Raw genomic sequence first — 72,089 nt, 5'->3', positions numbered from 1 at the left:
AACCATAGAAGCTTGAGAAGCTCTCTATGAAATGAAATAATTGATTGCCCCATTTTGTAATCAATTACCAAGTTTCTAGGAATGGAAAATTAGAGGGATTTGAATGAATTAATTGATTATCTCATTTGTTAATCAATTAAATTTGTTTTTTCTGTTAAAACTATATATACACTTACTTGTTCATTCTTATTAGTGACTCTTGATTAGATCTTATGTTTTAAAAATCCTTTCTAAGGTTATCTAACGGAACCATTCTGCATTTCAATGAGAGATTCATGGTGTTCAAGATTTGTTCATTTTTTAGCATGGTTTGAGCAAGGAAAGAATGACTTGAAGATATTGTGATATGCACATTTTGGTGTATTCAATCATGTTTCGATTTCTTTCTAGTTTTTTACCTTGATTAGGGTTATCAAGGATTTTATGTGAGTTCTGATCTTTCTTTTGTAAGGTTCAGGAAAAGAGTAGAATTTTAGGGAATTTCTTATGCATAGTGTTTGTACTTGATTCTCTATTAGAGGAAGTTCTAAGGGGTCTTAGAACAACGAGATGTAAGTCTTTCTAGGATTGAACCAATATAAACCTTGTGTGTGATTCTCTCTTTCTCTAAACCTTTGTTTTGATAATCATCTTGGTAATGGAATTGTTGTAAAAGGGCCATAATACTCTATTTTTCATAAAATTGTGTGTTCGTTGTTTTCTTTGTTGAAAAATCTTTATTATCTTGTTTTTAAGAAAACTTGATTACATTGAGGGGTTAGTTTTAAATTTGAATAGAATCTTGAAGAATGAATTGATAAATGTTTTGAAAAGAATCTATTCAACCCTAATTCTAGATTCCTAGTTATTCCAACACTAGTATGTCGATTCCCTACCATAGAAATGGTCATCAGGATGCCAGGATGTGCAACTTGTTTGTGGGTGCATGTGGTATGTGGTGTATTTTTAGCATCTTTCACATCTCCACACATAGTCAGTTGTGTTAGTTTCTATAATCAGTCAACAATAACTAAGTCTCAATATTTTCCTTTCCAAGGTCCTTGGTCCAGAATGTTGACCACAATAACCTTCATGTATCTCAGCCATTACATATTCTGCCTCAGTTGCTCTTAAGCATTTCAAAAATGGTTGGGTGAATCCCCTTCTGCCTTAGCTGTTCTTAGGCATTTCAAGATGGTTGGGTGAATCCCCTTCTATAGAGTTTGTCATCTATTATAGAAAATTTGATGACTCTTCTTTGCAATTTTCCCTTTCCTTTTGATCTTCTGGGATTTATGTTATCCAACTTTCTTGGCTTTCTATCACCATGAAAAACCTTAGGGTGTGAATTGTTTGGCGGAAAACATTCTCCATTCTCATATTTTCCTCAATGCTAGATAACTTTAAGAGTAAATCTATTCTTGTCTTTTTCGCTCTTGGACTGTAGATGAAATCCAACTTTTTGAGCCTTTCCTATATTACCCCTATTTTGTCAACATACTTTTGTAAAATCAGCTCTTTAACTTGGAATTATCCATTCAATTGGTTTATCATTAATTTAAAATCATTGAACACCTTTAACACTTGGACCTTCATGTCAACTACTATTTCCAAACTCGCTACACATGCTTAATATTCCATTTGATTATTTGTGAGCAGGAACGTTATCGTTAACACTTGCTCGAGTACAACCCCAAGTGGGGATTACAATAGGATTCTTGCTCCAAATCGCATTTCACTGGATGATGCATCGACAAAGTCCAAGGTAATTCTTCTTGCCTCCTTTCCTTTTCAGTTGGTGTCATTTCAGTCATGAAGTTGGCCAAACATTGGGCTTTGAGCAGTTGCCTCGGTTGGTACTGCAAACCATATTTTGACAATTCAGTGGCCCATGCTACCATTCTTTCTGCTAGGTCAAGGTTGTGTAGTATTTGCCTGATTTCTTGATTTGTGCTGACTATAATTGGATGTGCTTGAAAGTATGGACATAATTTGCAGGTTGAGAACACTAGAGCAAAAATTACTTTTTCCACCTTGAATATCATAACTCGATGTTTTAAAGAGCTCAACTTACAAAGCACACCGATTTTTGAATTTTGTTGTCATCTTTGACCAGTACAACACTAGTTGCTTCTTCTATTATCGCCAGACACAAGTATAGTGTTTCTCTTGGCTCTGGCTTTGTTAGAGTCAATGGGGGTGGATAGTGTTTCTTTGAATTGCTGGAAGGCGGCTTCACATTCTTTTTTCCAGTTGAATTTTTATCCTTTTTCAAAATTTTGAAAAAGGTAAAGTTTTCTCAGCAACTTAGCCATAAACCTTGTTATTTCTGCCAACCGTCCATTTAACTTTTGTATGTCCTTGAAAACATTTGGAGCCCAAAATTTGTTAGGGTTTAGCTCGATCCCTCTTTCCAACAACATATAACCCAGGAATTTGCCTGCAGACACCCCATAGCAGCATTTTTTAAGCTTCATTCACATGTTGTATTTTCACAACTGAGCAAAGGTTTCTGCTAGATCCGCTATATGCTATTCTAGGGTTCTGCTTTTGACTATCATGATGTTCATATAAACTTCCAAGTTCTGACCTATTTTTCTTTCAAAGACTTTGTTCATCATCCTCTGATATGTCGCTCCAACGATCTTTAACCCAAAGGACATGACCTTGTAATAGTAATTTGCCTTCTTCATCATGAAGGCATTTTATGCTTGATCATCAGGGTGTGATCATATTTGATTGTACCCTAAATAAGCATCCACAAAGGTTAAATATCGGTAGCCAATAGATCTGTCCACCAATTTGTCTATGTCTGGGAGTAGGTATGAGTCTTTTGGGCTGTCTTCGTTCAAATTAGTGTAGTCAACACACATTCTCCACTTCCCATTCTATTTTTTACTAGGACAACATTGGCCAACCAAGTTGTGTATCTAATCTCTTTAATGAACCTGACTTCTTGTAACTCCTTCACTTATCTCTCAAAATCTTCCAACCATTCGGGAGTCATTTTTCTCCTTCTTTGATATACGGGTTTCACTAAGAGGTTTAATGCCAACTTAAGACATAAAAGGTTTGGATCTATACCCAACATGTCATCCAACATCCATGCAAATATGTCAGCGTTGTCTTTAAGGAATGAAGTCAAAGCATTCATAGTCGCTTCATCCAAATCCGCTCCTACAGAAGTCATTCGCTACATCTCCTACTTGATCTAAAGGTTCACGTCCCTTTCTTGATATCCTCTACGCCATCTAACTCAGTGAGCATTACCTTGGATTGAATTTTGGCCCTAGGCTCATAATCCATTTCTTCTATTTTGTTTGTATCTTTTTGCTTTAATGACTCCTTATAGCACTCACAAGCCTTCTTCTGATCTTCATTTAATGTTATGACTTGCATCTCATCTTTGAAGAACTTCATGGTTAAATAAACTATTGAGATAACAAATCTCAACGTATTCAAGGTCGGCCTCCCCAATATGGCATTGCAGGATGATTGTAGCTTTACTACAATGAACTTGACAATGATGGTTTTGGTTATTGGTGCCTTCCCAAAATTCACGTACAACTTCCAAGAGAAACCTATGAGGTCCTTGTTGTAGGGAAGCAACTCTGACTGTGGGATTCTAAGATTCTTAAAGAAATCATAAAGCATTATATCGATAGAGCTACCAATGTCGACCAGCAACCAATGTACTTCTTTGTTGTTTATAAAAGATTTTACTAATAAGGGATCATCATGGTCCAGGAAAATTAACATGTCCATGTCCTTGTCGTCGAAGATCAATGGTGGAGGTCTTCTTTTAGCCTACTCACAATTTCTTTTGTTGTGTGCAATAGTTAGTACTTTTCTCGTGCGTATTTTTTTAGCATTGTTTGAAGAAGCCCTATCAGCGAATCCTCCAGCTATGATATAAATCACTTCATGTTCTCACAATGGAGAATTTGGTTGTCTCTCAAGAGAATCTGACTTATGTCTTAGCTCAGATTCCTTCCAATGTATCGTCTGCACACAATTTTCTGCATCCCTTTCTAGAGTTTCATGTCAATACCTTATAGAATGCTCCCTATAAAGTCCTCTTCTTTGATATCAATTGGGGCTTCTTGTATTTCTCGTTGTTCATTGAGAAGGGCTTTATCAAATTGAGGTCTAAAATTATCCATCCTACCTTGCACATATCTGCCTAGCTTCCCCTGACGTATGAGGATTTCAATGGCATTTTTCAATTGGAAGTAGTCGTCAGTGTCATATCCTATCATACAGTTGTAATAACAATATTTTGACTAATCTTTTCCATCATTTCCCGTTCTCAACTATTTAGGGACATCCAGATCGACTTTAACTCCCTCGATATCCATTTAAAGGAGTATACTTATCGTACTTTGGACTAGCTCTATAAGTTGTCCTTTTGTCCAACTTAGGCCACTTGTCATTTTTTGTCCTTGTCACTTCTTTTGCATGTTTTGATTTTCTACCATTTTTAGCTTTTCAACTTCCAAGACATTTTCATAGTTAATGTATTTCTCCACTCTATTAAAAAATTCCTCCAAAGTGTTAGGCGACATGTTTGAGATGGATATGAAGAAAGAAGATCATTCCCTCACACCATCTTTAGCCAACATCAACACAACTCCTGACTATAGATTGTTTGTGATTCTTGCTTTTTAGTTGAATCACAAGATGTATCCTCTAAGTGGTTCCTCGGGTCCTTATCGAATCAACCTTAGGTTAATTTCTATCTTTGGTCTCTCCTTGTTGGTTGTGAAGGCAAACCTAAATTTTTCCCTCGAGTCCAACCAAGAATCGATAGATCTCGACAGAATAGATTGAATCCACTTCGACACAATGGATTTCAGTTATAGTGGAAATGTGCGACACATTATAGAAGCGGAGGCTCGTTTGTACGATAACGTTGATTCAAACGTCAACAAGTGATCATTTGGATCGAAAGATCCATTGTACAATTCCATTAATGGAAGATGCCTCAACTACTTTGGGCTTGAACTTCCACTAATCATTTGGAAGATGACATGTTGAAGGGAATGACTTCATCAAAATCCACTTCTTCCTTCGTTTATGCGGTGATGGTGATCGAAGATTCTTCTTTGATTTTGGTGGAATATGTGATTTCGATTTTTCCAATTCATTATCTGCAGGTTTTCTTCTTGTTAATGATTTTCCTTTGCCTTCCATTGCATTTGAATGCTCATTTTAAGCATCATCTTTTTCTATTCGTAGATCCACAATAATTTTCTAGTGCTCTTCAAGTATCATTTTCTACTGTTTGAGCATCTCTACAAGCTCAACCAATTGCACGCTCATGAACTCCAAATTTTCTTCCATCCTTGGTGAGGTCGTAGCTTTTGTACAGGTGAAGAATGCATTGCTGTTGTAGAAACTTTTTGTTTCGCGTGCTCACCATAATAAAGATTTACAAACAATGAATCCTTTCATCCTAGAGAAATGAAGATTCCCACAGACGATGTCATTGTTACAGTGTAAGACACGAAGTGTGATTTGTTTTGTGTAAGGTGGACTGGAATAATAGAAGAAAAGAGAATTAGAGAGAGATCTTAGGAATTTAGTATGTTCAAATGTGTAAGTGTAATAGTCCCCTTTCATGTGGTTACAAGATGTCTATTTATAGTGATGTTGTGTCATGGCGCTATTTTCCACATGGCTTATTACAAGTGTTCGCATTGGGGCCCCATTCTAAGGCTTGTCATAAACTTATGATGCACTTATTGTAATTTGGTTATTACTAAGTCATCTTTGAATTATGCTATTGTTGAATTCGTTGCCGACTTATTTTCTTCAAGTTGGTTGTTGTGTGTCAAGTAGTATGCCACGTGTCCATGACATGTAAACTTAATATTTACCCTGAAATAGTTATCAAATGACATATATATATATATATATATATATATATATATATATATATATATATATATATATATATTTCTTTATGTAGTTTTTTTTTTGCTGACTCAACGGGGCTAATGCCCAAAACAAACAAAACTAAACACTGGGATAAAGAGCTAAACTATCAGCTAGCAAAGTACTTAAAATAGCCACAAGAGGCTGAAGAAAATAAACTATGGCTTGTTATAAAGACAACCCTAACTTAGTGTGGAGAACTATTGCACTCTCTAAGCAAATGGTTAAAAGAAACTTTCATAGGGTGAGCACACGTCTCCTTGATTGCACGAACAATATGGAAGCAACCATGGTACTTCTCACAACCATCCATAATTAAATGAATTGCCTCCTCAAAATCTAATTGAGCCTCAATATCGTAATATCCGCCTATGAATTCACCTTGATGATTCCTTAAAAGACCTCTGCAAGAAGCTTTGGTCACATTATGCACTCTATCACCATTATAGTTCTATTTCATCTTGCTTCCTTAGGTTGGAATCCACCACATTGCATCTTCCTGGTTCCTTGCAAAATTTCTATCCGACAACACAACATGGATGCAGTTTGTTGATTCCCATGCTAGCTCTAGCTTTTTCAGACGAGCTAGAAATTCATCAATACTCCAAAACTGGTTTTGGAAGACATGATGATTTCTACGTTGACAAATTTAGTCTACCACTAGACCAAATTGAAGCTTCCAGTTATTGGGAAATAGTGTAACACCTTGCAAGTTGGTAACCATCCATTCGTTAACATCACCTGTAGCAAAAATAATTGTTAGCATAAGAAGGGTTCAAGTTCCTCCAGATTTCTATCACATGATTGAAATCTTTCATGCAATGGATAATCGACTTTTTTCCACATCACACATAGGATAGTTCCACGAATCAGTGAAACCCTTTGCTCACATAGCTTGGTTTGTTGCCAAGACTCCTTTTGCCATTTTACAAAGCAAAGCTCGAGTTCTCTCCACACCCTTTTGTCTCTAAATAATTATGAATAAAGGAATATTAGGAGAACCATCCAGCTTAGCAACAAGAGACTAGGCACTTTTAACCTAGAAGTTACTGTCTGAAGATACCCTCCACCTTACACTTGTACCCAACACCTCACAATTAGCATGAAAGTCATCCCACACTATTTTAATGCTTGACCACAGATTCGAACCTCTCCTTGTTTTGTCAATAATTGGCATAACCTCTTCCCCACACCCATATTTAGAATGCACCACTCTAACCCACAAGTCAATAATAGGCTTGGTGCATAATTCCCATGCCACTTTCATCATAAAGGAATCATTCACATGTCATGTTATCCTCAACCCAAGATATCCCTTGTCTTTAGGCTTACAAAGGCCTTGCCAAGCCCTTCAATGCACCCTTCTTTCTGTATTAATGTGCCCCCAAATAAAATTTCGACAAGTTTGGTCTAACTTACCAAAAATGGTCCTTAGCAAAAAATCAAATTGCATAGCATACAAGGCCAAAACACTCAACACTGATTTAGTAAGAGTTAATCTACAGGCAAAAGATAGAGTTCTAGCCTTTTATGCACTAAGATGTTGGTGTGCTTTCTAAAGAATGTGATTGTAAGAATTTTGTGAAACTCTCTTATGATGGAGCTTAATCCCTAAATACTGCCTAAGATCATCAGTTATGTAGAAACCAATAGCTTGACTAATTTCCTCCCTCACACTCCAATTAACATCATGAGAAAAGAAAATTCTTGATTTTCACACCACTAACTTTTTTCTCTTGAACTATCACAAAACATGGTGTCATACCCTAATTTCGTTCGGGGACCATTTTTTGTCGGCATGCGACCTTCGTTTGACCACTTCAAAATGTTTAACATCCATCATCGTGGAATTCGTAAAGTTCCAAGATATTTCGGAGAGAAATCGGCAAAAAACACAAAAATGGGAGTGTATTTAGCAAAGTGGGAGTGTGTAAATAGACTGTTACACCCTAATTTCATCCGGGGACCATTGTTGATCTCTTAGAAAGGCTTAACACCCATCATTGTGGAATCCGTAAAGTTCTGTGAGGTTTCGGAAGGAAAACAACAAAAAAAACACAAAAACAAGGGGGTGAACTTACCTATATAGGGGTGTAAATAGAAATTTAGAATCTAGGCCAGAACATTTTGGAAGCTATGTTGCTTAAGGAGGAAGCAACCTAACTCGCCTGGGCGAGCTGGGAGGCAACCTCCTCCCCCATTTTGTTAAAAAAATGGCTTCCAAGGCTTATAGGGCTTCCGTAAAATTCCCATAACCCTAAATAAGCATATTTCACTTAAGATGGGTGAGAAGGAAGAGAAAAAAGAATAAAATCATGTCCGATATGCTTTAGTAACTTTTCCATAAATTATAAAAAAAAGGGAGGTGAACTTAGTAAAATGGGGGTGCCTCAGGAAACTTCCTGAGAAAGCCACCTACTCGCCTGGGCGAGCAGAGCTCGCCTGGGCGATCTGGGCGGCAAGCTCCACCCTTTTTTTTCTATAAAAAGGCCGAGGGGGGGCTGTTCCAAAGGGTCCCTAACCCCTATGCTATGCATTTCAGGTGTTTTGGGTGGAAAAACATGTTTCTGTGAAGAAAATCCAAGCCGAGGTGCTTCCGTAACGCTTCTGAGACATTTTCGTGAACATTTTCATGAAGCTTTTCTGTCGTTCTTCGCCGTTCTTCATCCGTTCTTCGTTCTTCAACTGGTAAGTTTTTGAATCCGAGACTTTCAATTCATTTCTTGTTTTGTTGGCTTTAATCTTCATTTCGTTCACTTTCGGTTTTCTTTTCTTCCGTTTTTAACGAGTTTTAACCAATCGTTTAAGCCGTTATCTTGCCTAATAAATGAAAATGAATTTCAACTGATCATTTGTGTTGTAATGTCGTTTAATCACTGTTAAAGTAAAATTTAACCAATAGTTCACGCTGTAACTTCGGATAAATAAAAAAGGAAAATAATAATAAAATAATCAAAATATCTTGAAAAAATAATAAAAAAATAATCAAAATATCTTGAAAAAAAATAATAATAAAAAAAATCAATCGGACGTTTTTCTTTGGAAGTTTCCATGAATGAATTGACTAATAATCAAAGTGAAACTAAGGCTAAAATCAACTCACAAATCAAGCTTTGTCCGCAAAAGTCACTTAAAACCGTTTTAAGGTCCAACACCTTAAATGATCCTCTTTGCTTTTATCGGTTAACATGGACCGTTCAAAAGCATAAAATCAACACATAACTTTACCGCTTTTGCAAGAACTACGTAGGTCTGATTTCCTCATCTCAATTGAGGATACGTAGGAGCAAAAGCCCCGCTTTTGTCAACCACCCCAAGAGATCGTTAATGGTCCAACGCCTTAACGTTTCTCTCCTTTCAAAAACCAAGAGATAGTTAATGGTCCAACGCCTTAATGTTTCTCTCCTTTCAAAACCAAGAGATCGTTAATGGTCCAACGCCTTAACGTTTCTCTCTTTTTCAAAAGAATCAAAAGATCGTTTAATGGTCCAACGCCTTAAATGACTTTTGTTCGGTTAAAATCGATCTTGCAGAAAAAGATCAAAACAACTTAACCAACGTTTAGTTTAGAAAGAACTACATAGGTTTGATTTCCTCATCGTAATGGAGGATACGTAGGAGTGAGGGAAACACCCTTGTTGACCACAAAAAGATAAAAAATACAAAAAAAAAAACCCATAAAAAGCTAAAAAACATAAAAAGGGAAGAAAAACATAAAAAATATAAAAAGGGAAAATATGTAGTTTTGAAGTCATATTTGCACACTTGATTGAAGGCTGTCATCCCTTGTGATGGACGCGTGGGGTACTAATACCTTCCCCGTGCGTAAGAACAACTCTCGAACCTTTCACAATTAAAGTTCGTAGACCACACGTTCTGGTTTTTCCGACATTTTCCTTGAATAAATGTTCGTGGCGACTCTGTGTGCCTTCCTTCCTTGGAAGACGCACTTGTGAGTCCCGTGTCGCCCTCTCGCCGAAGGGTAGGTTGCGACACATGACAAGCTGAATTTACCTCCACTTGATCCAAAAAGGCTTATGCAAAAAGAATGAGATCATCTCCAAAAGTCAAATGAGATAATTTTGGATTCTTCTAAAGTGACAAAAATACCATAAGAAACGAGGGTTGAATTGTGGTTTCAAGAAACTTTAATTCCTTTTCACTACTAGAAAATAGGCTTTTAACATTGGTTATTAAGGACTTTCAACATCGGTATTAACCGATGTTGAAACTATCGACGTTAAAAGTATCAAGTTAATATTGGTTTTCAAAAATCGATGTTAAACTAAATTACGCAATATCGGTTTTCTAAAAAACTGATGTTGTATAGTAAGAAATAAAAAATGTAAAATATGTATAAAACAACATCGATTTTTCTAAAAACCAATGTTGTTTTCTACTTACCAACATCGGTTTTTAGAAATCATGTTGTTTTTGAGAAACAACATCGACTTTTCTGAAAACCGATATTGTTAGTCAATGACAACATCAGTTTTTAGAAAAATCGATGTTGTTTTTTGAATTTTTTAAATATCCTGTCTATTTTTTAATACCCTGAATTAACCTGCAAATTGAAAATCAAAACCAGTCCAAACAGTTTTCATACAGTTTTTATCAAGCAGTTCATATTTTGTCCATAAAAATTGAAAGAAATATTTACTATGAATATTTATTATGAATTAAAATAAATATTTAAAGTAATGAAAGCCAATACATAAAATCATTTGTAACCTAATCTAAATTAACATAACTCTACAATTGTAAAATGACTTAAATACCAGTGTTTCATTTTTTACTTTTAGATAATATCTTGCCCACTGAATGCAAATTGCCTTCATTCTCTCTGGTTCCAATGGTCTTGGATCAGTAAAATAATGCATGATATAATAAAACATAAGTTAATATAAGTATAAATAATAACAATCATAACAAATTGAATTAGTTTTGAAAAAAAACAATTACCGTTTCCTAGTTATCCTTGAAACCTCCTAGGACTATCGTTGACATCTAATGCATTACGTAGTACCCGCACTCAGTGTCTCCTTTTTGCTCATTACACTAAATTGAATAGGACATTTACATATTCAAACTTAACTTAAAATTAGGGTACAGAGTAATAAAATTTAATTTTTAAGGCATTAAACATTGTTTAAATGACTTTAACTATAATCCATCTAGCAGCAGCCTTGGATTCACTTCCTTGATAGTCGTTGAATCCCTTCAAAGCACTTATTAAGAGAAACATGCATGTGTATTGTACAATTGAAATATTGATGTCAAATACTAATCATAAAGTAAATGTATTACAAAATACAACTGACCTGTTAATAATTCCTTTCAAGTAGTTGTCGGGCCTATTGTGTAAGGAACAAAACCAAATGACAACATTGTCCTTAGGGCATATAATGACCAATTGCCAATGTGCACTGCATTGGAGAACATTAATTTATTATAAAGTATACATTATTTAAATTGATTTGTTTAGTTTAACTTACCCATTCAAGTAGGCTCCTAGGTACACATCTTTCTGTGAATTCGGCATCCATTTCTTATTATAATCTTCTGATTCAAATTACGATTGTCCAGATTTTTGTATGGACTATGGCTTGAGGAATCCATGCACAGAGACATTCCCCGCTTGCATACTTGTCTCAGTCATATGCCTATTGTTTTTAAAATAAAGTAAATTAAGTATGAATTTAAAATAACCAGTTAGCCAATATACAATAATGTAAAGTGACTAGCAAAATCCACAATTGTATAATAGATGTTGAGACATTAACCACCGTGTGCTATTTCAGAAAGATCTTGATGTTATATTTACAAGGGGAAGTTATCATTATACACCCCAAATACGATAGCATCCCATGGCACCTGCAACGGCTTGAGGAAAAGCCGCGGGATGGTCAATGTCATCAAGTACAAGGGATCAACATTAGGATCAGGCCTATCTATAGGTTTTGTCGGTCCCTCAACTTCTTGTTTATCCTACACAATTAATAAAAATAAGCGAATGACAGTGAAAACTTTATTTGTAAAAAATCCTTTTTTTAATAATTCTTAAAAACAACAAAATGAAATATCTGTTCTGAAAAAGGCTTTATAGAATGTGTTGGCCAAGCAAGGAAGGTGTTAAGTTTATGCCCCACTAACTGAACCTCTTGAGTGGGTACAAGAACATGAGCATCAGCATCTCGAACTTCCTCAATACTGACCTTCACTTGATCATTGCCTAATGGAACATTGTGGACGGTCGTCAAGCCCTTATAAACTCTTCCAAGAGCAACCAGTCAGGGAGGATTGTCACCGACACACAACCCACATTTGTCTAAGTCACCTATTTCTGGGTCTTGCCTCGAGGGACCGACACAACTTTCCTTTGTGCTGACACGAGCAGCAAAAGGACCAACCTTAGCCTTAGGAGGCAGTGTGAGTCCTTGTGATTGCATCTATGACTGCATCTGTGGCTGCATCTGACTGAAGGACAACATTAATTGTTGAGTCACTTTTCTGTGATCAACTCCTCCAACTGGTCCCTGATTTTTTGTGTCAGCTGCTCTAGGTCTTCAAGAGCCATAGACAAAGACGTGCGGGAGCTCCTTGAAGTTGATCCAAAGTATTGTTTGATCGTGACATCGGCTCTAGCAGCACGAAAACAACCAGGGTGTTGTAGTTGCTCAATGGCAATAGCCAGTACATCTTGACGTCCATGGGCAACAAAGCATCCCTGTGAGGCCTACTCTTCCAGGGAATCCTATAGTCAATAGATGAAACAAATTTGGTTTACTCATCCAACAATTATTATAAAAAATGATCATTGATAAATGAGAGTCACTTATAATCATATCTGCAATTTCTTTTGCTACCTCAGATGTCATTTGACCTAATTTTTTTGTGCGGGCCATCTTCCACTTCACGTGTTGTCTAATGGGAGATGGAGGATCAAAAATTATGTTAGTGCTCTCGGATTAGGCTGTTTCCTCCAATTGTTTCTTTTTTTTCCTCCATCAACTTTTATTCTAAAAAATCATAAACCCCATGAGATAACATGTGAGGGACTGTATTTTGTTTCTGAATGGCTCGTGCCTTCTTTCAAACATCCTGTAACAATTACACATAAGGCTAACTTAATACGGTTGAAAATAATACGTAAATATGAAGTTTAAAAAACAATGAAAATCAATTAACCTCCCATGAAGGGTCTGTACAACTCTAACAAAACTGATTCCACTTGTCTTTTCTTATGTCGTACTTATCACATACTTTGTCATCCTCGCCCTCCTTGCCATGTGCCAGATCCCATTTGGAGGTCAAATCTGACTTAAACTTCCTTCACCGCTCTCCTACGATCTGAAGTATTTTTTCTTTGTCCTCAAATCATATGCTTCAAGAATATCAAATTCAGCTTGCGATACAATTAATACATTTTATAGTTAGTCAATTACAATTTAAGATTTTTAGTACAACCAATTACAACAACATTCAACATTTAATTGAAATACCTGAATATCCTCCTAAATCAAATCCTTTTGAGCTGTAGGGACTTGTTTCCAATTACCATATGTAACATCCACCTTATTGCGAGTGGCAATCCCCAAATACGTTCTTAATTTATTTCTGTGGGATCCATCAGCTTTCCCAATGGCAGGATCGACATGAACCACTTGTCTCTCTGCCCCAACTGGTCCGGTAGCCAATGATCTAAGTCATGTTGTTTTTCTTGTCTTCTTCGACGTAGACAGTGAAGGTGATGTTGAATCAGGAAGAGGAGGAGGAGGAAGGAAGCTAGGTGGTGTAGCCATATTCCTGTTAAAAAAGAACATTAATTAAACAATGTCTGAAAACTATATTAAGTTGTGTACTTGAAATTAAGAAAGCAAGTAAATATAAAATAAATTACATTATATGATGTTAGTTAATTCTCCTTCATCATGATCATTATGATTTGTGAGGACGTCGTCAACTTCTTCTTCTTCTCCGTTGACATTAGTCGGCATTTGTCTGGAGAAAGGACAGAGACAAGTATCAACAATTTAATTAGGCCCATCTGCTAACTTTCTTAACGTTTCAGAAGCATTATTGTCACCAAAGATTGTATCTTTAAACCAATTTAGGAAAGTCTTGCTGTGCTCTTTCAACACCCTATTCTTGGTCATTTTTGGGTTACTTTCCTTTACTAAAGCTTCGTGACTAACTATTTATGGTAGAACTTCATTACTATTATTTAGTATATACAAAGGAGCTTGTTACAATTCTTGTAGACTTGGAGTGATAACATGTAGTCCTCTTGAACCCTTACCTCCCACTCTTTTGTCATGCCGAGACTCGGGAACCCCAACAAGTTTTACCTTTTCAATGTACTCTAAACAAAACTAAATAGCTTCTTCTGCAATGTATCTTTCAATAATAGATGTTTTAGGATGGTGTAGATTATTTGTATACTCTTTTAAGATCTTCATGTATCGCTTATCTGGGTACATCCACCGCAAATGAATGGGACCACAACATTTAATTTCCCTCACCAGATGAACAATTAAGTTAACCATGATGTCGAAAAATGAAGAAGGAAAATACATCTCCAACTGGCACAAGATAATAGTAGCCTTGTTTTCCAACTCATCTAACTTGAGATGATCAATGACTTTGCTACATATGGCATTGAAGAAAAAACATGAGTTATGGCATGCCTGACTTTGTTAGGCAAAATGTCTCGTATCGCCACAGGTAACAGTTGTTGCATCAAGACGTGACAATCATGAGACTTTAAGCCAACTAACTTTAGATCTTTCAACTGTGTAAGGCTCTTAATATTTGAAAAGTATCCACGTGGCACTTTGAAATGGCACAGACACTGACAAAAAATTATCTTTTCCTTTCTAGACAAAGTATGACAAGCTGGAGGCAAGTACATTTTCTTACCATCAGACCTTGGATGTAACTAGTCTTGTATAATGTATACCCATCTTAACTAGATTTTGATGAGTATTCAAACCATCATTTTTCTTGCCTTGAATGTCAAGAAGCATGCCAATGACACTATCACACATTTTTCTTGACATGTATAACATCAATACAATGTCTGACATCTAAATCAAACCAATATGGAAGATCAAACAATATCAACCTCTTCCATATGGAAATTTCACTTTTTTTTTCCTTCTTTTAGGTTTTTCCAAATATAGTATTGATGTCCTCAACCCGCTCAAGAATATTTTGACTATTTAACGGTATCGGCACACTATTATGCTCTTGACTTCCATTAAGAGCTTTTTTCAATCGCTGGTAAGGGTGATAAGCTTTCAGAAAACATCAATGCCGAGTGTATACTATTTCTCTTCCATGTTTCAGTTATACGTAGCTTGTGTCTGCTTTGCAGATAAGGCATGCATGGTGGCCCTTAACACTACATCCACTCAAATTCCCGTATGTTGGAAAGTCATTAATGGTTCAAAATAGCATTGCATGCAACTTGAATGTCTCATTTCGATACCCATCAAACACATCAACTCCCTCGTCCCACAACTTTGTCAAGTCTTCAATCAAGGGACTGAGATAAACATCGATGTCATTTTTTAGTTGTCTTTGACCCGATATCATCATAGACAACACCATGTATTTTGAATTCAAGCACAACCAAGGAGGCAAGTTGTAAATTACTAGCAAAACAGGCCACGAATTGTGCTAAGTGCTTAAACTGCCATAGGGATTCATTTCATCAATGGCAAGTCCAAGCCTAAGATTTCTTGTCTCTTTGTCAAAATTTAGATACAAATGATCAATCTTCTTCCATTGGGAGGAATTAGTCGGATGACGGGGCATTCCATCGCAATTTTTCCCATCTGCATGCCATGTAAGGTCTTTTGCATCATCTGCATTAGCAAACAAATGCTTGAACCTTGGAATGATTGGAAGATGCCATAACGCCTTCGTTGGGGGCCTTTCATTGTGCTTTCATCACTTCTACACTTGTCATCATCATTTACTTTGTACTGTGATACCCCACACCTGGGGCATTTATGCATTTCTACATATTCTTGTCTATACAATATACAATCATTAGGGGATGCATGTATTTTTTAATACTCCATACCCATCGAACACAGTATCTTCTTCACTTGATAATAACTTTTTGGCAACATGTTTTCCTCTCAAAGCATATCTTGCACTACCTGAAGCGGTGAAGTGAAGCTTTTTTCACTCCACCCATATCTGGCCTTGACATTAACCAAACTTAACACCACTGACAACAGGTCAAAGATTTCTTGCATCTCCGATACAAAGCCTTATTCGAATCACTTTCCAATGTATCATAAATAGGGGCATGTGCTTGTTGAAATGACTATTGTACAAGATCACGAATCATATCCTCTAATCGATCTCCCATTTCTACATCAATTGGTTCAGTTTGGGATCCATTCTGCATGTCTGTCAATTTACCATGTGATATCCATGTCGTATAATTCTTCTTAATCCTTTTATACAGAAGATGTTCCTATATCTAGTACTTGCTATCTTCCATTTAAACAGTTTATACAAGGATAGAAATATTTTCCATTCTCATTCGGTCGACTTCTTTCAGAGGCAAATTGCAAAAACTCTTCAACGCCTTCCTCATATGTTGGACTCATGCGACTTGAATTTATCCAACTTCAATCCATCTAACTAATAACTCTGTGATACTCACAAAGTTATTCCATTCATGAAAACCTCACTTTTTAAAGGTGTGGCCTTATCCCATTCAGGAATACATTTTTTATAGTAGATTCATACATAAAGGTTAACTTTTTTTTCTTAGATTTGATGAAAGTTTGATGATATTTCACATTAATCTCCAAGTACACGACATGAAAACGGTGACATGAATTCCACCACAATCAAGTATGCACTCAGAGAACAAAGTGAAATGCACTATACCGTAATTTCATCAAATTTAAGAAAATAAAGTTAACCTATACGTATGAATCTACTATAAAAAAGATTCTTTCCAAACTATCCAAACGGACAATTCAAGATTCAATACAACGATTAATCTAAACTATCCGAAAGAATCATTGTATTGAATCTCAAACGGGAATCTAAGGTTCACTCATCATGAACATAACTTGTATATAAAACAATAGTCATTAATCACAGTCAACAAGTTATAAAAGCATTGGTAACAAAAAAAGCATCAAAAGTTTATGAAAAACATTTGTACCTATGATGATGGTCACTCTAATGTCCAACAAGGCATGTCGTGATCATGATGCAAACAAGAAAACGAAAAATGCCTACAAATTAAAGATTTAAATGCTAAGAGTTATGAGAAGAAACGTCTATCATTTTTTTTAATATCAACAAATTAAAAATTGTATGTTAGAATTCATTGACAAGTTGTTGGTCTAACAGTGAAGCACAATCATCAAAACAACTTTGCAACAATATGAGATAACTCAACTATTTATATATTAAATTATGTCCAACTCAGTCACATTTCTTGCATATCATATGCTGATAAATACCTATTATCTAGGCATCAACCAATCTAAATATATAAATAAAAGATCTTTCCCCTTTAAGAGCAAATTTATTAGTCCTTTTGTAAGACAATAGATCTATAATGGAACTCACACATCCATATGAGTATGAAGCATAGAGTTTAATGTGCTTTCTACAAGCATCGAGGCTACTCTAAGGCTCATTTTATTTTTCATGGTGTACTTGGTAATTGACATGGGAGGAAACGTGAAGGTAGCAAATGGAGGAGTGAAAATCAATGCAACCCTCATTATATTTCCTCCATTTGTCATCTTCCAAAATTTGCAGGTCTAAAGCACCCTGATATTAAAGTTGCCAATGAAATAAAATTACCATTCGCTGTTTCATAATTTTTCATCTTATTTTTGGGTCTAATTTGGTGCCTTTGGGATCACTTTATACCTAAATATTTTATTTTCAACATATGGAAGAAGCATATACATATATACAATTTATATTGACTATCATCTACTTCATTGTAGTTTGTCATCTCAGATACAAGAGAAGTTAAGGACAGTTTTCGCATTACAAAGTAACAGCTCACTCAAGATAGAAAGCATACATAAGTGGAAAGTGTATTATAGATAAAGACACATAAACAAATACAAAAATAGATGTTATTGAAAAGAAAAGGAGATCTAGAGACCAACAACATTCAATCCAAACCATTAACTACTTTGTGGTTCAGGAATCAATATGCAAAATCAGTTGTTTCATAAGGCACTTACACATACAAACTGTCATCCACACATACACATTTGGTCAAATACGTTGTAAACACTATATATATATATATATATATATATATATATATATATATATATATATAAGAGTTACCAGGCTTCACTTTGTTTATATTGTGTCCTGTAAGACTAAGATAAAGGATGAGGAGAATTGAAATGATTCGGGTCCTGTGAGACTGAGAAAGGACAAAGGACTTCAAATGGTAGTGCGAGAAAGAGAACAAAGTAGAGAAAGACGAAGAAAGGAGAAGAAAGCTAACCTTCCGTGACAGATAATGAGGTTGCAGCACAACGAGAGTGACACTGACAATGAGGTTGCAGCGCCGCTAGAGTGACACCGATAGTGATGTTGTAACGCTATGAGAGGTTGCAATGCCAATGGTGACAGAGTTTCAGTGTCGTGAGAGGTTGCAAATGAGAGTGCGAAAGCTTTCAAGTGAGAGTGAGAGGTTTCAAAGTTAGTGAGCTTGAGGGTTTTCAAACCAGATAATGATCATAAAAGATCCTACATCGATTTTTGGATAAATCGATGTCAACAAAGTAACTCAACATTGGTTTTTGAAAAAATTGATGTTAAGTTTTCTTTATGTTTTTTCAGTAACATCGATTTTTGGTAAAACAGCTGGTAACACGAGTTTGTTAATATTGATTTTTTAATAACACTTAACAATATCCAATGTTAGAGGTGGTCTCATACTACAAATTAATATCAAAAGTTTAAAATATATATATTTTTTTAAATGGAGAATCTTTCCATGAGTTAATGTACTTTCATGATCCTACACCGTCATATAGATTCAAATATATAATAATTTTTTACCAATTAAGTATACAATAATTTTTTACCCTAATAGTATAATCTTTTAAGAACTTAGAATGATTTCCACAATTGACCCATATTTTATATTTTTTGGATGGTTTTGACAAAAAAAATTTAATGTTAAAATCTTAATTCTTATATAAGAACTTATTTTACACTAGATAGTCACGTCACCAAGCTCTAACAAAGAAACTTAATATTTATGTTAAAAAAATAAACTTATAAGAACAAATTCTACTTTCTATGAATCCATCATTGAAGATGGTATAATGCCACATATCAATATCAATATATAAATATATAAACACCCCTATACAATACTACATTACTATATTAGAGTTATATATATATATATATATATATATATATATATATATATATATATATATATATATATATATATATATATATATATATATATATATAACTCTACTTATTACAAAAGATGAATAAACTGAATTCCAACTACGTCCGCTAACATTTGAGTTTGAACAACATGAGGACATTAATCAAACACTACCAGCGGAGTGACTTGTGAAGGCACCGATCAGTAAACAAAATTTGCAGTATGACATATATGTTGGGGCTACCATGTATCAAGCCTATATATTGAGATTTGAGAATAATAAGTAGAGTTGCAATTATAAAAAAAATAGTTGCAAATAGTAATAGCTCGTTAAAATAGTGTGGAATTATTTTTCAAGCTAGAGAATATCATAAAATATACTAATAGTGTAGCTTGTTAACATAGATACTAAAAAAAGGAGTATGTAGTTAGCAAATGTTAGTGATATTTGTTAGTATATATATTCTTATTTTTTAATATGAATGTGTTAGTAAACTATAATTAGATATTATGTGAAAATACACTAATGGATTAACTTACTAAGACACTCAATAAAAAAAAGTGTAGGTTAACAAATTTCATATATATATATATATATATAGATGCTAAATGCGTATTAATTTTTTATTTTTTTAATATTTTTTAGTATACTATATGATATATAAAAGGAGGAACTTTAAATGATTTTATTGTTTTAAAAAAAACTTAAATAAGATAAGACTAAAAAAATACAAAATAAAAAATATGAAGTGTGAACTATTAAAATTGTAATAATTTTATCTACATATGAATGAGATCAAGTTAAAATTATTTTTTCAAAAGAATTTAAATGAAAAGTAAAAGTAAGTAGCTGGAAAAAATAAAAAGGAAAAACTATAAATAGACATTTTCCGATGTCAACACATTCATTCAAGCCACCTACTACAGGAGGCTGATTGAAAATAGAAACAAGAACTTGGCAAATCTAGCAAGGTTTGAGGAATTGAAAGACAATACAAATAAGGTCGCTGTCGACTACAGTGGCACAACAAACATATCTAGCGGAAGATACGCTTAGGCATAAACATGCAATGCATAAAATACTACGATCCATTGATTGGTGGTTTAGATTTTAGAAGATTTATTGGCCCACGCTCCTGGCACACGTTGTGTTTTGGCTCAGAAAAGTTGATGGACCTCCTTGCTTTCTAACTGGGGCGTGGTGAACACACGTTTTGACTCGAGACTAAGATGCTCGCCTAGGCCAAGCACTTTCCAGCTGAATAGACACGTGGTTTACCAATAGAACCTAATCACGTGTCGACATTCTCGAACCTCATATCAAAGTCTCATTTTAGGATAAATCATTATTTTGGTTCTTATAGGAGGCAAAATCATCAAATTGGTCCCTTTTACAAATTAATTACTAAAATGGGTCTGTTTCGTTTTTATTTACTAAAGGGGTATGTTATTTTACTACAAAACGCTTACCTGAGGAACGCGTTCTACCAGAACGCGACACGTGGCGTGACTGGACAGGACGATGGGACAGGGGTGGTCGTGCCTGCCTGCCAGACACTACCAGTAGTGGTCATGCCTGCCTGCCAGGCACTACCAGTAGTGGTAGGGCCCCAGGCGCGACCAGTAGTGGTGGGCCCCAGGCGCGACCACTAGTGGTAGCCTGCCAGGCACGTCCACTAGTGGTGGGCCCCTGGCACGTCCCTCTTCCCTATAAAACTCCCTGTCCTTCGTTTCATTTTGACACAAAAACCTTGAAGCTGATTTGGAAACGTTGAAGCTGAGTTAAAACGTGTTGAAGCGCTTTATACCGATTAGAAATTTTGCTCAAAACTAATAAATATTTTTTATCTTCAATACATTATAGTATTAATTAATATTTATTTTGTTGATGATAATAATGATTATATTTTGTAGGTGCATAAACAAATTGACACGAACTATAAAATGAAATAGTAATTTTGTTTATATTTTTTGTGTGATAATTAGTAATTTTTGGTAACTTAATAATTTAATTTTTGGTTATAATTATGTTATATTTGCTTGTTGATGACAATAATTATTTATTGTAGTAGTTTTTATGTCTAGCACATTATTATTATTATTAGTTAAGCTCATAATTATTGATGTTGTTGGTATATTTTTTTAATAGCCAAAATTTATACATAGACATTAAAAATAAATGCCGATTGTTTTGCGTCATGAGTGTGCGAAGTAGGAAATTGTTGTGACAGTAATTTAATTTATTTAGAGTAATTTGTTGTTAATTTATTTTAGGTTAATAATTTATGTTATGTTAATATATTTTTTATATTATTGTTTGTTGACAACATTAATTATTTATTGTAGGTATATTTTTGAAAAATGAATTCAATTATTACACTCGTCTATTTAAATGGTAAGATGTACGAAACTAATGATGGTATCACATTTGAAGGCCCTAAAAAAGCTATTCAAATAAAGCGTGGTATTAGTTTTGAGAGTTTAAAAAAAAGGATACACGACAAGGTAAAATTACAAAAACATGAAAGTATATCTACTATCACTTGTAGATTTTTAGTTGCAGGTAAATATATTGCAGTGCAAATTTGTGACGATGAAGATGTTGAAACAATGATTCAAAGTTTTGAATAACAACAAGAAATGTCTGTCATAGAATTATGTGTTGAAGTAGATGTTGCGGGTGCTTCTGCAATTAATTTGACAAATTCATTGTTATCATGCGGAAATAATATGTCTCACAATGAATCGGGTAGTGCAACAGTTGGAACAAATTCAGAAGAAGATTTTGATGATGATGATTATTTAATATCTAATTCATACGCTGAGGACTCATTAGATGAGGATGAGGATATTAATGAAATGTCTGACACAGATGATGAAGCTGCCCGTTTGATCGAACCACTTACAGTTGTGCAATCGGGAGAAGGTATATTTATTGTTATATATAAATAAATATTATAATATTTAAATAATTCGCTACCCTTGAATTATAAATTTTTGGTATATTGTTTTTGTAGGTGGAAGTCAGACTCCATTTTGGGATTCTGCTTCTCACTATAGTAATATTAATTGGAGTCATCCTAACGAAGAAGAAATTTGCGGTTTAGATATGGGATCAAATTTTAATATGGGTCAAGAATTATATGTTGGTATGGAATTTGATACCAAAAGCGCAGTAAAAAATGCATTACAACAATATGTAATGAAAGTGCATCAAAGTTTCAAAGTTATTGAATCTAAATCACAGAAATATGTTGTCTGTTGTGGAAATAGAAGCGATGACATCCCATGCCCTTTTTATATGAGGGCAATTTTATCAAAAAAAACTGATACATGGAAAGTTACGCAATGGGGAGGACCACACAGTTGCTTGAATATGAGTATAACTCAAGACCATGATAAATTGGATTCTGATTTGATTGCCACTTGTGTACTAGGTATGATTATAAATTTTCATTCTTATTTATCCTTTTTTTGTGTTTGTTGGTGTGGTGTACAATAATTTTTCGTACTTATTTTTATAGGGATGATCAAAGAAGATCCGTCACTCAAGATTTCTTTGATTCAAGAGAGGATCAATGGAATGTTTAATTACAACATTTCGTACAGGAAAGCGTGGAAGGCAAAGCAAAAGGCAATAACAATTGAATATGGCGACTGGGATGAGTCTTATGCCGTTCTTCCGTCACGACTGAAACACATGCAAAATCATTCGCCAGGATCGTATTATCAAATTTGTGATGATGATTTTGTTGTTGGCAATACTGTCAGTCGTGAACACCGACAGTTCCATCGAGTCTTTTGGACCTTCGGTCAATGCAAAGAGGCTTTTAAATATTGCAAACCAGTCATACAAGTTGATGGTACATTCATGTATGGGAAGTATCGCGGTACGCTGTTAGTTGCAACAACACAAGATGGAAATAGTCATGTTCTTCCGCTTGCATTCGCTGTGGTTGAGGGGGAAACATTAACAGCGTGGTCATGGTTTTTGGCACACTTGCGTGAACATGTCACAGATAAAGATGGTATCTGTCTCATTTCTGATCGTCATGCAAGTATAAAGTCAGCTGTTGCAAATGAAGCACTTGGGTGGCAACCTCCTCATGCGTATCATGTGTATTGCGTGCGCCACATTGCAAGCAATTTTAATCACAAGTTTAAGAATGGGAAACAAAAAGAAATGTTAAAAAAATTAGGTAACATTTCATATCTAACATATATTATTTCATATATAACATATGTTATTTTTTATGCAAATTTGACTAATGTGGATAATTTATTATGTGCAGGATATACCCCGTGTAAGCATATTTTTGATAGAAATTTTGATAAATTTTGTGAGCTGAGTCCCCCAGTAAAAGCATGGATTGGGAAGATCTCAAAAGAAAAATGGACAATGGCATATGACAAAGAAGGCCGTAGATACGGTCATATGGCAACCAATCTATCGGAATGTGTAAATAAAGTTTTTAAGGGATGTCGCAATGTACCAATAACTGCCCTTGTGAAGTCAACATACAGCAGGTGTCGAAAGTATTTTGTTGATCGTGGTCGTCAAGCACAAAGGGAAATACGCGATGGTCAAATATATTGCTCACACGTCATGAAAAAACTTCGGGAAAATCAAGAAAAGGCTTGTTCTCACATTGTTCGGACATATGATATTCAGAGAACAATATTTGAGGTTGAGGAGGCTTTCGACCCTATGACTCAACGAGGTGGACATAAATGGGCAGTTAACTTGAATGAGCGCTACTGTCAATGTGGACGATTTACTACTTACCACTATCCGTGCTCTCATATCATTGATGCATGTGGTACTGTTAGCATCAACTTCTATCAATATATAGATGTTCTGTACACAAATGACTACATATTATGTGCTTACTCCGCACAATGGTGGCCTCTTGGGAATGACGATGTGATTGTCCCATCTGATGAGTCGTGGACACTTGTGCCTGATCCAAGTTTTATTCGTGACAAAAAAGGAAGGCCAAGATCAACACGATTAAGAAATGAAATGGATTGGAGGGAGCCATCGCAAAGTCGATACAAGTGTGGCAGATGTGGGACAGTAGGACACAACTGGCGTAATTGTCCATTGCAATCTCAACAAGGCAGTTGTTGATGTCATGTATTAGATCATATGATAATGAAATGTTTACTTCTTTTTTTGTTATTCTTAAACACATTTATGTGTCAGTGACATTATCGTAATTTATTTTAAAAGCATTGCATGATAAGATTGAACGTTAAAGTAACAATAATATAAAATTAACATGGAAACAACCATACAAAGTACATGACATTGTTAAAACATGAAAAAAAATCAATACAAAGTACATGGAAAAACAAACAATACAATGTAAACCCATTATTAATCAATCATGACTATGTCTATGATGCTGCGACGATGTCCCACATGGCCGATCCCAATTCCTAGCTGCCCTATCAGGGTTTCTTCTTCTAAGATTCCCCCTTTCATCCACTTCGTCAGCCTCGGCAGAGAAATCATGACGTAAATCGACCCCCAATAAGTCATTCATGTCGGGTATATTTCCAAGTACATTCCACGGACCACCAAGTGGGGCATTTGGGGTCGGTAGTTCATTATTTTAGGTGAATGAAGGAGTCCCCCCTGAAGGAGGAGAGGATCCAAATATGCCTGTCATACTGTACCCTGGTTGGAAATCATGTGGGTATGAATACATCGGCGCCATCTGCGATGGTTCTTGGGTGAATACCGGCGGTGTGTAATACATTCCATGTTCTCGTTCTGGCATCGGAGGCAAACTGTACGGTACTGCATCCACAATTTGCCGACGTCGCCCTAAGCCTCGAGTCTCCACACTTCGCTGTAGTATATTAAACTGCTGATGTTCAAATTGTGGCTGAGAAGGGGAGCATCTTGATGTGCCTCAAGTATCCTATCCTCTTCTTCAGATAGAAGAGTGATCTTCTCGATACATGGCAGTAAATCGTCAAAAGTACAAACCCTTCTCCCAACAGGCGACACCATAAAATGTAGTGTTTCCGCGATTTCACCCTGCATAAAAAAATAAAGGAATAGTTATTAAAATAATCTTCAACGCAACCTAAATTATAATGAACAATTTATACCAATAGTCCTCTTCTTGCATGTTTTGGGTCGACATAAACTTTTGTCTTACGCCTGTACCACCTCATATATTCAGAGTTCAGACTAAGGGTCCCTGTTTGTGGCGGCGTTTGTTCTACTCTCCTTTCATAGCGACTATTCCATTCATTAAGCACGGGTTGCATTAGTCGCATCCAATTTCTTCTTTCTTTTCCCTTTAAGGTCAAGTCATGTATGTTTTCGGGTTGCATTACTGGGCCCGGAATAGGTTGTTGCATTCCAAACTGTCGCATGACTCTATCCGGCTGGTGCCATTCCACTTTTTGAAAACAAATAAGTGGTACGATACATGTCCATAATACAGACCTAATAAAACAAACTTGACTCAAATTCATTTCCACATGTCCAGCATAAGGGACCCAAACAAACTGCATATAAAATTTAAATTTAATAAATTAAGTAACAATTACAACATCATTTAATAAACAAATGTCAAAATTATTACCTCGTCGTGTTTCATGACATCTAATTTACGACGAAACTCAAGTAAATTGTCATTGCCTATGTGATGCAATTCACCTCCCAACCATCTTCACAAAAAACCAAATAACAAAATAAGATGTTACGTATAATAATGATTAACATCAAGCAACCATATTTATTAATTATCAATTCAAAATATTAAAGGAAAGTATACCTGTAAGCAAGTGGCGCGTTTTGTTGTTGTGGAGGAATAACTGACGGGGCTAACGTTGGGCATCGTTCCCATGCCCATAACTGAATTAAGAGAGTGAAACTGCCTATTGATTTAGCATGATAGTCTGTTGCGATGCACATCTCTCTATAAAGGTTACCCAGAAGAGTAGCTCCCCATGCATAAGTGTTGCACTCTCTAAGGTCTCTCAAAAATTGCAAATATCTCATTGGCACCCTTTTGCTGCTTTTGTCAACAAACATCACGCCTCCTATGAATCTTAAGATCCAAGCTCGAGCAAATCTTTCAAGCCCTTGTTGGTTGCCTATGAAATCATTAATATTTGCAAATTGAGAAGTCAGCCAACTCAATAAAAGTGAGTTCCCGTCAACTGCATCATCGTCAGGCATGACACCCAATAATTCATGGCACAACTCAAACCAGTCAATATTTGTATTGCCGGTTAAAGGTCTTCCATCCACAGAAATACCAAGTAGCACAGAAACATCTTGAAGTGTAATAGTTGTCTCGCCACACTTCAAATGAAATGTATGTGTTTTTGGCCTCCACCTTTCAATAAAAGCATTAACTAATGCTCTATTTACCTTCAATTGCGCCAATTTCATTATCGGGTACAAACCCGAAACTTGTAATAAAGGAATAATTTCCTCGGGCGGTGCTTCTCTATGATTATACAGTGGTGTAGCTCGTCGAATTTTTAACTTCCTTTGATCAGCACAATTCCAAATATGTTGTGATATATGGTTTTTTTGCATCCACAATAAATCATCTTCTAATGGTCCAATTGCCACGTCATAATGATTAGATGATGACGAACTTGTCATATTAAAACTCCTGTATAACAAGAAAAAAAAATTAATAATCACACATATCATAAATAATTAATAATAAATTACAATATATTTAAATACGTACACAAACAATATTCTAAACTATTTTTTTTCTTAATTTTAACTTTTTATTTTAAAAGTTATTAATTATAATTTAGAGTTTAATTTTAATTTTAAACTATTGATATATTGTATCAAACTCAATATGCCTTTCTTTTTTAAATACGCTCAATAGCAATATTATAGTAATATTTATTATTAATTTTAATTAAAATTATATTCTACAAATTAAAATTATCAACCCAACAACAATAAAGTGTTACAATTGCAAATAACATCAATTATAACTAATATAATTAAATATTAAGAAAAATAATAATATAATATTTAAATAACAAATCATAAATAACAATTATTATCTATAATTATCTTCAACAATAATTAATAATTTTATATTATTATAAAATCAACAAACAAAGCACTAAAAATATATATCAATTTAAACTGCCTATCTATCATAAAAAAATATATAACAAAGCATTAAAAATATAACACACTATCAAACTAATAATAATTACCTCTACAAATAAATCCACTAAAAAATATAAACTGCCTATATGCAAAATATATATATATATATATATATATATATATATATATATATATATATATATATATAAATATTAAAATATAACAATTTATATAGTATTTAAATAACAATATTATTATCTATAATTATCTTCAACAATAATTAACAATTTTATATTATTATAAAATAAAAAACAAAGCACTAAAAATATATATCAATTTAAACTGTCTATCTACCTACAAAAAAATATATAACAGAGCACTAAAAATATAACAACTATTAAACTAATAATAATTACCTCTACAAATAAATCCACTAAAAAATATAAACTGCCTATCTGCAAAAAAAAAATACATATATATATATATATATATATAAATATTAAAATATAACAATTTATATACATTAAATAAAATAAAAACTAACCAAATAGGGGAAGGGGAACCTGCAAACAGGGGGAGAAGCTGGCTGCAAAAAAAAATTATATATATATATATATATAAATATTAAAATATAAAAATTTATATAAATAAAATAAATTAAAAATACAAAAAACAAAAAAAAACAAAACCTGCTGGGGAGGGGGGGAAGGGGACTGCTGAGGGGGGGGGGAGGCAAAACACGAAGGAGATGGTGTGGGGGGGGGGGGGGACAGCCTGCATGGGGGGGTTTGGGGGAGGGGGGGACCCCATTTAAGGGCGCCTGGGGCCAGGGCGCGAACCAAGGCGCCTCGGGGCAGGCCACGACTGAACGCTTCTGCGTGCAGGGCGCGACCAGTAGTGCCTGCATGCAGGGCGCGACCGTACGCGCCTCGTTGCAGGGCGCTTCCAGCACCGCCTGCAGCAGCGGCCACGTGTCGCGTTCCTCCGGTAAGCGCCCCTCAGGTAAGCGCTTTCAGTAGCCAAAACAGCACCCCTTGGTAAATAAGAATGGAACAGACTCATTCTGGTAAATATTTTGTAAAAGTGACCCAAAATGGTGATTTTGCCTCTTATAGGATGAATGTGTTACTTGTTCATAAATTAATCTTTTAAAAAATAAAAATTTTGATGAAAAGTGTCATAATTATGTCTTTATGTTAAATTTTATGGAATGATTTTTTATTAAATTATAATATTTAAAAATTAATTTAATATTTAATTATAAAATTTAGAATTTAATTTGAGACTAAGTTATAAATGGTATAACTTAATTTTTATGTTTAGAAATTAAATTATAATAGGATTCATCTAGTAGAGTGAAAAAAATGAAAATAAAAAGTGAATTGAAATGAAAATTATGAATTAAAATAAAATATAAAAGTGTAAGTCTCACACTATTTTAGTGTTCATTTTTCTCATTTTCACTATCTTTTCTCCAAACAAATACATTCTTAAAGACTAAATTATCCCCAGTTAATAAATTTAAAGATCAAAATAATCATTTATTCTTCTTTCATATTTTTTATCTTCTTTTAAGTTAAACTATAATATTCTTTCTACATATATTTTTTAAAAATATTTTAATGGTGATGCACTGAAAGTACTCCCTCATTTGTTTCTTTTAATTGTTGAGTATTTGAAAGATTTTTATTTCTATTTATCCATCATTTTCAAAGTTTAAGATAACATTTGTTAGGTCAAAAGATATTTATATTTTAAAATAAATTATGACTCTTAATTATATGTAAACAAATACAAAAGTTAAAAGTTATGTCTTATACGCTATCAAAATATGTTCTGCGAAGTTTGCATATGAGATTTCAGACGGTAACAAGATAAAATCATGATCTGATATGACATTAGAGTTGACATTTAAGATTTCATTTAATAATTTGTATTTGAGATCTATTTTGTAGAGACATTTTCTTAGAATTTGTTGAATCCTGAAAAAATAAATGAAACTAAGTTATGAAATTCCTCAATCATCATCAAAAGAATATCTCTATTGCACATATATGCTCTAACACCAAAGGCAATGGTTTCTTGTTGTAGTGCTTAACACACCAACGACTAAGAGTAATTTCCCAACATGAAAAAATGTGTATTTAATGCCCCAACGACCACATTCTTAAAGTGCAAGCTTAAGAAAAAAAAGTTTTAAATTAAGAAAATAAAATCATAATTTAACCCTCCTTCTTGTGATATGGATTTAAAAAGATGATAAACCTTATAAACAAATAATAAACTTAAGAAAATGTTGACTTTTATGGCATGTTTGGAACAATGAAAAGAAAGCATAAGAAAAAAAACTTGAAATTTTAAATTGAAAAAAATTTAGAATGAAAGATAAATTTAAATTTTTGTCTTTATAAGTCAACTTTAATTTCTCCTTTTGCCTTTTATTATTTCTTCAACCAAACAAATGAAAATACTTTGTTATCTAATTTTTTTTCCTTCCTCTTTTGATTCCTTATATAATAATAATAGAAATTTTTGTTAAAATATAATAACATATTTCATTGCGATTCCAATAAAATAATATATTTTTATTTATTAATTTCTTAACTAGTGTCTTTATAACACTATTTTCTCTGTGTTTTCAATTCTCTCATTTTCTTATTTCTTTTCAATCACATAGTTCTAATTTTTACTTTATCTCTTACTTATTTTTATTCATCAATTTTATTTTTATCTATTTTATTTCTATTGTTTATGCCAAACATGACATTAATGAGAGGTTTAAAATCAAGAGGTTTTTATTCTTTAAACTTTAGTAGATGACATATTTCCAGGGGGAAAAAAAGAAACTGTAGAATTTCAGCCAAGAAAGACGTACCACAGCAATATTATCACGCCTGCCACACAGCTTTGGCAGTGTTATGGACACCTTCTCCCCCTTGATTGGTTAATTAGTAGCATCGGGTACATTACTTTAGTGTAAGGGCCCCAACCCCAACTCAAAAATCAAAATCCACCAATGAAATCCAATTGCTGCCTGTTCCTTTCAAAAGACAGGTGTCCTTCTCGTCCTTTTTCTTTCTCTCTCCACCACCACTACTTCATTTATGGGCCATTGCCCTAGACCTAGAGAGAGGAGTGATAGCTATGTATGATTGAGTCTCAAACGGATTCGTACGATGTATTTAGAGAAATGTGATACATCCAATGAATGGACGTTTGATTAGAATTTATATATTTAAGTATAAATCAATTTTATTTTATAAATTGAGAATGCACAATTAACTTTTCTTTTTCTTTTATTTAAATTAAATTTAATATGAAATTAATTTCATCAATTTTTGTTTGATTTAACTTAATATAGAACCCTAGCACATTTATTACACCAAAAGAAACAACAAAACAATCGGTAAGATTTGTAATATGGATTTAGACAATCTACACTTCAACTCAACAAGTGTTTAGAGTTTTGATTCCAGGTCCCAATATTTAGAAAAATATATTAAAAGATCTCAGTCTCTTAAATAAAGTTTAATAAATTAAGAATTAGTTATTAGTCAGTAAAATTTTAAAAAAAATCTCAGGCTCAGCGATCATTAAAGTATTGTTCGACTATGTGAAAAGTAATAAAGAATTAAGGGAATTGAAAAGTTTTAAATTGTGATATAGATTTCATATTTTTTCATTTTACTTTAATTGAAAAAAATTATCATAATTAGTTTTGTTTTTATTTCTTTCGATTCTATCGAACGATACTTAAGAAGATAAGAATGTTTAAGAAAAGAACGTCTTTGTAGTAAAAAAAGAAAATAAAGTTCTTTGGTTTGAATCCAGTAAAAAAAAAAACAAATCTAAAGAAAAGGAGTGAACTAGTACAAGACTATGCATACTATTAAAGGACAGAACCTATAAATATGCATATAAAAAAATACACTCACATGTTTAGATAAAACAATTATTCTTAGGTGATTTTTAAATGAAGAGTTAGTTTTATCAACTAGAAATACATTTTTTTACAACACATTTATGACATCGGTCCATTGGGAGCGTCGTAGTATAGCGAACCAATGACATTTCTGTAATATGGTCTTTCAAAACGAAGACGGTGCTTACAAACACCGTCTTCGAATGATGCGAACAACGAAGGGTCAAGGATAACCGTCGTAGAAATGAAACTTTGAGGACATTGTTTAGAAACACTGTCGTCGAATATGCGTCATTTAATTAAGGTCACATGAACCCTTCATTGAGCAGAGTCACCCTTGTGTTTTCAGTCACCCTCGTGCGTGATAGTGTGCCTTCAATGAGTTGACTGTCTCTGTCACTGACCGACCGTGGTACGTGTTTTTCGAGCCGCTCCTCGTCGTGCTGGTACTATTGCGACTTTGAAGTCTGGCACTGTCCTTGTCTACTGTCGACATTGTGAAACCTAGGTTTGTTTGGCTCTCTGGTTTTCGATTCGCCTCTAACTCTGTAGGTTCATGAGATGTGCATATGCGTTGAATGTTACTATAAGATTAACTTATTGAAGCTCTAGCATTTGTATTCATATTGAGTCATTGTAAGTAGTTATGTAGTCTGAAACTTGTTATTTTTCTTGTGGTGCTTATAGGAAAGTTGTAAACAAATAATTTTGGCTCGGGTGTCGTTGTCCTTTTTGCACATTAGGTGCTGCAGTTGATTAGGAGTGCCCTCCTCCATGTTAGGTATTATATCAACCTTTGCAAGCCTCTGCTCAATTTGAACATATTGTTCTTCCATTTCATTGATCATTAGCTATGAGTGAATTTTAGTGTTGTTGATACCACTGATCATGTTTAAGTGTTGGGGTTAGAGGAAAGATCATTTCATACTAATGCAACATTTTCCATCCATGTAAAATTAATATATGCCTTTTGTCTGTTGTTGTTAATGTCAATGGGGTCCCTTTATTGTTCTTCCACTTCATTCTTTCTGTTAATATTTTCTGATTAACATGCAACAAGATATAAAATAGTCAATATGAATCAGTCTGTATTTGGAAGGAAAACATATCCTAGTGAGCCAATTTCCATGGTATTTCTTAGTTTAAGAAATTTGAATATTGGATATAATTCTGGCAATCAATGCTTCAAAAGACCTTAAAGGCAATCTATGACCTGATGAAGTAACTTGCTCATCATGCTCCAGTTTGGGATCTCCCAATTTAGTTTAAAAATCGAAGTTAACCTCAGAGTTATATACTATTCATATCCAAATCTATGTCTACGTATTGAATAGTGCTTCAAATTGATTAAATCTTCAAAAATGCAATATAACAAGATAGTAATAGTAATATGATCTGAGTATGAGCAATTGAGTAAAGCCCAAAAGGAAATAAATGAGACTGAGAAGAGCTTATAGTTTGCAGTGGCTCATCTCTTTGATTAACATCATTGTCTGACCACTGCTTTGTCATGCTGTGAAGATAAATTTGATGATATGTGAGTGTGGAAATCTTGAAATAAGAAATTAAAAGCTAAATTTTTGAAAATCATATTATAAAGTAACAAATATTGAAAGATTAGATTACGCATACCTTTCAAGTTGGAGCTGAAGTTCTATGCATCTGGTCTCTAATTCTTCACAATATTGATTTTTGTTCTCCAGTTCCACTTCTAATGCCAAAACTTTGTGATTAGCCTCTTTTAATTCAGTGTCTGTTAGCTGAGTGTCAAGATCTACATTTATGAATTTGTACTTGCTCCTCAATTATTCTATTCAATTCTTTTAAGGTTTGTAACTCCAATCTCAAGCTACCAATAGTTTTCTATGATTCCTGAAGTTGATTTATAAATGATTGGAGCCTCCCTTCCAAGGCTTCTTTCTTAGATTCAGAACTGATTACTTTCTCTTCAATATTTTTAATTTCTTCCTTATCAACATATTGCATGTCTTCAATTGGAACATCATGATAATCTGAATTAGTTAGCACTGATAACTGCTAAATATGAGTTATTTTTATAATAAAAATATATTGAAAATATCTTTGAAAATATTTATTTAGCAATTATTTTTGTATTAAATGATAAAAATTGATATTTTTATGGCTTGCAGATATGAAAAGGAGAGATTAAAAGAGAAAAAGATCGAGAAAATATCCAAAATATCAGGAAGTCTCAAGAAGATATGATTAAAAGCAAAACAAATTCAAAAGATATCAAAAATATCAAAAAGGAAGATTTCTAGCATTAGACCCAAGTCCACTACAACAACTATAAAAAGGGAGTCAAGCCAAGTAGAAACACACAATACCACATAACCCCCTCTAGTAGGGGTTTCATTTACTCCCTTTCTAGCATTATACCCCATCCATTGTAAAGCCCTCAATGACTATGAGTGGCTAAACTGCTAGTTAGGGTCTGGCAGGCCTAAAAGCCAAGCGATGTATGATGTACTCACTATTTATCAATGCAAAGGTGTTTTCTATTCTATTATCTTTTCTTCTTTTATCTTGCATTATTCATCTATTAGGGGTTAGACACTCGGGAGAGGATAACTTCTAAATAAGATTTAAAGAAGGCATGCATGCATTGGTTTTAGGGGTTAGACGCTCGGAAGAGGGTAACTTCTGATAGAACAAAAAGAAAGGATTTCATAAGAAAATCATTACTAGGAATAGAATGATAATTTTATGCCCATGCATTCTTGCAAACATCTAGAATTCATACTTCATGCATTTTATTTGTTGAGTCTTTGCAAAGGAATTTGGAAGATAGATAAATAAAATAGGCTTGTCATCGTGAGGAATCAGGGGCAAGTAATTGAACAGATGTGGGTAGAATAGAATCACCTAAATTGATAAAGAAAAATCATAAACTCATACATCATAGGTAAACAAGGCAGGCCAAGTCCCAACCTTATCAAATTCTGATTTTATTTTATTATTATCTTTTACTTTTCTTATCTTATCTTTTATCTTCTATTTTCTTTTATCTTTATTATATCTTAATTTAAATATTTTATCTTCTCTATCTTCTATTTTTATCTTTAAATCTTTTATCCTTTCTTTTAAATCTTTATCTTATCTCCTATATTTTCTTATCTTTATTTTAAATTATTTATCTATTGCTTTTAAATTGAGTTTTCATTAATCTAAGTACAAACAAAGTCCCTGTGGATTCAACACTCGGACTTCCGAGTACTTTACTACTTGTGACAATTTGGTACACTTGCCAACGAGTTAACAAGCACAGACAAACATGATAACTGTTCTATGGGAAGATACAACTTATCTGTGTCTGCAAACATCCCTGTTTCAACTTCATTTTCACTTATTGTCTCATCCCAATCAATTTTTTTTAATGGCATCCCTCATACTAGAAACATCCTGAAGTGAAAAGCAGTGATTCATAATCCAATCCAAAGTTGTCGTTAGTTCTGTGGTAAATTTTTCATGATCAGCCTTGTCATTGAGTAAATCGTAACACACATGGAGAAATTGCTGCAAGACATTCCTGAGTTCAGATGTTTTCCATTGGAAAATACAGACCATGTAGCCTGTTGGCATTCCTTGATTTTTATGTGTATGGATATTGCCATCTCTTTTGTACAAGGAATCTGAATTATCATAATCCTCAATAGGCATGTTAATCCCTTAAATAAGCTCAATTATCTTACCTATTGATTGGCTCAAATCTCTTTGAGGTTGCTGTTTAGTTCCCTTTATTGATAAAATCTCGGCATCATTTACTTCACCACATGGATCTACCACAGAATTATTCAAAGGTTTCCATGAGGTTTGCTGACTAAAAATGAAGAGTCTTAGATCCATCAAATGGATGGCCTTTGCTTGAATCAAACTCGCATTGATCTGCATTATTTAGATAGCTTAAAGCCAATCTAATACCCTTACGTATGTCATCAAGGTTCTTATGAGTGACAAAGTTTTGTTCCAAGATCACTTTTACTACATCATGAGAATCCTAACGCTGCCCAATACAGGGACCTATGACCAGGAGTAGGATCAAACAGTCAGAGGATACCCTCTAACAAATGGTAGCAGCCATACTTGACAAGGCCCAAGTGGAAAAGGATGAAGGACCAGAGGCATTCCCAAGAATCTTGATTGCTGAAAGCCCAAACTAATTTGAAGGTCCATATCAAATATTTTTCTATTTTTGTAATTTTAATTAAATAAATTGGTGCCTTTTCAGTTACACCTCAACTACACTATATGTATTGAACTCATTTTGAAGAAAAAGGAACTTTTTGGCATTTTGAGAAAATACATGTGTATTTTGTGAGAGCTTCTCTTTGGGTTCCTTGTTGAACCAATCTCGGACTTATCAAGGTTGAACCCTTGTGGTGTCTACCCTTGAATTATCTTCATTTCTGGAGGTGGCGTCATCTGATTCCTTGACCTGTACCAAGCAATCTGCTCCTAATAAGGATCACATCATCTGGTATCAGAGCTTCGGCTCTTGATACAGGTTCTATCCTATTCAATATTTTTTCTTTGCATCCTGTTTTTTTTTTTCGTTTTTGTTGTTTCTCATTCTTGTTGTTTTTCGTTCTTGTTGTTTTTCATTCTTATTGTTTCTCGTTCTTGTTTTTCGTTCTTGTTGTTTTTGTTCCTGTTTTCATTCTCGTTTTCATTTTCATTTTCTATCTATTCTATTCGATTTCATTTCTCTGTCTGCTTGTTGTGGATGCTTTATTTGTGCCTTGTTACATTCAAATTCTGTTTTGTTCTAGTCGAATTCTGTGTGGGACGAATTCTGCTTGCTGGATGAATTTAGGGTTTTGGTCTAATTGCCTATTGAACAAATACATTGGCTGGACCAGTGGAATTGTGAAAAGCGCATTATATATAAAAAAAGAAAGCAGTTGCAGAAAGTTTGAAAAATATTGGATGTTTGATCTTTGAACGCGGATTTGAGGCAGTTAGAGGCGTTTTTAGGCAAAAATAGTGGGCCAAATCCCTAAGAATTTGCTTGGGGATTCACCTTTCAATTCTGAGCATTTTGATGTATAGTGGGCCTCAGACGGACAACTGTAGCAAAAGTTATGACCATTAGAAGTTTACATGTCATTTCCGCTATTTCTGTTCTTCTTCTTCTCTGTTAATTGAGTAGTTTCTTTGTTTCTTCTATCAGTTTTGTGTTGTCCATGTCTTTTTGTCTTCTGTTTATGAATTAAGTTGTTTGTTATTGAGTCTGTATGATAATTAAGTTGTCTTTCCTGTTCTATTGCCTTGTGCGTCCATTTTGGTTCATCCAGGAACTTAAGAGGGAACAAGAGTGGTAAAAGGCAAGAGTGAAAACATCACACAAAAGCCTATATTGAGAGCATCAAGCACGAGTGTACTACCATCAAAGAGAGAAACACGTGAGTAGAGTGTGGTGAGGTCTTGAAACCTTTGTTTAATTTACTACAAATTTTTTGTTCCTTAATTATGGCAGGAGTTGGTGGCGGTGGTGATGAATATCATTAACTGGATGGAGCTCAACGTTTGTTATTGGACATGATGACTACACAGATGCAACGTTTGCTGAACCGTAATAATGAAGAGCTCTATGGATGAATAGAAGGACTAGAGAACTAATTGATTCAGAATGCTGGACAACCTAATGGTGGAAACAGAGGGGGCAATGATGGACCGAGGCAAAACAAAATTAAGGGGCAAAACAAAATTAAGGGAGTAAAACTCAATGTACCTCTTTTCAAAGGCAGGAGTGACCCAGACACCTACCTGGACTGAGATTTGAAAATTGAGCATGTTTTCTCCAGCAATGACTATACTAAAGAACAGAAAGTCAAGTTAGTAGTAGCTGAATTCTCAGACTATGCCCTTGTCTGGTGGTATAAAAATCAAAGAGAGATGCTGAGAGAGGAAGGTCGAGAGATAGATACATGGACTGAGATGAAAAGGGTTATGCGAAAGAGCTATATGCCAACTGGCTACAGCAGAACCATGCGACAGAAACTCTAGAGGCTATCCCAGGGAAGTTTGACTGTGGAAGAGTATTACAAAGAGATGGAGATGGCACTAGTGAAGGCCAACATTGAAGAGGAAACTAAGGACATAATGGCTCATTTTCTAAAAGGTCTAAATCCTGACATTAGAGATGTTGTTGAATTACAGGAGTATGTGGAGTTGGATGACTTGTTGCATAAGGCAGTACGGGTTGAACAACAGCTCAAGAGGAAAAGTGTAGCAAGAAGGAACTTATCCAATACTTTCAACCAGAACTGGACCAACAAATCCAAGAAGGAAGGAGGCAACTCGTCCAGTCCATTAGTAGCGTCCCCACATGGAAAGTCAACAGTGTCCAGTGCTGAAACCAAACATAATTCTGCCTCGTCCAACAATGGTACCAAAAACATAAAATGCTTAGGCAGAGGACATATTGCTTCTAAATGCCCAACCAGGAGAACCATGATCATGAAGGCAAATGGAGAAATCACCAGTGAATCTGAAATCAGTGAAAAAGAAGTGGAAGTAGAGCTTGGGGAGGAAGCTATGCAGGGTGATATGCTAATGGTGAAAAGGCTGTTAGGAAGTTAGATGCAGCCACTGGATGACACCCAAAGAGAAAATATTTTCCACACCAAGTGTACCATTAATGGCAAGCTTTGCTCTTTAATTGTTGATAGAGGGAGCTATACCAATGTTGCAAGTTCCAGGTTAGTGTCCAAACTGAATTTGGAAACTAAGCCCCAACCTAGACCATACAGACTTCAGTGGCTTAGTGAAGATGAAGAGGTAAAAGTGACTCAGCAGGTTGAGGTGTGTCTCACCATTGGAAGATACAATGATAGGGTGTTGTGTGATGTGGTTCCAATGGAGGCGACTCATATACTGTTAGGAAGACCATCATAGTATGACACCAAAGCAGTATATGATGGCTTCAACAACAAGATTTCTTTCCAGCACCATGACCAGAAAATTATTCTTAAACCTCTATCCCCTAGAGAAGTGTGTGATGACAAAATCAAAATGAGAGAAAAGAGAGAACAAGAGAAAGAGAAGAGTGAAGCACCAAAATAGAATAAGAAAAGAAGAGTGATACACATGATAGAAAGAGTGATACGCATGAGAGAAAATTTAATTGTTTAGCAAAGTCGAGTGAAGTGAAGAAAGTACTACCTGCTTGTGAGCCACTTTGTCTATTGTACTTCAAAGACAATACCATTTCTACTGATAATTCTAATGAGTTAACTATGTTTGTTTCTCCTAGTGTTGAGCTCCTATTACATGAATTTAAAGATGTATTTCCCAAGGAGATTCCTCATGGACTGCCACCTTCAAGAGGCATAGAACATAAAATTGACCTCCTTCTAAGAGCTTCATTTCCTAACATGCCAACTTACAGGAGCAATCCGCAAGAGACCGAGGAGATTCAGAAGCAAGTGCAAGACCTTATGCAAAGTGGGTGGGTGCAAGAAAGCTTGAGTTCGTGTGTCGTTCCAATTATTCTAGTGCCAAAGAAAGATAGAACTTGGAGGATGTGCACAAACTGTAGAGCCATCAACAACATCACGGTAAAGTATAGGCATCCCATTCCTAGGTTAGATGATATATTGGATGAATTGCATGGAGCTTGTGTTTTTCTAAATTTGATTTGAAAAGTGGGTATCATCAAATTAGGATTAGAGAAGGGGATGAATGGAAAACAACTTTCAAAACTAAATATGGACTGTATGAATGGCTGGTTATGCCCTTTGGTTGACCAATGCTCCTAGCACTTTCATGAGATTAATGAACCATGTGTTAAGGGAATTTCTAGGAAAATTTGTTGTGCTTTATTTTGATGATATCTTGATTTATAGCAAATTCCATGATGAACATCTTGTGCATTTGAGGAGAGTTTTAGAGGCCCTTAGGTGTGAGAGCTTGTATGATAATATGGATAAATGTGTGTTCTGTTTGAACCATGTAGTTTTCCTTGGTTTTGTTGTTAGCTCACAGGTAGTAGAGGTTGATCAAGAAAAGGTGAAAGCCATTCAAGAATGGCCAACCCCCAAAACTGTTGGTGAGGTAAAAAGCTTTCATGGTTTGGCAAGTTTCTACAGGAGATTTGTTATGGATTTTAGTACTGTGGCAGTAGTTTTTACTGAGATTTCCAAGAAAAATGTAGGATTTAAATGGGGGGAAAAACAAGAACATCCATTCACTCCACTCAAAGAAAAAGTGATGCATGCACCAATTCTTGCATTACCTAATTTTGGCAAATCCTTTGAAATTAAGTGTGATGCGTCTGGGTTGGGATAAAAGGCTGTTTTAATGCAAGAGGGACATCCCATTGCTTACTTTAGTGAAAAACTAAATGGGGTTGTCCTTAATTATTCCACATATGACAAGGAGTTGTATGCATTGGTAAGGGCATTGCAAACTTGGCAGCATTACCTTCTACCCAAACAATTTGTCATACATAGTGATCATGAATCCTTGAAGCATCTTAAGGGACAAAGCAAACTGAGCAAGAGACATGCCATGTGGGTGGAGTTTCTTGAACAATTCCAATATATGATCAAGCAAAAGAAAGGTAAGTCCAATGTAGTTGCTGATGCACTTTCAAGAAGGTATGCTTTATTCTCTACTCTTGAAACTAAATTCATTGGGTTTGAGCACATTAAGAATTGTATGACCATGATCCAGATTTTGCTTCTAAATATGTTGCATGTGTACATACTGCCCAAAATGGTTTCTTTCGGCATAATGACTATTTGTTCAAAGAGGAAAGATTATGTATGCCTAAAAGATACATAAGAAGATTACTTGTGAAAGAAGCCCACGAGGGGGGGATTAATGGGGCATTTTGGGGTTCAAAAGACTTTAGACATGTTACAAGAGCATTTCTATTGGCCACATATGAAACATGATGTGCATAAGTTTTGTGGACAATGCATTGTTTGTAAGCAGTCAAAGTCTAGAGTCATGCCTCATGGTCTTTATTCTCCTTTGCCTGTTCCTGAATATCCTTGGACTGATTTATCTATGGATTTTGTTTTAGGTTTGCCTCGGACGAGGAATGGTAAGGACTCCATCTTTTTTGTGGTTGACAAGTTTTCAAAAATGGCACATTTCATAACATGCAAGAAAAATGATGATGCGTGCCATGTTGCTGAGTTATTTTTCAAGGAAGTGGTGTGCCTCCATGGACTACCAAGAAGCATTGCTTCAGACCATGACACCAAGTTCCTCAGTCACTTTTGGAGAACATTATGGGGTAAGGTTGGAACAAAGCTTCTCTTTTCCACCATATGCCATCCTCAGATTAATGGCCAAACTGAGGTAGTAAACGGAACTTTGTCTTCTCTTCTTAGAGTTGTGATTAAAAAGAATATAAAGAGTTGGGAAGAATGTCTACCTCATGTTGAGTTTGCATACAATATGATTGTACATAGCGCTACACAACACTTTCCATTTGAAGTAGTGTATGGTTTTCTTCCCTTGACTCCTCTTGATTTGTTACCATTGCCTAACATTTCTAATTTTAAGCATAAGGATGCACAACCAAAAGTTGAATGTGTGAAAAAATTGCATGAGCAAGTGAAGGCTCAAACTGCAAAGAAGAATGAAAGCCATGCCAAGCAAGCCAACAAGAACAGGAAGAAAGTGGTACTTGAACCAGGTGATTGGGTTTGGGTACACATGAGGAAGGAGAGGGTCCCTAAACAAATGAAGTTCAAACTTTAACCTAGAGGAGAAGGACCTTTCCAAGTACTAGAGAGGATCAGTGACAATGCTTACAAGATCGATATTCAGGTGAGTATGGAGTAAGTTTCTCTTTTAATGTTGTTGACTTGACTCCATTTGTTGAAGGTGGTGATTCTGAAGATTTAAGGGCAAAGGCTTTCCAAGAAGGAGGGAATGACGAGAATCCCAACACTGCCCAAATATAGGGACCTATGACTAGGAGTAGGACCAAATAGTCAGAGGATACCCTCCAACAAATGGTAGTAGCCATACTTGATAAGGCCCAAGTGGAAAAGGACGAAGGCCCAGAGGCACTCCCAAGAATCTTGATTGCTGAAAGCCCAAACTAATTTGAAGGCCCATATCGAACATTTTTCTATTTTTGTAATTTTAATTAAATAAATTGGTGCCTTTTCAACTGCACCTCAGTTACACTATATGTATTAAACTCATTTTAAAGAAAAGGAACTTTTTGGAATTTTGAGAAAATACGTGTGTATTTTGTGAGAGCTTCTCTTTGGGTTCCTTGTTGAACCAATCTGAGACTTATCAAGGTTGAACCCTTGTGGCGTCTACCCTTGACTTATCTTCCATCTCTAGAGGTGGCATCATCTGATCCCTTGACCTGTACCAAGCGATCCGCTCCTAATAAGGATCACATCACTACATCTAGAAGCCAACCAGGAATATCACCATTTAATATGTCAATGGAACATGATTCCTGATTTGACGTAGAGAACTCTGACAAATGATTTGAAACTTCAATAATTGCTTTACTTATTACTTCAGAGCTAATCCCATTTGGTCTAGCCTCTGGCAGGCCATATATTTCATTATTTTCTTCTAAAGAAGCACAAGAAATTTTGGGGGCCTTTTCAACAAACACCACTGCTAATTTTTCCATTTCAAGGAAGTCATCCATTAGGCTTGTGTCTAAAGGTCCAACACTTTTGCATGACATTGATTCCTTCTGTTTTACACTTCTAAATTGCTCTAATTTTGAAATCAATGCAAAAGCTCAGGAGTCAGCATAGCTAACCTCATCCTCGCTGCCAATATCAGTCGTTGATGACAAAGATATGTCTTGCAATGCAGGATTACTTTTAGGCTGCTCCAAGGTTACATGACCTGTAGATTCAATGTTTGACTCAAGTCGCATCAGTTTAGAAGTTGTGTGAGGAAGCATTACTCTTAAGAATTGAATTTCATTTGCTTTCCTATTTAGCGATTCTTTCAAAGTCTAGTTTTCTTCTTCCATACCACATAGTTGATCAATCAAAGTAGTGATTCTTCTAATGGTAGTCTTAGGAAAACTGTCAAGTGAAGATTCAACCACTATACTGGTTGAGTTCAAGTTTTTCCTTCTCATTTCAAATGAATCTTGTGCCAACATTTCAACTTCATTTTTATTTTTGCTAGGCAAGCTCTACTTGGTAATCATTTTAGAACCTGCATACGTAGCCTCTGACATTTTCATTCTAAGTTGGCAATTTTTTTTACACTCTGTAAGTGCAGCTTATGAGAAGCATCAGCTGCTCGACAATTAAGTTCTCTTTCCTCATTTCTAATAGCAAGTTCCTTTTCAAGTAGTTGAGCTTCATACTTCAGGAATGCATTATCTTTCTCAATGGACTCTAATCTAATCACCAGTGCATTATGATCAGTCTCTCCATGAGACAATTGTCTTCTTAGATCTTCAATCAAATTTTCTTTAGCAATAATAGACTTATTAAGATGAGAATTTTCAACCCAGATTTAGCAAGCCATTTATTGGTCTCTGATAGCTGCTCCTCCAAAACTATGTGTGCTTCTTCAAATTCTTTAGAAGCCTTCATCACAAAATCATGAATCCTTTGCTCTTGTTCTTCTCTAACAAAATGTAATTGTTGCATACATTCCTTAATAGCACCATCCAATTGGGCCACTCTTTCTTTATAAACTAATTGCAGCTGTATAGATTCATCCAGATGTTGCTTCATAGATAGTATTTTAGCTTCTGCTTTCTCCCATCCTTCAAATGAATCTTTAATAACAAACTGGTAAAATTACTCTAAGAATAATAAATAAGAAATGAGAAACAAATACACACAACATTGCATGAATAATTGAATATTACTTGCTACTGCTTCTTGTACAATTTTTGTTTGTTTCTTGATCTGCTCATCTTTAGCATTGCATTTAGAAAGTGTAAAAGCAAGCTTATCATTTAATCTTTTTAAGTCTCTCCCCAATTTTTCTTTATCAGTTAGAGGAACCTGTACCTAAATAAAACAAGACAAAAAAAACTAATTATTTTTATCAAGTAATAAAAAAACATTATATTCCACAAAGTTCCGGGGAAGAATTATGGGTTTCTAACATAGGTACATACAAAATTAATACGTCCATTTTATAATTATAAAATATTTCAAGATAAAGGGCCCAGGAAAAAAGCCCTTCTGGATTAACACTTTTACTAATTAGTTCTCTTAAAGATGCTAGACTTCAAAGAAGAAAGGAGACTATAATAGTCATCTTAATCAATATATGAACCTAAAAGTTCCATGGCATTTATGAAAAGAGCAAAATATATATGAGAATAAAAACAGTTGATGCAAGACATAATTACATTACCTCTCCATTTTCTTTTGAAGTCAGATTTGTTTTGTTAGTTGCTAAATTTGTCTTTTGTGTGGCTTTTTCCCCCAAAGCCAAGACTTGTGATCCATAATGATAAGAAGGCTTCAAATGTGAGAAGCCTGCATGGAGATTTTGGTTAGGGAAGTATGTTACTATAGTTTAACTGAAAGGATAAGCTGACTGAACAAAATAACATCATAACTGCATCAATAATACCACAAGTTCATTGAGCTAAGTTGATCTAAGCCTAGATAAATGCATCAACAATTAACTAAGCTCTATAGCTCAATCAATTGGGTTCAAATTTGTATCACAATAAAAAAACTTTTTACATAAAAAAGATTATAGTGAATGTTTGGAATGACATCCAATAAACACATAAATTAGCAAAAGTCCAAATGAGCAAATGACATAGAAGCAACATGGGGCTACTTCAATTGGTGAACGTTAATTGTCGAGGGACATCAAACATCCCATTAGTGAGAACAAAAATAAAATTGCAAACAAATATATATCAAATCAAAACATTGTTATCATCATTATTCTTATAAGGTACTATATTAGTATATATGGAATTATCCCATGGACGAATAATGAGCCAATTGTAAAAGCTTAATCTCCGTTGGTTTCATAAATGACCAAGAATTCTCAAGTAATTGAATTGTTAATAAACTGGGTCACGAATTGGATGATGGGCTGTTCAGCTCATTTCTGTAATCTAAGTAAGCATAATATATCCCTCAAATAAATAAACAACAGATTTTAACCTTGTAAGTGTATTGTCATAACATATGTAGTAGGGGATGTAACAAAAACTACAAGGAAAAAAATTGTCTCAAAAACAAAGAAATTAATTAAATACCTATATGGTATTATACCAGAAACTTACCATCATACAAAAGAGGTAGATTAGATTGCTAAATAAATAAACATTCCCATACATCCATATTCATAAAAACTAAACACTATCAACATCTTTCCAATGCAGAAAGCCTGAAAGCTGAAAATTTATTCCGGGCAACATTACAAATTAAAGGAAAGTTTTTGATTGAAATTACGGTACAAGATAACAAGATCATGAGAATGAAGTGTGTGGTTTGGTTTCTGACCTCTTAAGAATGAAGAGTGAGGATTTACAAGTACACGGATCATCCAAGACAAAAATAAACAAAATCTGAGACCTGATCTTGCTCTTTGACTCAATTGATTGTCTTTCTCTTTGGTTGATTTCCATCAGTCACACAGGTCTTCTGATTTTCACAGTTTTCTGCCGTCTTGTTTGCATCATCAGGGTTAATATTCACTTGTTTTTGGCCAGTAGCATCTCTATTGTGTTTACCTTTCTGGCAGTCAGCATCACTACTATTCTTTTTACTCTATATCTTAGCAGTTTCAGTCCCAATTGGTGAAATGTCATGAACCTAACCTTTCCCGTGTTTTTTTTTACTAACATGCTTATTCCCTTTATTATATGCAATATCATCAGCATGTACCTCAACTTTATGTACCAAATTGCCAGGTAAAGATTTCAATTCCCTTAAATCAGTTGACTTTCCTCTGTGCACCAAACGAGTATAAAAAACTGCACACTATGAAATGTGTCTGCAGATAAGAAACAACCTATTTTATTAATTATTCATTGACATTTGTGAGGCAAGGCGAAGTCCCCCAACTTACCCAACTTTGGTAGGATCACAACCTGAAACATGTTATTGAAGCACAAATTGTTGAAGTTGTGTGCCTCTACTTGAAGCCACTGCTCCACCAGTGCCCTCTCCTCTAAGGTTTTACCCAATAGGTCAGGGCCACTGTCAACATATTTTGATGCATAGTACCTTATAATATCCCTGGATTTTGCATAATAAATAATAAGATACAAATTGAGGTATGGAATTAACGACTCCAATGACATTAATTGGAACAAATACAAGACTTTACAATATAAAGTCGTGTTTGAAAACACAATTTATTTTAATTTTTTTATTAAAAAATTGGCCCCAAAATTTTCAAAAACCTATGAGATCCCACGCTATCGAATTATAATACTTAGAACATTTTTCATCTTATGAGTAAATTTGATAAAATTTAATTAATTTTTAAACTCAAATTTTATGATAGAATAAAGTCTATTTTAGATTTATTTTCTGATGACCTTTATTTGTATACTCTTTCCATGTCTTGTCCTAAATATAATAGTGTTATGAGATCTCAGTCTCATGTTTTTGATGGGATTGAATTAGATTTTGAAGTAAATTTTTTTTAACATTATTGAATATTTAATGAAAAAATCAATGAAATATAATGAGACATAGAGTGAACTGTGCAGTAAAATATATCGAAATAAATTCTATTGCCTTTTCTATAGAGATGAAAATGAAAGGGAACAAAAGACCAGGTGAAAAGATAAATGGAATAAGAAAATTCAATTATAATCATTAAATTAGGATTAATAATACAAAAGGCCAGGTTGAAATGAGTTATTTCTTTATATGATAAATGTAACAATTTACTCTTAAAATGTATATACTAATGGAAGAGATAAATATCAAATTAGGAACAACATTAAAAAAGGAGTAACAGAAATAGCTAAAGCCAAAAAACATTTTCATTTTTTGGTGCTTTGTTTTGTTACCAAAGAGCTTGAAATCGACTTCCTCGATCTCCAGCTAGAACTTGACCAAAGGGCTGCAAAAAATGTATATCCCCTTACTTATCAAGGGCAATTAGTTCAATTGGTTACATGAAAAATTCTTGTGCAAGAAAATCTCATAGAATACAAAATGAACTTCAATCCTACAAAGTATAAACACAAAAATTAATGACAAAAGGTAAGAAATAATTCATTAAATTGAAACTTTGTGTGTGTGCCTCTTAGAACTTAATTAACCAAATTCTGAACAATGAATTGTGTGTCTTAGAACTTAAAAAACCAAATTCTGAACAATGCAGTGTGCCTCTTAGAACTTAATTAACCAAATTCTGAACAATGCAGTGTGTGCCTCTTAGAACTCTCAATTAACCAAATTCTTATATCTAGGGGAGTGTATAAAGTGGCTATTAAGAACAATGCAATATGCATGGATTTGAACTAACCTAGAATCAGTTTGGAGGTTGAACACCAATTCTGAAGTGTTTAGAAACCACTTTGGGGTTTTAAACACCACCTTTGAGTTAAAATAGGTTTTGAACTGTTTCAAACCACTTTTAAAACTGCTATGTAAACTGAGGTACCTCAATGGAAAATGAACCAGTTTATGATCCTTTAAAATCAGTTCAATTCTAAAAACTTTAATAACATTTAAGGTGAGCTTTGGTTTTCCATCTCAAACCAAACAATGTCCACCCCTAAATGATATATCATAAACCTGACACTAGGATTTATAGCAATTAAGAAACAAAAATTTAGCCCATCTCACTATCCACTTTGAAAGGTTATTCTCTTTAAAGGGTAAAGGGAAGGAGGCTACAAAGACTGTATAGCAGCTTGCCTTAATTATAAATTAAGAACAAAATACTGCACAAATTCTCAAATAATAGTACATTATATAAATAATAAACCATTTAGTATATATGAATGTATTCAGTCACTTGGTCCCCAACATCAATACACTGCAAGGTTAAAAGAATTCATACCATGCTTTGTACGATATTTCATAACCATCCTATGGCATTCTATGTTTTCAACCTGGTGGGGGGTTTAAAATATTTTAAAAATTGTGGTTTTTACTCTTATACAGAGAAAAAGTAACCAAAGCTTTCATAATTTACGAAAGGTATAAAAAAATTGAAACATCGCCTTGGGATTTGGCTCATGTCATTCTCTTACTCTCTACTTGATTCCTTAAAACTATGTTTGTAGTCACATGGCATGTTTATATGCCATTGTTTCATGTGAATGCTTGTTTTCTTGTTTTGTTTTTTATTCTTTTTGTCAATATGTTGGGTTGGGCTTACATAATCAAATCCAAACACAAGTTGGTTTACAATTTTTGACTTGAATTACTCTTCAATTTTTAACAATTGGTTCTGTAAGTAGGTACAAGTTTTTAATTAAACTTATGAAGTTAGGTCTTCTTTTACAGGAACCAGTGTACTTCAGTCCATAGTGCTTTTGGAATATTCCGCTGCCCTCATTGTAATAGTTGTTGTTATTAGTAACCATATTTCCAAGTATGTACTTGTTTGTCCCACACATGTGTTTACTTAAAGGCTTGTTGATAACGACACTATTGTTTTATATGACTAGTTATGTGCATTGCGAGTGAACCTTAGTTTCCTGTTTGTGATTCAATACAATGATTAATACGGACAATTTGCATTAATTGATGTATTGAATCTTGAATATTCCGTTTGGACAATTTAGAAAGACTAATTTTTTTATAGTAGATTGATACATATAGGTTACTTGTCTTTTCTTAAATTTGGCGATATTTCAGTATAGTGCATTTCACTTTGGTCTCTGAGTGCATAGTTGAATATGGTGGACGATGACATGCCACCGCTTTCATCTCGTGTACTTGGAGACCAATGCGAAATGTTGCCAAAATTTTGGCAAATTTAAGAAAATACAATTAACTTGTAATTATCAAACTACTATAAAAAATGTCTTCCTAAATGGGATAAGGCCACACCTTTAATGAAAAAAGTGAGGATTTCATGCATGTCAGATAACTTTATGAAGTGTGACAACAAAAGGGAAACATGGATCAAAGTTGGAAGAAAACATCACGCATTAGTGACGAGTATCATAATGGGGTTGAAGAATTCCTGCAATTTATTAAACGTAATGCACCATGTTTGCGTGGAAATTTTTTTTGTCCATGTGTTAAATGTGGAAATGGGAGGCACCAATCAATAAATGACATTAGATAACATCTTACATGTGACGAGATCATTCTGACTTACACAAAATGGATATGGCATGGTGAATTGCTAGACATGCCAACTGTCCCTCAAACTGAGTCGGTTGATGAAGAAGTCGGACATCGTATAGAAGACATGATTCGCGACCTTGGGCAAGACGGTTTTCAACAAGCACATGGACCTTTGTATGACAAAATAGAAAATGATTCAAAGAAGCCTTTGTATTTAGGGTGCACAAATTTCACAAAGTTGTCAGTGGTGTTAGCTTTGGTCAACTTGAAGGCATGATTTGGGTGGAGTGACAAAAGCTTCATTGAATTACTAGTGTTATTGAAAAAAATGCTTCCTAAAGATAACACATTGCCGAAAAATCACTACGAGGCAAAAAATATTTTATGTCCAGTGGGAATGGAGTACCAGAAAATCCATGCATGCCCTACTGATTGCATTTTGTTCAAAAATCAGCTCGCAAAAATGCGTCAGTGCCCCACATGTGGGGTATCACGATACAAAGTGAAGGATGATGAAATCAGTGATGATGAAACCACAAAAAACAGTCGTCCATCAAAGGTGTGTTGGTATCTTCCAATAATACAAAGATTTAAGTGATTGTTTGCTAATGCACATGACGCAAAAAACCTTACATGGCATGTAGATGGGAAAAAAAGTGATGGATTGCTCCGACATTCGGTGGATTCTCCACAATGGAAGACAATTGATCATTCATATCTCGATTTTGCGAACGACCTCAGAAACCTTAGGCTTGGTTTTGCTTTTGATGGAATGAATCCTTTTGGTAACTTAAGCACCAACCATAGTTCGTGGCCTATTTTGCTAATGATTTACAACCTCCCTCATTGGTTGTGCATCAAGCAAAAGTACATAATGCTTTGTATGATGATTGTCGGTCCAAGGCAACCAAGAAATGATATTGATGTGTATCTCACTCCATTGATCGAAGACTTGAGAAAATTGTGGGAAGACAGGGTTGATGTGTAGGATGGGAATCTCCAACAAACGTTCAAGTTGCATGCTATGTTTTTTTGTACCATTAATGATTTTCTAGCATATGGAAATTTGAGTGGATATAGTGTCAAAGGACATCACGCAGGTCCAATCTATGAGAAAAATACAATCTTTATTCAACTTAAACATGGAAAGAAGACAGTATATAACAGGCATCGAAGATTTCTGAAACCTTATCACCTGTATCTGCGATTGAAGAAAATTTTTAATGGGAGTCAGGAAAACGAAAATGCCCCAAAACCATTAGCTGGAAAAGAAGTGTATGATCTGGTTAGGGACATAATAACTATCTTTGGGAAGACCCAAAAGAAGCCATCATCTGAGACAAACATATGAAAGAAAAGGTCAATATTCTTTGATCTTTCATACTGGTCTGATCTTGATGTTAGACATTGTATAGATGTCATGCATGTGAAGAAAAATGTCTGTGATAGTTTAATTAGCACCCTTCTTAACATTAAAGGCAAGACAAAAGATGGTTTGAACAATCATCAAGACCTGGTTGAAATGGATATACGACATCAGTTGCATCCGATATCACACGGTCGGTGAATGTATCTGCCCTCGACATGCCACACAATGTCCACAAAAGAGAAGAAAAGCTTTTGTCAATGTTTGTGGAGTGTAAAAGTCCCACAAGGATACACTTCAAATATCAAGAGCCTTGTATCTGTCAATGATCTGAAATTGGTTGGCTTGAAGTCTCATGATTGTCATGTGTTAATGCAACAACTATTGCCAATTGTGATTCGTGATATCTTGCCTGACAAAGTTAGGGTCGCCATAACTTGTTTGTGCTTTGTTTTTAATGCCATCTGTAGTAAAGTCATTGACCCTCGACAAATGGATGATTTAGAGAATTAGGCTACCATTGTCCTTTGTCAATTGGAGATGTATTTTCCTCCATCATTTTTTGACATAATGGTTCATCATGTGAGGGAAATTCGGTTGTGTGGTCCCATTTTTTATGGTGGATGTATCCAGTTGAGCGGTACATGAAGGTCTTAAAGGGTTATACCAAGAATCAATACTGACCAGAAGCTTCCATTGTTGAAAGGTACGTTGCTGAAGAATCTATTGAGTTTTATTCCAGTATATTGACACAATTAAAACTATCGGGATTCCTGATACTCGTTATGACTGGACATGGGGAAGTAAAGGTACATGAGGATACAATGTTGTCACAATGACTCGACAGGAGGTCTCACAAGCGCATTTGTATATATATATATATATATATATATATATATATATATATATATATATATATATTAGAGTTAGACATCAAAGGTGTTTCCGTACCTAGAAACCCACAAACAAATTCTTAGAGTTAGACACCTAAAAATGAACATGATGAGGGTGTTGCAAGACCACAATCAAACTTTCTTTAAATGGTTTAGAGAATCAATCTTTGTTGATGATAATGCTTCCAAAACATTAAGATTGTTAGCTGTTGGGCCAAATTTCAATGTCCCTACTTGGAAGGGATATGATATCAGTACTTATTCCTTCTACACGAAATTGCAAGATGATAAAAGTACTGTGCAGAACAGTGGGGTGAGTATTGATTCTGATTCCGATCACTTTTGTAGTGCATCAGACAAAAATCCAATTCAAGCGTCCATGCCTTACTTTAGAGTGATTGAACAAATTTGGGAGCTTGATTACAGTGAATTTAGAGTGCCTGTGTTTAGGTGTAAATGGGTTAATGGAAATATCGGTGTGCATCAAGATCAATTTGGATTTAGTTTAGTAGATCTTAATAAGGTGATTTACATGGACGAACCTTTCATTATGGCAGAACAAGCTAGACAGGTGCTTTACGTCGAAGATCCAAGTGATCCAAGATTGTCAATGGTTCTACAAGGAAGACCAAGTGCTATCCATCACCAAAATGATGATCCAACACTTGACATTTGTGAGACGTCTGCTTTTTCCAAATGAATGCCTTCTGTAAACGAGGAACACTACGTGGATGATGTACATGCAAATCATACTGATCATCATGAAGGTTTATGGGAGAACATTTCTACGTAACTGCATTGTATCAAAGTAATTATTATGATATTGTGTATGTATATGGTATTTGCAATCGATGTTCATTAATGATTTTTTTTATTTGCACAGGGTCATGGGAACACCACCAAGGTCCCCTCTTCCGTATTCAGATTGTCAATCAAAGGCAACGTCTATGAGGAGTAGACAGTCCGCACGACTAAGACGGTAGACTTTAAGAACCTTGGATCAACCCAAAGTAATAGTTAACATCGATCCAACAACGGGAAGAGGATTAAGCCCACATAAAGAGAAGTTCTACAACTATCTAGGGGTCGTAGCTTGAGAAAAGATTCCTATTGTACATAGCAATTGGAAAGATGTTCCAGAATCTCTTAAGTACCTAGTATGGGATGAAATTTTGGTAAGTCCACTTACTTGGGATGTGTATTTAGTTTTCAACATAGCTATGACGTGAAAAGGTTGACATCCATTAACTGTTACACAATAATGTTTTATGCAGGCCAAATTTGATATCCCTAAAGCACCAAAAGCCAAGAAGAAGGTCATGTCAACAGTGGCGACCAGATGGAGGGAATTTAAGTCCACCCTCACCACTAAATTTGTGCATGGTAACACTGACGGGCAAGATAAAAAAGATTCTTCTATAAAATATGGTCTAGATCCAAAAACTTGGGACAAATTTATTGCAACCTGCCAGACCTCTAATTGGTATTAGGTGTGGAAGTCTTTTAATTTAAATATATCATTTCATTTCAATTCATTTCATGGAAATTATATATGCTGCATGACAGAGTATTAGGAAAAGGGCACAGGAAATTCAGAAATGCAATGACTGCGCCCATGTACTATCTCATGGGGGTTATGATTTGCTTGTAAATAAACTATTAGACGAGAAAAGGAAGAGAATACAAGACGAGGCAATACTGACTGAGAATACACCACTGATTGACGACCCCCCATCTCCCATTGAAAGACACGAGAAGTGGAAGTTAGCTCGCACAAAGCGATATGGACATATGACATCAGAGGCTGCACAAGAAATATTTGATAAAATTGTAAGTTAATGGTATAAATTTAATTTATTTATTTTTTAAATTAAAAGCAACGACCTCATTTCATGTTTATGTATGTCATGCTTGATACAGGACTCGTTACAAGAACAAACAACACAGGGTACCTTTGTTCCCAATGGTCATGATGACATACTCACCACTGCCATTGGGCGACTGAAGGATGGAGGTCGTGTTCGTGCAGCGGGGTCTAGGGTGACAATAAGTCAATACTATGGAAGGGCATCACGTGGCTCCAGCAGCTCCTCCACATTCGTCGACCAACAATAGTTGGCTGACATAATTGGAAGCCTTAAGGAAGAGTGAAGGAATGAGATTATAGGAAACCTTAAGGAAGCAATGAGGAATGAGATAGAAGAAGAAAACAAATGGTGTCTAGAAAGAATGAAACAAGAGTTGAAGGAGGCCATCAAAATTGAGTTTTCCCAAAGGGGATCACAGTACGCACCTCCAGTTGAGGCAGATATACAGGTATTAGGTGCACGTGTGAGCACAAAGGGGAGTAACGTTGAAACTGCAGTCAACCCATTAGGGGAAAATAATGGTGCTCATGTGATACCGAGTATGGGATTGTATATGCAAAGTCATTATTGTACACACCTGGTGGCCTTGGGAAAAATATATGATGGGGGGTCTACCATACACAGTGTGGCTTATGCAAATGATGTGGTTAGGGTCAGTGTTGAAATTTTTTTGACGGTGACGCTCAAGAACCATTCTCGACGTTAGAAATTTAGTATGTCAGGCAGGCCCTTGAAACATTCATTACATGGCTTACACATCTTGTGAAACTTGTATCACATGAGGTAATTGTTAGTTTGTTTGCAAATGTATTGAGACAATCGTAGACTGATATAAAGTAGTTACTAAAAATAGTTTAATTGTTTTTTCATTAACCATATAGGATTCACATATTAGTGAAAGGAAATTGGATGAAGTTGAAGCTGCTGCTGCTGATGATCCCTTGCATGGCTTGATCAAGAACCTGTATGATATTTATGAGAAGCCTGTTGAGTTGTTGTGGGATGGGACTAAATTTGGGATTGCAAATGTTGATGCATCATTCTTCTTAACTTATGCTGATGTAAATGAAATAATAGCAGGTGACAAATGTTTGAACATAACAATACTATAGTTGTTGATGATGTAAGTAAATTCCATATCATTGAGTAATAATCGATATTCTTTATGATAGACATGATTATGAATTTTCATTTGAAATGTTCAAAATAGGTTTATGGACGAGTGGAGTTCAAGCTTGGGTCATGGTTCAGTTTATGGATTCCTTAAGCCTCAGTCCATACACAATGCAAAGGATAAACGCCCTGAATGTCAACATTACATTGAAACATGGGTTAAGGAATCCAAAAGAGAGATTTGCCTAGGAGCTTACTTGAATCAGTAAGTAAAATTTATGAAATGCATGTAAAGAATGTTTGTGTTATACATAGCTAATTGTTGTTGAATTCAGGGCCCATTGGCAGTTGGTTGTTTTGTGTCCTACGAAGGACATTGTTGTCTGATTTTGTTCGTTGCATAAGAAGCCTAATATTCATATCAAAGCTGCAATTAACAAGTTAAGTTTTATATTATAACTCATTTAATATATCTTAAACATCGAAAGATAAATAGTTTTGTCATCAAATATATGTTAATTTTTTGTTTAAAGCAGTGCAATGAAGACATTAAAGACTACTTTGGATGGTAAAACTGATCAACCTGCATTTCAGTGGATTGAAGTAAAGGTTAGTCATATAATGAATGTTTAATTCAAACTGCTCATGTTTTCTAACTTCATAATTATTACATTCAATTCTTTTTCATATTGAATGTAGAGTCATATTCAAAGCGGAGGCTATGACTGTGACTATTATGTCATGCATTGGATGTGGAACATAGTAACCGGGGGATTGAAGAATGACTGGACCATGGTATATTTTGTTTTCCAATAAAATTATTAAATAGTTGATTATCATTTTTTATTCACCTTACATGTATGTCACTAATTTGTATATTTTATAATTTGTAGCGGTTTGGTGATGGGATGCCATTAGACATCGAGACCATCACAATAATTTGCAAGAAATGGGCAACATATTTTATAAAACTTAAAAACATCCCATGTAGAAAGCTTTAGATTTCATAGGAAGAACCACTATGGTGTACTAGACATTTACTTTACAAATTATAAAAAAAGTTTGTAATATATAGACAATTATTTGAGAATATATTTGTTTATTTTGTTTTGTCTACACCAAAGGCATTGGACAATGCATTGTATTCACAATGGGTTGTAGCTCAGACAAGATTACTGTTTTTTGTGCTACAAAGATGCCTATTTTGCAGGTCATTGTGAAGCTGAGGATGTTGATAGTCTAGAAACTAGTTAAGTTTGTGACTTAACATAGGATAAGTCTTTGTTGTGCTGCAAAGCTACCCATTTTGCAAGTCATTGTCAAGGAGAGGATTTGGATAGTGCTGATGATAGCCCAATTTGCATCAACCAACTTAAGGTTTGACAAATACCCTCATGAATGTTGATCTGAAGGTGTTTTTTTATTATGTTTATTTCCAATTTTGAAGTAATTAATACTATTCACTTGTTTTTTAACATGTCATTGTTGCGTCATAATTTGCAATGTCTATGGGAGGGTGGACCCATCTTTGAGCGCTTCCAAGTGGATTAGTTAGTTAGCAGGTACAACTTTGGGTACATATCTTTTTAGCATTTAGACACAATATGAATTTAGACACTATAAAGGGGCACTTGGCATGGTTTTTCAAATAGAAAATGACACACACAAACACACACACACATTCTACTTGCGTAGTATTCCCTTCGCTGACATGTTACTTTGGTGAAGTAGGGACACTGGTGCTTATTAAACTTGGGATTTTCTGGCTGCAACGCCACTAATTCTTCAAAGAGAAAAATCTCAAAGGATCAGCATTGTAGCACTGGTGAAGATAAGAAAGTAATTAGCAGGGAAATGGAGACCACACTGAAAGCCTTAAGAGATGGAGACCACACTAAAGGCCTTAAGAAATGGAGAGTCGATGTTGGACTTCAACCTAACATCCACAGCCAGTGGCAGCATTGAGGACATCTACTGCGAGGATCGCACCATCGAGGATCAACTTGTTACCCCATGAACTTTCTCAGTTGCCAGGTCCTACTTACATCCATGACATGCACTTCATTTGTCACTTGTTATACCTTTTATGGATTCACTGCATGCTCATGCTTATATTTATTAGATTTGATCAATAACATTTGATGACATGACTTGAGTGTAGTTTATTTTTTTATTTTTTCATGGAGTGAAATTATGTGTGTTACTTAGTTGATAGCTCTGCACTAATAGGTTGATTTTAGTATGAGTTTGATTTACAACATTGGTATTCAACAATAACTCATCATGGGTTGTGATTTTAAGGTAATTATCATTAAATTTCAGCAAAGTTACAATAAATACTGATTTCTTGTTAAATGGTGAACGGTCACGTTGACTTAGTTATTAGATAGAATGGAGATACCTCTCTGACTATGAATTTGTTGTGCATGCAGTGTGATAGGAAGCAACAAGAAGTTTAAACAGGGAGAGCAAAAAGGAAGATTATTCCCCCTAAGCATTTCAGTGATTTCGTACAGTAGAAGCAGTTACAAGAGAGGTGAGCTGACATTCTGTGATTGGCTTAGTTAGGATGTGTTGTGTGCCATTACCCGTTTCCTTTATTTTGTTTTTGTTATTGCATGATTTCATTTCTGTTATTTCCTTCTTTTGTGTAATGCAATTCCTTTGTAATTGCTTTGCTATAAATAGGACCAATATGTACTAAGGCAACAACTCTTATATAAATCAGATTTTTACATTTTCCTTTTTTAGGAGGCTCCTAGTCCTCGAATTCTAGGCTTACTTCCCCCTGTTCTTTGAATACACATCAGACAATTGGTGCTTTCATTGATCTCAACAAAGGGCTAGCTTTCTCAACAAAAGAGAGGGATGCACAGTTTGCGTGGGTTGCTGCCTCCCACAGTCAATAGTCAACAACTTTAGGTTTATCTGTTATCTATGAGGATAGTGTTATACCCCACTTTCCCTTATGTGTTGTCATTCTTTGTTTTTACTGTCCATAGGAGAAGAAACTGATGAACAACATCAGCCTATATCAAGTTCCCTTGCAAAAGTACGTGGACATGATGGAACTTCAAATAGGAATTTCAACTCATCTTAGTTACATTGTAAATGTCAGCATGAGATTAGTTTCTTTCTTTCATGATCTCTTTTATTCTGTTGGTAGTGCTTTGAACTGTTTCCTTATTGAACTATCATTGCAAGTAAATGATTCCCTTCAATTTGGTAAGAAAAAAAATATGAATCTACTTTGTAAGAATTGACATATGCCTCTTATATAAAATGAGGATATCAAAGTTGAAAAGTAGCCAACAAAGCATGTTGTTCTGGTTCTGGTATACAGGAGAGGAATGAAAGGCATTGGCTGGAAAATTGGACAATCATTTAAGGGTAGACCTCAACCAAGCATATTTTCTTGACTGAACTGTATTAGAAAAGAAAATGAAATTAATTGCTCTTTCTAATAACATTGGTCAGACACAATAATTATAGGTGTTTGTTGCTGAAATGATTTGGTCATCATTTTTAGGCTACTACAATGGAATGAACAAAAAGCAATCTCATTAGTGATTATACACTCAAAGTAAGTGAATTTTGAATTGTGTGAACAAAATGGATGTTTTTGATTTTGATTTGATTGTAGTTAGGCTTTTAAATCGATCATTTTCATGCTTTTGGAAACACGATGAAATTATGAATTGTATGAACAAGTGGTTATCTTTGTAATCTGATTAGCTAGTAAACAGGACTGTGGAAGATTTTGATGATTGAGCAAGTTGGCTTCTATACAAAGGAGGATTAGGAGTAATAGGAGATAATAGTTGGGAGTCTTGGTAGGACTTAGAACAGGTCAAATTCTGATTTTTTTTCACTTGATTTTTTGTATGTTTTGGGATCAAGATGGAACAATACTTAAATTTATTGTTTCTTCCTATATCATTGTAAGGGAGTAATCCTTTTTGAACCATATTCACATTTATAATCAATGTTATTTAATTTCTCATTGACATTGGCTCTATTAATTTAATTTCTAATGAGTGCTACTATTTCTATAGATGCATAACCAAACATTGAGGGGTCGTATTTTGGAGACAATTTTGAGTGCAAGGTTCTTCTTGTTTCAATATGGTGTTGTGTATAAGTTGCGTCATACTGGAAACAATACATCACTTGCGGTCAAAATTTCTGCTTAATATTAGATTATTATCATGTATTTAGTCCTAACAAAAAGCATAATATTAAATTTTTGCTTTCGTCCTGTACTAATTATATGTTCTACTCGTGTTTATGTGAAAAGGCTTATAGCTCATACTATTTCATTGACAAAGAGCTTGTATACGACTCTTTGACATTCTGATAAATTTTGTAGATGACAAGACGACTAGGGAATTGCCACCTGGATTGGTTCCTATTCAGAACCTTACTTTGATGGTGAGTTGCATGAGGTGGAGCTTATTATTGTAGACACAAGCAAGTTTGATGATGCAACGACTCTAGAATCTAAACAGACTAATAAGGAAGACGAGTCTGAACTTTACAAGCCAAAAGTTTCTACCTGGGGTGTCTTTCGTAGACCTGGCAATCTTTCAAAAACAGTATGGCATTTAGTGTTTCTCAAATTGTCCTGCCTAATGAAAACAACTTAGTAGTCCACTCTTTATATTTTCCTTTCGGGCGTTTTCAGTTTAGTGGTGGAAGAGTTATATGTCCAGGGGAGGTTCTAGAAAGCAAAGAAGAAAAGATTGTTAAAGAAGCACGCACAAAGCAGCTACTTGCTGCCTACAACAAGAAAACTGGATTAAATGTTGATCCAAAGTTGAAATTTGAGTACGAGGAGGTAAGCATATATAGTGATCACCAAATATTACTGCGATTGTTTCCTTCTTTTATTCATGGCTTTCCTTTTTATGCACATTGTTGGGCATTTTTTCTATCATAGTTATTGATCGTTGTATTCATTAACATTCATGACTATGACCAATAGAAAAAAAATGATGGCTCAAGCTGCTCTGCTTTCTTGGTTTACTCAGATGAAGTAAATGACTTGGTTTGATACAATATGATAGATTGACATTCAACTTATTTGTTCTTCCTGAAATGTTCAAGATACATCAAGTGGTCATAAACAAAATTTGGAGCCATGAGCCTTTTAACGGTTTTCATCTCAAGCAATTGTAGTCACAAGAAAACTAATAATTCAAAGCTGATGCTTTTAAGTAAAGGTACTCACTTATCTGTAGGGTAACTTTGGCCAATTGATTTAATGTATGACATGATGCATTGGGTGCTTCAAATGCTTTATTTATGTACTTATAGGATTTCCAACTACATAGAACCATAGAAAATATATTAGAGCTTACCATCAAATGAAATTTAGGATTAACTTAACTAGAAGTTAGAGACTTCAGCAACGGACAAAGTATACAAAGATTTTTTTCCTGTGACAAAGACAATTTATATTTGTGCCCTCACTAGTTTATAACAATATGAGCCAAAGTTGGTTGACATTGAATATTTGGGGTAGTCTCTGTTACATAATCTGTCACTATAGTTTGTCACTTCTCACTAGCCTTCAATAAAAATTATTCTTTTCACACCATCTTCTGCACTTGACAGTTTTTTGATTTTTGCATCTTTATATCTCTAACCAAACCCTCTCTACTTCCACACACCAATTTCTTAGCAGGATCATTCCAATATAGGCAACAAAATTGTAATGGGGAATTCCGTTCTCTTTATCTCTTTCTTCATCTTCAGCTTTGGTTTCTTAGAGGCTGAAAAGGCTCCTACAGTTTATGTGGTTGGAGACTTACTTGTTGATGTTGGCAACAACAACTACTTGAGTCTCTCCATTGAAAAGGTACTTCTTCCTCACTATGGCATTCATTTTCCAACTAAGAAACCCACTAGGAGATTTAGCAATGGCAAGAAATGCTGCAGATTTAATTGGTCAGTGATTCAAAGTTTACTCTATTGGTTCTTCAAACTTTCATATCATAAATTGTTTACTTTACTGCAGGTAAGTACCTTTGAATATTATAATCTGAATTATATTATCAACATTATTGGTCTTTTTCTATAATCTCATTATTAGCTTCTCCGCTTCTCTATTGCAATATTAAACATCAAGAATATAATCACTTTTATGTTATTAAAACAACTTAAAGTGAGACATTTTTTTTCATCATTGAAATCTGTCTATTCTCCCAATTATTCCATAGTTGTCATTAAGTTGTATAGTTTTTGCATGTTTCTCTCATAATACATATTTAATAAGTTACAATTTAAGAGTGTTGTAGTTAGGAATTTTTACAACAACAACAACAACAACAACAACGCCTTATCCCACTAAGTGGGGTCGGCTACATGGATCAACTTCCGCCATAATGTTCTATCAAGTACCATACTTCTATCCAAATCATTAAGTTCGAGATCCTTCTTGATAACCTCTCTTATAGTCTTTTTGGGTCTTCCTCTGCCTCGAATTGTTTGCCTTCTCTCCATCTGGTCTACTCTCCTCACTACAGAGTCTACCGGTCTTCTCTCTACATGCCCAAACCACCTAAGTCTATTTTCCACCATCTTCTCTACAATAGGCGCTACTCCAACCCTCTCTCTAATAGCTCCGTTTCTAATTTTATCCTGTCAAGTCTTACCACACATCCACCGCAACATCCTCATCTCCGCTACACCTACTTTAGTCTCATGTTGGCTCTTGACCGCCCAACATTCTGTTCCGTACAAAATCGCCGGTCTTATCGCAGTCCGATAAAACTTTCCCTTTAGCTTGATCGGTACCTTTGCATCACATAACACCCCCGATGCTTTTCTCCATTTCATCCATCCTGCTTGAATGCGATGATTCACATCCCCTTCAATTTCTCCATCATCCTGTATTACAGACCCAAGATATTTAAACCGTGTGACTTGAGGGATAATATGGTCTCCTATTTTCACCTCTGAGTTAGATACCCTCCTACTTTTGTTGAACTTACATTCCATATACTCCGATTTGCTTCTGCTTAGGCGAAAACCATGTGTTTCTAGAGCTCGTCTCCAAGTTTCCAACCTCTCATTCAACTCCTCCCTCGACTCTCCAAGGAGGACTATGTCATCTGCAAAAAGCATGCATCTCGGCGCTATCTCTTCGATTTGTTCCGTGAGGACATCCAGAATTAAGGTAAAAAGGTAGGGGCTAAGGGTTGACCCTTGATGCAAACCAATTGTGATGGGAAAATCGTTTGACTCTCCACCCTGTGTCCTAACACTAGTCGATACCCTATCATACATATCTTGGATAGCTCGAATATATGCAACCCTAACCCCTTTCTTCTCTAGAGCTTTCCACAAAATCTCTCTAGGCACTCTATCATACGCTTTCTCCAAGTCAATAAAAATCAAGTGCAAGTCTTGTTGGTCCATGCGATATTGCTCCATCACCCGCCGTAATAAATAAATCGCTTCCATGGTCGACCTTCCCGGCATGAAACCAAATTGATTCTCAGTAACTTGAGTCTCCTTTCTTAATCTCCGTTCGATCACTCTTTCCCATAATTTCATGGTATGACTCATGAGCTTGATTCCCCTATAATTTGCACAATTTTGTATATCCCCCTTGTTCTTATAGATTGGCACTAACGTGCTTCTCCTCCATTCCTCCGGCATGCGTTTTGACCTCATAATTTCATTAAAGAGTTTGGTGAGCCACTCAAGACCTCTATCTCCAAGAGTTTTCCACACTTCAATAGGTATGTTGTCTGGCCCCACCACCTTACCGTTACTCATTCTTTTCAATGCTTCCTTTACTTCCTGTTTCTGAATCCGACGATAATACTTATAGTTCCGGTCCTCTTCTCTTGTGTCTAGACTGCTAGAGTCATATCCATATCCATAATTAAATAAGTTGTGGAAATACACCTTCCACCTTTCCTTGATATCTTTTTCATGCACTAAGACTTTGCCTTCTTCATCCTTAACACACTTTACGTGATTCAAATCTCTAGTCTTCCTCTCTCTACCCTTAGCAAGCCTATATATAGATCTTTCTCCGTCCCTGGTTCCTAGAGCTTGTTATAGTCCATCAAAAGCTTGGGCTCTTGCCTCACTCACCGCCTTTTTGGTTTCATTTCTAGCTATCTTATACTTATCCCAAGTTTCAGAATTTCTACACCTAGACCACTCCTTGAAACACTCCTTTTTTACTCTAACTTTGCTCTGAACACTTTCATTCCACCACCACGATTCTTTACCCCTAGGTCCAAAACCTCTAGATTCACCCAACGTCTCTTTAGCCACTTTAATAATCTCTTGGGACGTCTTGTTCCACATATCATTTGCACTTCCTTGTGATTGTCCACACCATCCCTCCCATATCTTTTGTTGGAAGATTCCTTGTTTCTCACCCTTCAAGTGCCACCATTTGATCCTTGGTGCTACCATAGGACTTCTTCTCTTTGCCCTATCTCTAATTCTTACATCCATAACCAAAACTCTATGTTGGGTAGTCAAGCTCTCTCCCGGGATAACTTTACAGTTCAAGCAATACTTCCTATCAGACTTCCTGATAAGGAAGAAATCTATCTGAGAACATGTCCCTCCACTTTTGTAAGTGATAAGATGTTCCTCTCTTTTCTTAAACCATGTATTGGCTATAGAAAGATCCAAAGCCTCCGAAAACTCCAAGATGGATTTACCCTCCCCATTCATCTCCCATAGGCCAAAACCCCCATGCACCCCCTCAAAACCTCTATCCACGCTACCTACATGTCCATTGAGATCCCCTCCTAGGAAAACTTTCTCTCCTTGGGGTATATCCTGAAGTACCCCTTCTAGATCCTCCCAAAATTTTACCTTAAAGTGTTCTGCTAACCCAACCTGAGGTGCGTACCCACTAATAACATTAAAGGTGTCCTGTCCCACTACCAATTTTAAGGCTATGATACGATCTCCTACTCTTCTTACATCTACGACATCCTTCTTCCACTCCTTGTCCACAATAATCCCTACCCCATTTCTTGATCTGATTTTTCCCGTATACCACAGCTTAAATCCCGAGTTGTCTAATTCTTTCGCTTTTTCACCTGTCCACTTAGTTTCTTGTAGGCACATAAAATTGATCTTCCTCCTCACCATAACATCCACTATTTCCATAGATTTTCCAGTAAGTGTGCCTATATTCCATGTACCAAAGCGAATCCTCCTGTCATGAACTAGCTTCTTTACCCACACCCGTTCACGAAAATGTGGGAACCCTTGCTTACTTTTCACTACATCCGGGCGGCGATGCAGTGGCCCTTGCTCTTTTGACACTGTACTCGAGCCATACAGCGCGTTGCTTCCGGGCAACGACCTAGCATTCACATTATTACATAATTGATCCATGTCATAGAGATTCGACGAAGTTTTACGTTGGCTGTCGAAAGCCTAACACAACCCTCTCCTTTTATCCGGGCTTGGGACCGGCTAAGAATAGCAAAGCTAACCTAGGCAGGATTTAGTTAGGAATTTTTAATTGACAAAAAATTGTGTGCAACACTTTAAGCCATATTCCTTATTTTGGGCGTTTTCAGTTTGGTGGTGGAAGAGTTATATGTCCAGGAGAGGTTCTAGAGAGCAAAGAAGAAAAAGGTTATTAAAGAAGCACGCACAAAGCTGCTACTTGCTGCCTACAACAACAAAACTGGATTAAATGTTGATCCAAAGCTGAAATCTGAGTGCAAGGACGTAAGCATATTTAGTGATATCTAAATATTACTGCCATTTTATCCTTCTTTTATTCATGGCTTTCCTTTTTATGCACATTGTTGAGCGTTTTTTCTATCATAGTTATTTATCATTGTATTCATTAGCATTCATGGCTATGACCAATAGAAAAAAATGATGGCTCAAGCTTCTCTGCTATTCACATCCTGGTACTACTTATTTTTGTGGATGTGAAATCTAACCAGCAAGTGCACCGGGTCGTCAAGTAAATAATTAAAACGGAATGAACCGAGTATCGAACTCAGAGAACTTGCTTTACTTGGAAAAGTGTCATTCAAAATGCAAGTGATTGTAAAAAGAATTAAGTGTCATGAATTGAAAATAGAGGTATTTTCTATTCTAATCAAAGAAACAGTATACGTAAGCAATTGAGTGTGAAAACAAATAAGTAAAAGCGTTGGATCCTTCTACCGAGATACTTGATGCAATTAGGGTTTTTCTCTATTTAAAATTATTTATGTGTTCTATACTGAGCACAAAAATACCAAACACCAATGTCTCGTGAGTTTGGACTAATTTAAATTAAACTTCATTCGTAGATGTCTCTTGTTGAACTCAGCTTAATTTAAACAGCATTATAGTCACAACATAATAAAAACCAAAACCCTGCACTCTATTCCCAGCAATGCAGTTATCTAGCCCTACTCTAAGTTTTAAGGAAACAATACATTTTCCAATGCTAAAGTTCTTAACAGCACACACCAATGGGTGATCAAACCACAAGCATGCATACAATAAGTGTAGATAGAAACATTGAACACATGAAAATAACTTCAAATAGATAATAATAATATTTACATCAAGTATTCAGCAGAGATTCCCAACAAAAGGACTTTAGCCTTCCATTACAAGGGAGCAGCTTTCACAAATAGGAGAAGGGTTTCAGAGAAAATACCAGATTACAAAGCAATGGGGATTCCTCCTCCACCTCTAAAAACCTAGGACTCACTCTTTAACCTAGAATCTACCTAAAAGTTAGGGCCTTTGCTTCCTTGCTTAGCTTTTCCTCTATTCTCTGCACACAATTCGTAGTCTATTCCGACCTCCCTCACATTCTCTGCAAGTCAGGCTTAAAAAAGGACTTTATGTCCACGAAGGCACGCTTAGCGCCATTCTCGCGCTAAGCGTGAGTAAGTTAGTAAGTGAGATTTGGCTTAGCGCCAATCTTGCGCTTAGCGTAGAAGAGACAACTGTCTCACTTAGCGAGTTGCATACGCGCTGGGCACGTGCTGGTGTGGACGAACTCTCTTCAGGCTTATCCTCAATCGCTAAGCCACTGCTGTCTCGCTTAGCGGTTTGGTCTCGCTAAGCGCATGGTTCAGGCTTAGCGAGACAACAACTTTTGCACCTTCATAATTTTCTCCCTTTTACCTGAAATTGAGGTGAAATTTACATTAAATTCATAAGGAAGACTTCTACTGAGCACATATGAAAACTAAACTAGAAATATTTACAATCCTACCAAAAATAACCATAAATTGAGAGATTTATATACATTTTGGAAAACTTTTCTATACAAAAGTTAGTCATAAAAGACGACTAACATTTGCTTTCTTGGTTTACTCAAATGAAGTAAATGACTTGGTTTGATACAATATGATAGATTGACATTCAACTTATTTGTCCTTCTTGAAATGTTCAAGATACATGAAGTGGCCAGAAACTAAATTTAACTGTTTAATTTAATATTTTTGACAAGGTATGAAATGCATATGCGGTTTTGCATGATAAAAAAATATATATGCGGTTTTGCAGTATCAGTTACTTCAACATTGGGGGAATAGAAACCTGATGATAAATGTTTGTAAGTATGTAGCATTCAAACTCAAAAGTAACTAAAGGCAATTCTAAGTGAATGATGGTATTTGCCCAAAACCAGCAACAAAATATTATATTGTGAAGCTTAATAAAGAGGACAATTATATAAGAGACCTCCTCTTGTTCAATATCCTCACTTTCATCAATTGCCCTCCTTGTCCTGTCTTGCATCTTCAACTGTTTCTTTTATTTTTCTTGTTTGCTTCGCTTTCAATAGAGACATCAATGGCAACTAAGAAATTGTTGAACATTGTTGTAGATGGAAACTCAGCCTTGGGTCCTATTGGCCCAAAATTGTTTTAGATTATTTGGAAAAGATTGTCAGGTTAGAAAATTCTTGCTGCACATATATTAATAATACAATGATTTGCTTTATATCATATGTAGTATTAATCATCATATGCATGACCTTAAGTATATATATCAGTCATTTTAAGAGATACAAGATTTACTTTAATGTGTTTTAAAAAATATTCTACCTTTAAAGATTTGTTCCAAGTTAGATCTATAAATTTGTGAATGATTCAAAGTCCCACAATATTAGAAGTGCAAATTAGATCAATCCTGCTTCCTCCTCTGTATTGCTACCCAAAAAATAAAAATAAAATAAAATAAAAACAAAAACACATATGAGAAAGTTTTGGATGTGCAAATGAGGTGTGTGAAAGTTAGTTGCTTTTTATTTTTTTATTTTTTATATAGAGCAATTATTACTATAACCTTAATAATTAAGATAAACATGACTTGAAGAAGAAGGGAAAAAGCTTGAGTGAATTTCATGTTTTCAAACAAAACTGATGTAAATTAAATACTACTAGCAGGTTTGACTTGTTTTCACCAAAATTCAAGGTCTGTTTACGTTGAGAAAATATTTTTATTTAATTTTTCTGTTTTTAATTTAAGTATAAATATAAAACTGTCGCCTTATTTTTAACTTGTATACTACTTTGAAATATTTATATATCAAACATTGAAAATAACCTTTTTTTGTTTTCTCTATTTCTTGTACAAATTTTTAAAAATAGAAAATTAGTTTACAATTTTGTAATTAAATATGAAAATAGTATATGAAAAAAACACTTATTCTTCTTTGAAAAACAAAAAGACCGAAGAGTACTGAAAAATTCAAGGGTCATTTGTTTCAATAGACGAGCAAATAGTCACTTTTTTATATATAGAATAAATACACTTAATAACAACTCCGATCCAAAGTCATAAAATTTAATTGATAAATTGGTATTAAGAGTCCTTATTTTATTTATCACTACATTCAAATGTCAATATTTAAAGTTAATCTAACTAAAGATTAAACATTTCAAGCTTAACTAATTAAAAATTGTGGGCATAACATTTTATACGTCATCCACTATTAGTTTAGTTTTTTTTTTTTACAAAAATTTCACTATTATTTTTTTATATAAAGCAAACCTTTTAATGATGAAAACCGTGGGTGGCTTAATTTGCACAATTTTTACATATCCAAATCCTAGTTTACGAATTGAGTTTACCTTCGTGAATTACTTCTCTCCTTATTCATTATGCAGGTCATTGTTTGGCAACCCAACATGAGAGGTAATTTATAGTTTTTCCGTATTTTACTTTTCAATGTTAAGAACTTGAAATGCACAAGTTACAGAAATTGATTGATTTCAAAAGTAAAATTTAATGTGATTAGGAAGATGTCATTTTTTCTACTTTAATTGAACTTACTGTCATACCCTAATTTCGTCCGGGGACCATCCGTTTGTTGGGATGCGACCCTCGTTTGACCACTTCGAGGTACTTGGCACCCATCGTTAGGCAATTCATGAAGTTCTGTGACATGCCGGAAGTCAAAAGAAAGCATTGTTGCACAATCCGTGAAGTTCCGTGACATGCCGGAAGTCAAAAGGAAGTGTTAATGCACAATTCGTGAAGTTCCGTAACATTACGGAAATGAAAACGAGTATTGTTGTGAAATTCATAAAGTTCCGTAACGTTACGGAAAAAAGGGGGCAGGGGGTGTATTTAGTAAACAAGGGGTGCAAATAGAAACCAGGCCCACTTGGGCCTTCCAAGAAGTTCTCCAGAAGGCACCTCATTTTCCTATAAATAGGGGAAGGAGGGAAGAACAAAAATGTTCAACCCTCCTGGTATATGAGAATCACTTAAAATTAGTGAGAAAAATTGTTTCCGTGAAGAAAATCCAAGCCGAGGCACTTCCATAACACTTCTGAGACGTTTTCGTGGGTGATTTCGCGAAGATTTTCAACCGTTCTTCATTCGTTCTTCGTCATTCTTCGGTCTTCAACTGGTAAGTTCCCGAAATCGAACTTTTCAATTCATTCTATGTACCCTTAGTGGTCCTCATTTGTTTCACGTGCTTTTATTTTTGTTTCATTTACTCTCCGTACCCCCTTTTGACGTGCTTTAGTCATTTATTTAAGTCATTTTCTCGCCTAATCAAAAATAAAATAAATTTTCACCGATCATTCGTATTGTAACATATTTTAATTTCTATTAAAATGAAATCTGATCGTTCAATCATGCCGTAACCACGTTTAAAACCAAAAAAAGAGGCAAAATAATAATATAATAATAAAAAAATATCTTTTAGTAAAATAATCAAAAAAATCAATCGGACTTTTTTCTTTGGGATTTTCCTTTCTTAATCGAATTGACTAATAACCAAAGTGAAACTAAGGCTAAAATCAATTCATAAATCAAGCTTTTGTCATAACCTAAAAAAACCATTCTTAAGGTCCAACGCCTTAAAATGGTCTTTTCCGCTTTTATTGGTTAAACGTTGATTTCTAAAAAGGGCCTAAAATCAACATGTAACTTTATTACCTCTTTCAAAAAAAGAGATCATTAATGGTCCAATGCCTTAATGTTTTCTATCCTTTCAAAAAGAACCGAAAGATTATTTAATGGTTCAACACCTTAAATGACCTTTCATTTCAATCAAAATATATCTTGCAAAAAGGATAAAAAAACAACTTAACCAACGCTTAGTTCTCAAAGAACTACGTAGGTCTGATTTCCTTATCACAATTGAGGAATACGTAGGAGCAAGGGAAACACCCTCGTTGACCACAAAAAGATAAAAATATAAAAAGGCATAAAAAGACATAAGAACTTAAAAAAGGGAAAATAACATAAATTGAAGTCATATTTGCACATTTGATTAAAGGCTGCCATCTCTTACGACGGACGTGTGGGGTGCTAATACCTTCCCCGTGCGTAAATACAACTCCCGAACCTTTCACTTAAAGTTCGTAGACCACGTCTTTTCCGATTTTTCTGACGTTTTCCTCAAATAAACGTTGGTGGCGACTCCGCACATATTCCTTTCTTGGAAGACGCACCCGCGAGTCACGCGTTGCCCTCCTGTCGAAGGGTAGGTTGCGACAGTTGGCGACTCCGCTGGGGACTATTTTTAGAGAGTTAGGCCTTTTAATCTTGTGCAATATCATGACTTCCCTTTTTGTCTTTTTCTTTGTCTTTTTTTTCTTATGTTCTTGTGTATATAAAATCTTTTGATGCTTTTAGTGTGTTTTAAAATGTATGCATGAGGTAAATATTTATTCATTTGGTGCACACAAACACCAACACTATTTGCACACACGGTGAGTTGAAAAAAGGGCCCTATACCCGGGTTCGTGGGAACATAAGGAGTGGAGGTGAATCTGTGATCATGCTAGGTCTCCGACTTGCTTGATTATAGTGAACCTTCATCTAGAGTTTTTCTCTTTGATAACATATTGTTGCTAGTAGTCCCTACTACTACAATATGTTCTTCGAAGGGGATGATACCTCTAGAGACCATCAAGAGAGATATAACCACCTTGGGAATTATCACTAAAAAGCCATTTTAGCTCCCTGCCATGTAGGTCCCTAAAATAGAGGCACGGAGCAAACACGCTCCGTGCCACTTTTCACACTGCCATGCATGTAGTCCTAAGTGTCATGTACCCCTTTGCTTATATTTGGTTGTGAATATTGTCATACTATGTACATCCCCGTGTTGTGCCTTTCACATATGCATCATGCACGGGTTCTGTCTTGATCCCCTCTCTTTGGCAAACCAACGGAGGGTCCGTGTCACCTTCTTAAATACATATGTCGGGCACTGTGTTACCCCAAGACGTTGTATCTAAGAAGGAGACAATTTCCCGGGCTCCCGTATTCATAAATTGCATCTGTATCATATGCATTTCTTCATGCATTCATCCATTCCACCCATGATAGATATCGGAGTTTTGATTCGCACTAGATTTTGTTTCACTTTAGTAAAACATGGGATCAAGTCAAACGCCTTCGCTTAAAAAGAGGTTCTATCAAGTCAAGGTCAAGAGCCTAGGAATCACCAGTCTAAAAGAGTTAGGGCAGTTGATGGGTCAGCTCCAGCGACAAGCTTTTCGCAAAGCTTACGGTAAAATCTGGGACCTAGCCATGGCAGAAGTCTCCACAGAGGCCATTGCCTCCCTCGCCCAGTATTATGATCAGCCGTTGAGATGCTTCACTTTTGGGGACTTCCAGCTATCGCCCATGGTGGAAGAATTTAAAGAGATCCTAGGATGTCCTCCAGGGGGAAGGAGACCATACCTCTTCTCAGGGTTCTATCCCTCATTAGCTAGAATTTCTAAGATAGTCCAAATCTTGGCGCAGGAATTAGACCACAGAAAGCAAGTCGAAAATGGGGTGGTTGGAATACCGAGAAAATGTTTGGAGGCAAAAGCAAGAATCTTGGCAGGTAGAGGCGAATGGGCCTCGTTCATGGACATTCTGGCACTGTTGATCTTCAGAGGAGTCCTCTTTCCAAATGTGGATGGGTTGGTGGACCTAGCAGCGATCGACGCTTTTCTCGCCTATTATGACCACAAGGAAAGCCTGGTTGTCGCTATGCTAGCCGACCTATATGACACCTTCGACCGAAGATGTGAGAAGACCAGTACGAGGATTGTTTGACGTACTTCGGCTCTTTATGTATGGTTGGTTTCGCACCTTTTTCGCCAAGAGGTGAGGCATGCTTGCCCGCTAGAAAGCCACCGTTCATGCACAGAGAAAGGAGAGGCAAATTGGGATTGACTCTTAGCAAACAAAGAAGGAGCGTCTGTCAACTGGTTCCCTCGATGGAAAGAAGGAAGAACCGGGGTTCTTATTTCGTGCGGAGGATTTCCAAATGTTCCCTTGATGGCGACAAGGGGTTGCATCAGATACAACCCCGTTCTTGCTATAAGGCAACTTGGCTACCCTATGAGAGGGGCACCACTAGAGGAAGAGCTCGTGCCTGTCATTTCACGAGGTTTCAATAAGACCAACGTGGAGACACTTCAGAAGGTTCGCAAGGCATGGGAGTTGGTGCAAAAGAAGGACAAAGAACTCAGGGGTAGTAACAATGGGCTGATCGATGGCTACCGTGAGTGGTTGAAAGCCCACGTGCAAGGCTTGGATTGGCTCCCGAGTTTGAGAACCGCTAAAAGGGAGGAAGTTAAGGCACTGGAGGAAGACGAAGAGGTGCAGGCCCTTAGGGCAGAACTCGAGCAAGCCCAAACAGTCAAAGAAAGGTTCAAATCAGCAGCTCTGAAGATCTGAAAGGAGAATGCCGAACTGAGAGATATAAATATAGCTACCACCAAGGCCTTGAAACAAGAGACCAAGAGGCTCGTAGGGAAGAGCACGGCCGGAACAAGTTCCGAGGGGCTCTGTGGGGCAGCAACAACGAGCTTAAGCTCTGGAGAGAGGAAAGAGACCAATCACGAGTAGACAGTTTGATCTTGAAAGATGAGTTGAAGGTTTGCTCAAGGTCCAAAAGGAACTTGTCTCAGTGTTTATGCGAGACAAAGACCAACATGTTAGCCAGCGTCAGCAAGTACCAAGAAGAACTAAATCTAGCCACGACCCACGAGCATAGAGTGGCGGACGAGTATGCCCAAGTGTACGCGGAAAAAGGAGGCTAGAGGAAGAGTGATCGACTCGTTACATCAAGAGGCAACAATGTGGATGGACCGATTTGCTCTTACCTTGAACGGGAGTCAAGAACTTCCTCGATTGCTAGCCAAGGCCAAAGCGATGGCGGACACCTACTCCACCCCCGAGGAGATCCACGGACTTCTCAGCTATTGTCAGCATATGATAGATTTAATGGCCCATATAATTAGAAACCGCTAGGAAGTTTGTACGGTCACTCAGATCTTGACTAGTTATAACTTTCTGAATAAAATGAGTTTATCCCATGTTTTTACTCCAAAGATCGGTGCAAATCAAATCACTCTCGCATTTTATCTCTAGCATGCATTCATTTTTTTACCTACTCCTCACGTTTGATTTTTTTAGGAAAAACACCATAACTAAACGAGCCCCAAGGCATCCCTATCGCACCAGATCCAAATCTAGAACGATGGGTGATCAAGAGGAGACACAGGAACAGATGAAAGCCGACATGTCGGCTTTGAAAGAGCAAATGGCTTCCATGATGGATGCCATGTCAGGAATGAGACAACTCATGGAGAAAAACGTGGCTACCGCTGCCGCTGTTAGTTCGGCTGCCGAAGGAGACCCAACTCTCCTAGCTACCGCGCACCATCCTCCCCCAAACGCGGTAGAACGAGAAAGGAACACACTGGGGCACAACAGCAACCCCCATTTGGGATACAACTGGGTGGCTTACCCTTAT

The 72,089-nt window shown here is 35.5% G+C and overlaps 1 protein-coding gene and 1 pseudogene across 1 annotated transcript; one reads left to right on the top strand and one right to left on the bottom strand.

The window, feature by feature from the left end:
• The first annotated feature begins 23,213 nt into the window (after positions 1 to 23,213).
• LOC114411108 lies at positions 23,214 to 25,102 on the top strand. The gene is made up of 3 exons (XM_028374869.1): positions 23,214 to 23,541; positions 23,635 to 24,167; positions 24,965 to 25,102. Exons 1-3 carry the CDS (start codon positions 23,214 to 23,216, stop codon positions 25,100 to 25,102), a joined length of 999 nt encoding a protein of 332 aa, XP_028230670.1.
• Positions 25,103 to 25,833: 731 nt separating this feature from the next.
• Positions 25,834 to 43,826, bottom strand: LOC114411107 (annotated as a pseudogene).
• Positions 43,827 to 72,089: the final 28,263 nt, after the last annotated feature.

Source organism: Glycine soja, chromosome 5 (assembly GCF_004193775.1).
Source record: "Glycine soja cultivar W05 chromosome 5, ASM419377v2, whole genome shotgun sequence".
NCBI lineage: Eukaryota > Viridiplantae > Streptophyta > Magnoliopsida > Fabales > Fabaceae > Glycine > Glycine soja.
The sequence above is the reverse complement of the archived record's forward strand: the minus strand, read 5'-3'. Positions and strand labels throughout refer to the sequence as shown.

Coding starts and splice junctions, on each gene's coding strand:
- LOC114411108 (XM_028374869.1), top strand. CDS start 23,214: ATGTATGGGAAGTATCGCGGTACGCTGTTAGTTGCAACAACACAAGAT. Junction 23,542..23,634: donor AGAAATGTTAAAAAAATTAG/GTAACATTTCAT, acceptor TATTATGTGCAG/GATATACCCCGTGTAAGCAT. Junction 24,168..24,964: donor TCATTGATGCATGTGGTACT/GTTAGCATCAAC, acceptor TCATTATTTTAG/GTGAATGAAGGAGTCCCCCC.